The 72,089-nt window shown below is 38.7% G+C and overlaps 1 protein-coding gene and 1 pseudogene across 1 annotated transcript; one reads left to right on the top strand and one right to left on the bottom strand.

Annotated features, from left to right (window-relative positions):
• Nucleotides 1–27,986: 27,986 nt before the first annotated feature.
• LOC101387627 (HLA class II histocompatibility antigen, DQ beta 1 chain-like) lies at nt 27,987–44,225 on the top strand (the record flags this gene model as incomplete). Its single annotated transcript, XM_087438430.1, has 5 exons — nt 27,987–28,134; nt 29,618–29,887; nt 33,347–33,628; nt 34,145–34,255; nt 35,363–44,225. Coding segments are annotated over 3 exons (633 nt in total), but the record flags the coding sequence as incomplete, so codon positions are not given.
• An 804-nt stretch (nt 44,226–45,029) lies between these two features.
• LOC101404623 (HLA class II histocompatibility antigen, DQ alpha 2 chain-like) lies at nt 45,030–48,869 on the bottom strand (annotated as a pseudogene).
• Nucleotides 48,870–72,089: the final 23,220 nt, after the last annotated feature.

The raw sequence follows: 72,089 nt of genomic DNA, 5'->3' as shown, positions 1-72,089 counted from the left end.
TGAGACTTCAAAATTTGATAAATCCATCTACTCCATGGATGCAGAACTGATAGATAAAATAAGAAAAGAAGGAACAAACAAAATAGATGTTGCAAGTGGGCACATGCTGTCCATGATGGAGCTAACAAAGGCCAGCTGTAGAACCCGACTTTCCACCCCCACCCAGCTGCACTAGCAGGCCCAGTGTCTCTTGGTCATTTAGAGGCAGAGAGTGACCCAGGCCTACCATTTCCTGACCTTCCCACAGCAGCAGGAGGCAGCCCAGGGGATGCTTCTCTTCCCCTGTGGCACAGCAAAGAACAAGCGAGAAGACTTTCAGCCCTGGGGAGCCTGGAGACCAGACCAAGGGTAAATGCCTTTCTTCCTCCAGGTTGATTGACCCCATTCTCCACCTAACAGCACTGGTTGGTTCAGGGAAGTGCCCCTGGGTAATACCAGCTGGGAATGAATGGGAGCCCCAGTGGTACAAAGTGAATGAAACAGACCAGAATAGCACTGTAATTGCTCTGAAAACAAACTTGTCTTTAAAACCACATCCTCAAAAGTAGGCCAGGACACATGTGCTAAGCCCCAAAAGGGTGACTGCCTGCTAAAATAAAAGATTTGTATAAGATTCAGCGTCTCCTAAAATAATAGCCAAAATGTCCAGGATACAATAAAATATTGCCCTTGTCATGCCAAGAATCAGGAAAAGAACAACTTGAATGAGAAAAAGACAATCAACTGATACCAATACTAAGATGAAACCAATACTCAGATGCTGGAAGTATCTGACAAGAAATTTAAAGCATTCATCACAAATTGCTTTGACAAGCAATTATGAACTATCTCAAAACAAACAAAAATAATAGAAAAACTAAGTAAAGAAATAGAAATTATAAAAAGAACCAGATGGAAATTGTAGAACTGAAAAAATAAAACAAAATGCGTTTGCCAGATGGGCTCAATAGTAGAGCGGATATTACAGAGGATAGAATCAGTGAACTTGAGGATAGATCAATAGAATTTACTCAGTTTGAATAACAGTGAGAACATAGGCTGAAAAATATGAATGTAGACTCTGGACTTACAGCACAATAACACAAGATCTAGTGTCTTTATCACTGAAGTTCCAGAAGAAGAGGAAAGAGTGTGGCACTAAAAATGTATTCACAGAAATAATGCTTGAAAATTTCTCAAATTTGGCAAAAGACATAATCCTACAGATTCAAGAAGCTGAGCAAAACCCAAATAGGATAAACCCAAAGAAGTTCACATGAAGACAGTTGGATTATTAAACTTGTGAAACCTAAGACAAAGAAAAAAATGTTACAGGTAGCCAGAAAGAGATGATTCATTACCTGTAGGGAACATCAAATTGAATGACAGTGTATTTCTCATCTCAAACCATGGAGGCCAGAGAGAAGTGGCCGGAAAAACAATGTTTCTCATGTGCTGAAAGAAAAGAATTGTCAACCATGAACTCTGTATCTGGCAAAAATAACCTTCAGGAATAAAGTGGAAATAAAGACATTCTTAAACAAAGGAAAACTATGACAACGTTGTCACTAGCAAATCTACCCTTAAACAATGGCCAAGGGAGGGGCCGGCCCCGTGGCTTAGCGGTTAAATGCGCGCACTCCGCTGCTGGCGCCCCGGTTTGGATCCAGGCGTGCCGACCGGCCTTTACAGCTTCTCCGACCACGCTTGAGGCCGCGCCCCCCATACAGCAACTAGATGGGTGTGCAGCTATGACATACAACTATCTACTCGGGCTTTGGGGGGAAAAAAATAAATAAACAAAATCTTTAAAAAAAAAAAAAAGAATGGCTAAGGGAAATGATAACAGAATAAGTTCTGGAATTTCAGAAAGGAAAGAACAACAACAGAATGGGTAGAAATAGTTGTAAATATAATAGACTCTCCTTCTCTTCATGACTTTCTTAACTCACATTTGATGGTTGAAATAAAAATTATAGCACCATTTGAAGTGGTACTCAAAGTGTATAGAAGAAATACTTAATGTAATTATATTTTAAAAGTGGAGAAGGCAAAGGGTACTAATGACACTAAAGGTAAGTCTTCCACACCTAACTCAGAGTGGTAAAACATCAACACCAGTAGAAGTTACTTGGATATATTTAATAACTAGAGCCACCACTGAGAAAGCTACACAAAGCGATATACTTGAAAAAATGATAAAAGAAAACGGTTGCGCTCAAAAACAAAAGTTCTCCTTGAGAACTTAAAACAAAACAGAAACGCATACAGTTAGTTAGTGAGTCTGAAGTCTTGACTTCCATGTCTGGAAGCAGGCTTGGAATTTAACCACTAAGTGGGAAAGAAACTAGAAGTGCTTCATTCAGGAAGGAGAATCAAAGATGGACTTGCTGCTTCTAGCTAGGTGCTGAGGTCAGGCTTCCTCTGATTTTAAGGGAGGCTGAGGAAAATGTTTCCAAATACTAGTGTGCTATAAACATAGAGAGATGAGAGGATATACAATAGTTTCCCTACCAGGAGCTGAAGCACGCCACTCACAACTGTTGTGAGAGGATTGTTGTTGTCCCAGATATCACCACAAAGCAATAAACCTGATGACCATCAAAGAACTGGGGTTTTGATTGGGAGCTGAAGGGCTGGAGTGGAGGTGGCTAAAAGCTCTAGGTAGGGAGAGTAGAGTGTAGAAGGAAAGAGAGGGAGGAGAGAGAGTAAAAGAGTAGGACAGTAAAACCAATATCTAGAACATAAATTCATTAGAGATGAAATTAATTTTACTGAGTATTCTGTACACACTGGGTAAGTATATAAAATACAAATTAGTAGAATGACTCTTTTATTTCTGTGTTGGTGAAGACGGGGTCCTGCAGGTATGGTTAGTTATCCTCTTAGGTGTGCCTTTTCAATGTCCTGCCAGAGAAGTTAGTTGTGGGTTGAAAAAATAGCACCCAGTCCTTCTAGTTAAGTGACTGTAAATGTCACCAGATCCATGTGCTTCCCTATCTCTAATTCTAGGGATATGATGACATTTACACACTTGGTTCCCTGGATATTAGTTAATAAACCCATCTCATGGCTCCTTCAGCTGTTATAAACTGGACATCTGTAAAGTTCCTGATTCTCACACCTCCAGGTTCTGTGAGTTGGTATGAAAGTGATGACAATTTGGACTTTAAGCTAATGAGATTTACATGAGATATTAGAATTAAGCTGAGGCTGTAATACGATGAGCCTTTAGGGAATCTTAGGAGGGGGTTAATGTATTTTCCATTTGGGAGGGACCTGAATTATTGGGGGCCAGAGGTTGGAATATGGCAAGTTGAATTCTAAAATGGCCCTCAAGAATATCACCTCCTAGCGTACATGCCTTATTAAATTTCCTTCCCTCGACTGTGGGTGAAACCTGCAAGTATGATGAGACAATCACTCCTTTGATTGGGTTATGCTTTGACCACAGTTGACACTAAGAAAGGAAGATTGTTCTGAGTGAACATGATCTAAAAAGGGGAGCCCTTAAAGGAAACTGAACTCTTTGTGAAGAGGGAGATTCAACTTGACGAAGATTCTCTGTTGCTGACTAAATTTAGAAAGGGCCACATGGCGAGTGTCTGAGAGGGGCCTCTAGGAGCTGAGAGTGACTCCTGGCTGACAGCTAGCCTGAAAACAGGGACTTAATTCATACAAGGAAGTGAATTCTGCCAACAGCCAGCAAGTTTGGAAGAGGACCCCAATCCTCAGATGAGAACTGCAACCCCAACTTGTGACATCAGTCTTGTGAGACCTTAAGGAGAGAGCCTAGTTGAGCCCGGCCTACACTTCTGACCTAGAAAATTGAGGAGTCTTACTTTAAACTGCTAAGTTTGTACTAATATGTTATGGCAGCAGTAGAAAACTGATACAATATCTTCTGCTCATTTAAGTTTTACACACTGCATCTTAAGCACTTTTTGATATAACTGGAATTCTTAATAATTGATATATACATTTCATACATTAATTCTTGATTTTTTCATATAACTTGTGGTTGTATGTCTGATGATTTTTAAATACAAAGATTTTTTAATACAGTCTAATGTTTTTTCTCTATAGTTTCTTCCTTTGTTTTATTTTAAATTACCCCACCATCTTTCAATGAAATATTCACTTATTTTTTTCCGTATTTTGAGTTTCTTCTTATTTTACATTTGAAATTTTATTCTATCTCAATACCATCCATGTGTGCGTTTATGTATGGGCTCTTTACTTTCCAAACAATTAACTAATTGACTGAATGCCATTTTTAGTAAGTTTCCTTCATTCCACTAAATTAAAAATTTACTTTTATTATCCGCTACATTCTTAATTTATCCACGATGAAGGCGGGATAACTTGTTCTGTTCTTGAAAGTAGTCCCAGTGTGGCATTCTTTTAAAGAAGCAAGAGTAAATTGCCCAGTACATAATTAAAAATGATTCGAATCTTTATTGCAGTGTCTTGAGAAAGATCAAATATGAATTATATTTCTAACACCAAGAAAAATGATTTAAAATTCTTTAAAATATCTTCTTCCCCTAAAAATCTCACACTATAATTTCTTCACTCATCACAGTTTCCTCACCATCATGCTGCTTTTCCTTACATTTCACCTTATAGTTGCCATGATGATCAAGCATATCTCAAAAGACTTGTCTCCTGACCCCACACACCCCACTGATTTCTAATTCCCATTAGCTACAGCCCTTCTCCCCACAAACCAGGATCAACTCCAGAAGAGTGGAGTGGGCTCTTCTACGCCATAGAGAAGTGAAGAATGTAACCTATAACACAAAAGCTTCTTAACAGTGTGTTTCTGACTCCCAACCAAAAATTTTCTCAAAGAGCTAGCAGATTCCTAAAAATACAGTAAATAAATTTCTCAAACTCATTAATCTTAACATAAATTAGGTTCTGTTTCTGTGCAATTTTATTCCACAGTTATCTTTTTTGTAGCAGAATGAACATGTTTAGCTTCATAATAATTTGTAAACATCTCTTAGAGCAACTCTTCCATTTTTCATTAATAATTATTTTTTTTACATTTATTATTCTTGAAAAATTAGAAACATTAATAAAACTATCCCATCGATATTTACATAAAAGCATCACCAAATCTACATATTTTGTTTGGGAAATTGACACAAACTGTCTTGTCAAGAACATGGTATCTTTCTTTAGTTATTAAACCTCTTTCTTTCCTTAAGTAAACTTTTATTCTTTTCTGTGGATTGCACACATAGCTGGTAGGGTTTATTGCTTTGACATTTTGTATATTTATTGCTTATACATTTTCTGGAACAGACTTAGTGGCTTAGTCTGCTGGAGACAAATGACTCTGCCTCACATCTACTCATTGAGGAGAGAAGAAAGTATTTAAAGGTTTAACTCAAACACAACTTCCTTGACTCTTTTTTTCTTTTCAGCAAAATCTCATGTTTGGTTACTCCTGGTCTAGTAACCACTTTCTTCAGCCAAGGCAACCCTCCCCTCCTCCAAGAGCCAGGCATGTGATAGAAAATGTCATCTGTGGTCATGTAGTCATTGCTCCTCTTGCTCTGAGTGTCCGGGCTGGTAGTTTTATGTATTCATTTCCAACTGAAGGCGTTCATCCCAACTTCTTACAGTAAGTTTTGATTCACAAAGTATTTTAGTCTGATCTACAATATATAATTTCCCACAAGAGCAAAGAATACAGGTAAATATAATTTTGAAGTAATATCACTACAAAAGCACAGGACAGCGTGTTCAGATTCTAACATAACTGTCAACAAAGTAGTCTTTCTAAAACGTGCTTTTGAAATAATCAAAATTGATTTGATTGATACAGACATAGAAGGCAATATGTCAACAAAAGGCAAGCCCCATGTTCTGATTCAGCACATGAGAGGAAGAGAGGCCAGTGAAAAGAGGCCCTGCTCTGAAGGATAGGCTGAGGGGTGGGCAGGGATTACTGATACGGTCTGAATTCTAGATGTGTACCATAGCTGCTGCTGATTTGGCATCATCATCAGCTTGAATGTTTTCATGAGATCCTGTCTTACATCTCTGGCAATCCTAAAATATGAAAACGAGGATTACTTTATGTGAGCCTGATCCACAAGAAATCATTAAAATGGTTATATTCTCATTTATTTTTCCCCACATTTTTTTGGTTTATTTTTTAATTCAGTTTATTTTGAATACTTAATATATTTCCATGACAAAAAATTCAAAAGGTACAAAGGTGCATTACAGCAGAGAGTTTGTCTCTCTCCCAACTCAAACTTACAGCTATCAAGTGTGCCTCTGAGGAAGTAACTACCGCTAGTCCTTTTTGGTTATCCATCCAGAAATATTCTACACATATACAAGCAAAACCCATCTTCATCTATCATCTGAATAGTTCTCCATTATTAACACAAATCATAGTGTGCTATACACTTTGCTTTTTCCAAATAACTATATAACTTATAAGAGTTTTCACATCTGAAAATAAATATCTGCCTTATTTTGAAAATAGCCACTTAGTAAGTCTGATAATGATAGACATTCAGGTCATGTTCTATCTTTGCTCTTATAAACAATGGTGCAACAAATAACCTTATACATACATTACTTTATGCATTTTCAAGATATATGAAGGATAAATTGTGAGAGGTGGAATTGCTAGGTCAAAGACTGCACATTTGTAGTTTTGATTGATAGTGCCAAATTTCCCTCCATAAAACTTTTACTAATAAACAACTAACCATCAATGTATGAGAGTGTATTATCACATGTCCTGAGCTGTTCCCATTTTATGGGTGAAAAATGTTATGTCCTCACACTTTTTTATTCTTCTTATGTTAATTAAGGTAGGTCAAACCGCTGTCACAAATAGACCCAAAAGTGTGCGATGGCTCAAATACAGTAGAAGCTTATATGTCACTAATGTAACAACAGGCAAATGTTGATGATTAATGAGTAACTCTCCTCCAGGCCATAATTCAGGGATCCAGGCTCCTGTATTTTAATATGGTGTCTCCTTTTTTTTTTTTTTCCTGTGAAAATTAACCCACTTCAAGTTTTCCTCAAGAAGACAGGTCATGTCTTCCCTCACAATCCATTCTCGATTCCCCTCACCATTTGAATTTAGTCTAGATTGTTTTTCTCGTTTGGTTACAGAGACTACTATCCCAGAAGCTTCTATGATTCTTATTTACTATTCCTTTTTTGGATTATGATTGTTTTAGTGTCTACTGACAGCCATTACCATGTATAAAAGTACCAAAACACTGTTCAGTAAATTCCATGGGTTCCAAACATTCTTCCTTGCCCTTATTATGTATATGTGACACTGTCACATGCTAATTAAGATAATTTCTGCATTCAGTACATAACTTCCCTTGTTTGCCTGATGGTCCACTGGCATGAGATGCCAGTCACAGTCAAATTTAATTGAAATCTTTCTGTCATTTTGCAGAAATATTTCTTTTCCAGGAACCAAAATATCTAAATTGGGAGAGCCCAAGTTTATAGAGACAGTTAGCATAAATTCCACAAGTCGATTTAATAGTAAGAGGAGCCACCCCATCTTGGTTTACATCATTGGTTCAAGGCTTATACTTCATCTTAGAGGGTAGTGTCCTCTAAGCAACACCACTCAATCATTCTGTTGGACTGGATACATCTTGGTAATGCAGTATATATGATGAGCCTGTTGGCACATCTTCTTTGTTATTAAATGGATTCTGTGGTCTGAGACAATACTGTGCAGGTATTATGCCAATGAATATGGCATTCCATGAGTCCTTGGATGGTGATGTTTCTGGAGGCACTGTAGGAAAAAATGGCATACTCATATCCAAAATACATATATACCAATTCCAGGAAGGATAAAGCACTTCTCTTCCAAGGTTAAAGGTTTTGATATAGTCAGCCTGCTGCCAATTGGCTTGGATGGTCTTTCCAACGAATGGTACTGTATTAAGAGCTCAGTCTCTACTGTTGGTGTGTTGGGACTCATCTATTCATTAAGTAGATCATCTTTGTTGAGTGCAAGTCCCTGTTGTTTAGCCCATGTATATCTCTCTTTCCTACTGTGATGGCCATGCTGTTCATGGGCTCATTGCACATTCACTGTGGTGGCTGAGGAGAGAAGCAGGAGGATATCCATAGGGTGAGTTGTCCTTGTAACTTTTGATAGCCACCTCTGATGCGGATCCTTTCTAGTGAAGATTAAAGTGAAACACAAAGATCTACACACTTTGAGTCCATTCTTAGGGGTCCACCTGTATACCTTTTTCACATTCTTCCTGTTCCAGATCTACTAGGCTTGTTCTTTTTAGGAGCTTGATCACTCAGACGAGCTATTCACCACTGTCCAAGAGTAAATATCTATACCTCACGCTACCTCTTTCTATATTCAAAGGGGGTAATCAGGTCACTGGGAGCCATCACCAAGTGAGGCTATGGTATAGCAGCAGTCCATTTCCAAACAATGCCACCATGTAATCCAACTCTTTTGGGAACTGAGCCAGAATTGTTTCTTTCCTCATTAGTTAGTTAAACAAAATTCTCACTATGACATAGATGTAGGTTCAGGGACAAGTGATGGTGCAGTAGTTTAGACTTACTATTAAATTACTTTGTAATTTACTAATGTATTTTTGGTTCAAGTCTGGTTCCAAATGTACCACCCTAATTGCACAATGGTTTGTGGTTGTGCATGCTCTAACTACGACTCTATGAATCCTCTAATATCCAGCATCAAGTCACATAGTCACTTAGTGTGCTAAGTGCCTGTCAGGAAGAAAATGCACACTTGGTCTTATCTTTAGAACACAAGATTTCATGCCAAGTTACTGTTAAAGAATTTTTCCTGTGGTTATATTTTGGAACATGTGGTGTGATAGAAGTGCTCAAGAGTTTAAGCTGTGTCTTCCACTTCAGGCCATGATAGAGTAATTGATAACAGACATAACCTATTAATGGAAACAACTAGAAAACAGGGAAAAATTTATAGGGTGACCGTTTTCAGATATTGGGAAACAGGCCTTGAAGGACTGTGATTCTTGAGTCAGGGACATAAGCAAGAGGAAACCTGTGACAGCTTTCAATTTCTGCCTAAAGAACTTCTTCAAAACATGGTGGACAGGAGGAGGTCACAAGCAGAGCAAGGTTAACTTGCTGAGTTGAAGAGAAATTGATTTGAGTTTGGGAAGGCTAAGGAGGATGGAATCTGAAGGGCAGAGTTTCAGAGAAGAAGGAAGGCCAAAGAAAGAGCTCCAGAAATCTACATAGTCCCTTTGAATCTATTGCTTAATATGAGGCTGAAATGCATACAGTGGAACTACAAGACCTAGAAAAGAGTGATCCAGTAGTTGTAATCTAAAGAGTGCTTAGAAGATACACACTAGAGGAATTCAAGTTTTAATCAGCCAGACTGTAAAGACCCTTTGAGTATCTGGCATTCAGTGGCCACTAGGAAGCTCATGCCTTAATAGTGGAGCAAAAACAGTCCTAGACTAGTACTACTCTAACCCTAATAAAGTTTAAAAAGCAACTTCAAAAGCATTAAGCTGTTCTGCAAGTAAATTAACTGCCTTTGGGCCCGCCCCATGGCTTAGTGGTTAAGTGCACGTGCTCCGCTACTGGCTGCCCGGGTTCGGATCCCGGGCGCGCACCGACGTACCGCTTCTCCGGCCGTGCTGAGGCCGCGTCCCACATACAGCAACTAGAAGGATGTGCAACTATGACATACAACTATCTACTGGGGCTTTGGGGAAGAAAAAAAAAAAGGAGGAGGATTGGCAATAGATGTTAGCTCAGAGCCGGTCTTCCTCAGCGAAAAGAGGAGGATTAGCACGGATGTTAGCTCAGGGCTGATCTCCCTCACCAAAAAAAAAAAAAACAAAGCTGACAAAAAAAAATTAACTGCCTTTCCTAATAAATAACAAAATTCTTTAAAGAAATGCAAGCACTTAATAAAATAAAATCCACAATGTTCTGCATCTGATGAAATTACCATACACACCAACAAAGAGAAGAATAATGAACCGTAATGAGGAGAAGAAGTCAATGGAAAAAGAAACAGAAATGAGAATGAAGGTGGAATTAGCAGACAAGGATGTTAAAACATCTGTGATAAATATGTTCAAGGATTTACAGGAAAAAAAAGCATGATGAGGAGAGAAATGGAAGATATAAAAATTAAAAAAGACACAACTAAGAATAAAAACACAATATCTGAAATAAAAATTCTCTAGATGAATCCATCTCCCTATCTCCCCTAAGTAACCAAAACCTTAATCTGTAAGGGGAAACTCATCAAAATCACAGCCTAATGATACTGGTGGAAATGAACTGCATCTGAGGAGGTGAATGAGGGAAGAAGTGCTACACATGGGGAGGGGCAAAAACACTTGGGAATGAGACCCAAGTCCACAGTGCCTGCCTAAGATTGAAGCATAATCATGACATCAGAGAATGACCTAACTCACATCCCACCACCATAACAAACAGCTGCTGAGTAAAAATAATGAATAAAAGTGGGATGTAGCTGGGAGAGCTTTGAGAAACAGACTATCTCTGGGAAGTGGCACAAAAGGAAGACACAAAGCTGGGTGGGGAGACAAACACAAGGTATCACCAGAGGAATTTGAAGCCACTAATCCACTGAGGGTGACCATAGTAACAACAACCTTCAAACCCAGTTTAATTAATGTCTAGATTAATGAAAATCCCCACAATAAAGGCCTAGCAGAAGGAAAGTCATGCTCAATTCCAAGCATAAAAAATTACCCCAGTACCTTTTGTCTTATACAACATGTCTGGCTTTTCAACAAAAAATTATGAGGCATACCAGAAGGCAAGAAACAAAATACAGTCAGAAGGAACAAAGAAATGATCAGGACAGAACTAAGAAATGACGTAAATGTTGCAACAATTAAAAAAAAAAAAAACCTTAAAATAACTATGATTAACATGTTAAAGTCTCTAATGAAAAAGTTAAACAACATGCAAGATAAGATAGGTAATTTCAGCAGAGAAATGGAAACATAAGAAAGAATCAAATGGAAATACTAGAAACAAAAAACACCTTAACAAAAGTGATGCATTCTGGGGACAGCCCTGGTGGTCTAGTGATTAAGTTTGGTGCACTTTGCTTCAGTGGCCCGGATTTGGTTCCAGGTGTGGACCTATACCACTCATCTGTTAGCAGCTGTGCTGTGGCAGCTGCTCACATAAGAGGAAAAAGAGGAAGATTGGCAATGAATGTTAGCTCAGGGTGAATCTTCCTCAACAACAACAACAAAAAAACCAAAGTGAATAATTCAACGAGCTCATCAGCAAGCTTGACACACCCACGGAAAGACTCAATGAATTTGACATAGGTCAATAGAAATTACCTGGAGTGAATCACAAAGAGAAAAGAGAGTGAAAAAACCACTTTTAAAGTGAAGGCAATATAAGACTTTTTCTGGCAAACATATGTTAATCCACTCAATATGGTATTGCTCCTCTTGCATACTGTATTTTGGTTTTTTCCCCACTCTTTTCTTTCTCTTTTATTCATTTCAGACAATTTCTATTAGGTATTACACTGAATTAAACTTAAAAAATAAACTTATTACTGTGATTGGCTTTCTAAAAAACTTGGTATTTTGAAACGATTACAGATTCACAGGGATTTGCAAACATAGTACAGAGGGGTCTTGTATAGCCTTCATCAGGTTTTCCTCAATTGTTCTATCTTACATAACTATAGTACAATATCAAACCAAGAAACTGACATTGGTACAATGTATGTGTGTATATGTCATTTTATCACATAGAAGATTCATATAGCCACCACTGCAATCAAGATACAGAAATATTCCACCACCACAAAGATCTCCCTCATGCTACTCCTCTGTAGTCATGCCCATCTTTCTCCCAACACTGCTAATCCCTGGGAACCACTAATTCAAAGGAAATAAAAACATACTGATGGAAAATTAAAGCGCAAGTTTTGTTAGATTTTCACCTAAGTATTTCATTTTTTTGAATGACGATAAATGATACTGTATTTTTAATTCCAGTTTTCATGCATCTATTGCTATTATATAGAAATAAAATAGATTTTTGTAAGTTGATCTTGTAACCCGCAATCTTGGTAAATTCACTGATTCTCAGAGGTTTTGTTTTTAGGATCCCTTGGGAATATCCTCATAGGCAATCATGTCATCTGTAAATAGGGACAGTTTTATTTCTTCCTTTCTGATCTTTATGTCTATTATTTCTTTTTCTTGCCTTATTGAATTGGCTAGACCTTCCAGTACTATGGTGAGTAGTAGTGGTGAGGGAAGACATCCTTCCTTTGTTTCATATCTTGGGGGAAAAGCATCTAGTTTTTCATCACTAAGTATGATGTTAGCTATAGGTTTGTTTTTTTTTTTTGAAGAGGAAGATTTGCCCTAAGCTAACTGTTGCCAATCTTCCTCCTTTTTTCTACCTCCCTCCCTCCCCACAAAGCCCGAGTACATAGTTGTGTATAGTTGCAAGTTCTTCTGGTTCTTCTATGTGAGCCACCCCATAGCATGGCTACTGACAGATAAGTGGTGTGGTTCTGTGCCCAGGAACTGGACCAAGGCTGCCAAAATGGAGCATGCCAAACACTAACCACTAGGCCATCAGGGCTGGTTCTATAGGTTTTTTTGTAGATTTTCTTTATCAAGTTAAGGAGTTCCCTGTATTCTTCTTTTCTGAGAGTATTTATTATGAATGTGTGTTGAATTTTGTGAAATGCTTTTTCTGTATCAACTGATATAATCATGTGATTTTTTTGTTCTTTAGCCTATTATGTAACAGATTACAATGATTGATAGGTGAGTTTTGAACCATCTTGGAATAAATCTCACTTAGTCACAGTGTATAATTCTTTTTACTCCAGATTGCTGAATTCTATTTAATAATATTTTGTTAAGCATTTTTACATTTATATTCCTGAGAGATACTGGTCTGTAGTTTGTTTTGTGCTTTCTTTATTTGGTTTTGGTAATTCAGACACCATAACATAAATTGGGAAGTGTTTCTTCCTCTTCTATTTTTTGGAGGACATTGTGTAAAATTGGTGTTAATTCTTCCTCAAATGTTGGGTAGAATTCTTCAGTTAAACCATCTGGACCTGGAGATTTCTTTGTAAATTATGAATTTAATTTTGTTAATGGTTATAGCATGATTCAAATTACCTTAGAGTTGTGGTAGTTTATGCATTTTGAAGAATTGGTCCATTTTGTCTAAGGTGTCAAATTTATGTGTTTTGAATTAATCACTGAATTAATCAGTATTCCCTCATTATCCTTCTGATGTCAGCAGGGTCTATAGTGATATCATCTGTTTCATTCCTAATAGATGTAATTTCTCTCTTCTCTCTTTTTTGTTTGTCAGTTTTGCTAAAAGTTTCTCAATTTTATCAATACTTTCAAACAACCAGTTTTTGTTTTATTGATTTTCTCTATTGTTTTTTATTTCCAATTTCATTGATTTCTGCTATTACCTTTATTATTTCCTTTACTTTGCTTGCTTTGGATTTATTTTGTTCTTTTGTCTGGACATGATCGTCTATTTCTTGAGAAAGGAGCTTAGATTATAGATTTTCTTGGCCTAAAAAGTATCTAGTGTTACAAATTTCCCTGCTTTAGTTGTATTCCACAAATTTTGATATATTGTGTTTTCCTTTTCAATCAGTTCAATTTGGTTTTTGACTCCTCTTGACATTTCCTTTTTGATTCATGGGTTATATAGAGACATGTTGTTTAGTTTCTAAGTGTTCAGAGATTTTCCTGTTATTGATTTCTTGTTTGATTTCATTGTGGTCAAAGAACACATTCTATATGATTTCTATTCTTTGAAATGTTTTTAGGTTTGTTTTATAGTCCAGGATATGGTCTATCTTGGTTTTCCCATGATCACTTGAAAAGAATGTGTTTGTTGCTGTTGTTGGGTGGAGAGTTATAAGTGTTGATTAGATCCTGTTAGTTGGGACATAAAGTTCTTTCATAATTTTCTGATTTTCCATCTAGTTGTTATATCAGTTAATGAGAGAGGGTGTTGAAGTCTCCAGCTAGAATTGTGGACTTATCCATTTCTCCCGTCACTTCAATCAGTTTTATTTCACATATTTTGCAGCTCTATGTTTGGGTGATGTTTAGGTGTGCCATGTCTTCTTAGTGGACTTACCCTTTTATTATTATGAAATATCCTTCTCTGTTCCTGGTAATTTTCATTACTTTGATGTCTAGTTTATATAGCCACTCCTGCTTTCTTTTGATTAAATTTTGCATGGTATATTTTTTCCATCCTTTTACTTTCAACCTACCTGTATCATTATATTTGAAATGAGTTTCTTTTAGATATCATATAAGTAGGTCACCATTTTTTAATCCATTCTGCTAATTTCTGTATCTTTTATTTGCTGTTTTTTGACCATTTCCACTTAAAGTAATTATTGATATGTTAAGGCTTATATCCGCATTTTATATTTTCTTTTCTATTATTTCTTTCTCTCTTTTTTTGTTTCTCTGTTTTCTTTTTCCTGACTGCTTGTAGATTACTTGAACATTTTTTAGAGTTCAATTTTGATTCATCTATAGTGTTTGGCTGTATCTCTTTGTATAAATTTTTTAAATAGTTGATTTAGGCATTGCTTTTATGTACTGAATATTACAATATACTGATGTCCACATTTTGCCAGTTTGAGTGACATGCAAAACCTTACTTCTCTTTATATCTTGCTACCCTTTCCTATTTATAATATAATTGTCTTAAATATTTCCTTTACATACACTGAGAACTGTATCACACAGTATTATAATTTTGCTTGAACCATTAAACTAATTTAGAAAACTTAAGAGGAAGAAGAAAGCTTATCATATTTACCCATTTTTTTACTCTTTTCATTGTTCTTTCTTGCTTTGAATATCCAAAGATTCTTTCTTTAATCATTTTATATGTGTTTAGATAACTTCCTTTAGCTATTCTTTTGTGGTCGATCTGGTGGTGACAAAGTCTCTTAGTTTTCCTTCATCTGAGAATGTCTTGATTTTTCTCATTTTCCTGAAGGATATTTTCTCTATATATTTATTTCTGGGTTAACAATTCTTTTCTTTCATTGCTTATGTTATGCTACTACATTCTGGCTTTCACGGTTTCTAATGAGAAATCCACTGTTGTTTGAATTGTTTTTCCCGGATAGGTGATGTGGTTTTTTTGGTCTTGCTGCTTTCAATATTTTTTATTCATCTTTAGTTTTCAGAAGTTTTACTATGATATGTCTTGACATGAATTTCTTTGTAGTTAAACTGTTTGTGGTTTGCTCAGCTTAGGGAATCTGTAAGTTTATGTCCTTTAGTTAATTAGGACATTTTCAGTAATCACTTCTTTGCATAGTTTTTCACCCTCATCTTCTTTCTCCTCTTTCCAGAACTCCAATGATATGAATATTAGATTTCTGTTATAGTCCCATGGGTCCCTAAGGCTTATTTAATTTTTTCCAGTATTTTTTTCTCTGTTGTTGAGTTTGGATATTTTCTATTATTCTTTTCTCTAGTTCATTGATTCTCATCCAGTCTGCTAATACACCCATCAAAGGCATTCTTCATTTCTGTTACAATGTTTTTGATCTCTAGTGTTTCCTTTGGGTTCTTTATTAGAATTTCCATCTCTCTGTTTACATGGCCCATCTGTTCTTGCATGCTGTCTACTTTATCTATTAAATCCTTTAAGATCTTAATCATAGTTGTTTTAAATTCCTGGTCTTATAATTCCAATATCCCTGCCATGTCTGAGTCTTGTTGTTATGTTTGCTCTGCCTCTAAAAACTGTGTTTTTTGGCTTTTAGCATATCATAATTTTTTCTTGATAACTGGACATAATGTATTGGGTAAGAGGAATTGCTGCAAATAGATCTTTAGTAATGTGATGGTAAGGTGTTGGGGGGAGGGGAAGTATTCTATAATCCTATGGTTAGGTCTTAGTCCTTTAGTGAGTTCACCCCCTGACATATCCTTCTAAGTTTTTTCTCCCTTAGGTGGAACAGGATGGCTAGAGTGGGCTGGAGTTGTTTACTTCCTTTCCCCTGGTTAGTTAGGCTTTGATAAAACCCCAGAAGGTTAGGCGCTAGTTAAATAGTTTCTCCAGTGGACAGGCCTTGTTAAGAAGAAAAGAATGCTTTGGTGTATTTCAAAATGGTTCTTTTTCCTTTCCTGTTCTTGGAAGCATGAGGGGATTTTTCTCCTATATTCACTGTGAGAATCAGGTCAGCCTCCTGGAGGTAAATCTCACAAAAATATGGGGACCTCAACGATTGAGTCCCCCTGAAGTTTTTAACTCTCATACTTGTCCATGCTAAGCCTCAGCCATCTGTCAATTATAGGTTAGGTTTCCTTACCTCAGCACTGGCCCCCATGGAGGTTTGTGTTCTGTGCTCATGAGTTTCTGCTCTGGTAACTTGTAATTCTCTGTATTTTCCTATTGGTCTCTCTAATCTTGGGAGCTGTGGTTAGCCCTGTGACCTCTCTTCTCTTAAGAATCTAGGAATAATTGTTGATTTTTCAGTTTGTTCAGCTTTTACTTATTTTTAGGGTGGATTGGCAACTTACAGCTTCTTACATGCTGGATTGGAAACTGGAAGTCATTCATTGACTCTTTACTTTGTCTTCTCCACTCTGCTGGTGAGTCTATCCACTTTTTTTAAAAAAAAATTGATTATTCTATTATTGAGTTCTAAAATTTCCATTTGGTTCTTTGTAATTTCTATTTCTTTGCTAAGGTTTTCTATCTTTTTCATTTGTTTCAAGAGTGTTTGAGAATTGCTTGTTAAAACAATTTTATGATGGCTGACTTAAAATCTTTTTCAGATAATTCTAACACCTGACTCAGCTCAGTTATCATCTGTTCATTGTCTTTTTGCATTTAAATTGACATTTTCTGGGTTCTTGGTGTAAGGAGTTATTTTTTAGTGAAACTTGGACATTTTGTTGATTATGTTATGAGTCTCTGGATATCATTTAAATCTTCTGTTTTAACAGGTGTCCTCTAATTCCATTCTGCTGGGGGACAGAATATTTTTCCTCATTACTGCCAGGTGGTGGTGGATGTCTAAGTTTCCCTCTTTTCCTCTGTTAACACACAGGAGGTACCAACTCCCTGTCCACTGCTTAATGGGGGTAGGAGTTCAGGGTCCCTACTGGCCCTCCACTGATACACCCTGCCAGAGATACAAGGAAGGGTGCCTAGTTACCACCAGATGAGGATGGAAGTCAAGGCTTTCCATGTGGTCTCCACTGATACAGTGTTTTGAGGGAGGATTTCATCATCAACTGACAGGGATGAAAGTTTTGGCTTCCCACTCAGCCTTCTCTGACACCACGGCAGTGTGGAGATGGGGTGCTTCATTACAAAATGGCAAGGGTGGAAATCTAGGCTCCCCACTCAGCTTTTCCTGGATGAGGTAGATGAGACCTCAGTATTTTTTCTGTGGCATTGGCTGAAGTCGAACAGTTATTCTCTAAAAGTTTTCTGTTTTGCTAGGCTGCCCTTTTTCTGGTTCTTTAGCTAGAGAGATCAGACTCTCACTGGAGCTTTTAAAATCTGCACCCATTGGCGTTTCTTGTTTGACAGCCTTTCCAGCACCCAATCTGGGATATATAAGGCAAAAATAAAACCTATAAAACTCACTGCTGTGTTGTTCTTGTTTCCTGAGGTCCCTAGCCAGTCTGCCTTATTTTCTTCACCTTTCAGAATCTTATGTGTGAGATATATATGTATATATATAAATTCTCTCTATTATATAAAATATATTATTTTACATATATTAACATATTAGATATATATGTATTAAACATATATTAAATATATAATTATATATATTAGAAACTCTAGACTATATATCCTAGAAATTTTTAATTGTGCTTAGCAAAAGAAATAGGGAAAAGTACATCCACTCCATCTTTTTGGAATCAGAACTCTCATCACCATCATTTTCAAAACATATTTTTGCTGAATATAGCATTCTAGGTTGACAAGTTTTTATATTCAGTACATAAAGACATTGCTCCATTGTCTTTTAGTTTGCATAGATTCTGATTTCTGAAGTCATTCTATCCTTCATTCCTCTGGTAAAATGTAATATATGTATTTTTTACTATGGCTACTTTTAATATTTTCTCTTATCACTGTTTTTTTTTTCCTCCACCAATTTGCTTATAGTGTGCTTTAGTTTTCTTTATGTTTGGTTTTCTTTATGTTTCTTGTGCTTAAAGTTAATTGAACTTCTTTCTCTCTCCCCTGGATTATAAGCTACATGAAAGCAATAACTAGGAGGATGATCTCAAAAGTATTAATTGAAGACTGTAAATGAATGTCTCAAAATATATGCAAACCTGTTCATAAATAAATAGACACAAATACATCTATATATATATGGTATTTAGCAATATTCTTCTTTCCATCTACCTATAAATCTTACCCAGACATCATCTAGAGACTCAAACCCCTCGAGCTCTAAAAACGATTATTTAAGCACCATTCCATACCCTATGGAAGTTCAGAACACTTACTCAAGAATATTCTAAAAACTAAGACATTTTTACTTTCATGGCTGCCTTGGGACCCACATTTTTAATTCTAACAAATTCATGTGTGTTCTTTGTCTTGATAATTGTAGGAGAAAATGCTGTAAAATCTCTAATATCCTTTCCATGTCATATGATTAGTCAAAGTTAATCATGGTAATCTCATCTGTGTCATGGACTGGTTAAGGGTTGGACAAGCCTTAAACAATTCTGGCCAATGATATGTGTTGAGAATCTTGCCCAAGACTTCTCGTAAAGTAAAACCAGTCTCTCTCTACACAGTTATACAAATAAGGGAGTATGTTACCACAGATACTGATGGAAGCCTGCTTGTCCCCATCTGGATCACAGTAGGAATGAGATTTTCACTTGGATAATTTAAAATGAAGATACTTTAATTACGGGACCATTTATAGAAGTATAAATAGTGTTAAGGTATGAGCAGATCAAGGGACTTTGCGATTCCTGGAGACCAGAAAGAGTGGGAAGACTTGAAGAGGCAAAAGTAGTTGGCAGAAGCTCCAGTTATGGTGGGACCAGCCATGGCCAGAACAATTGTGTACCAAAGCAAGGAAGGAATGGAGAAGGAATCTCCTGATGGTACCATCCACTGGCTGAACCCAACTAGAAACCAGCTGGAAAGTCTGACCAAGTAATGCAATCCTTAGCTCAGCCTTTGGGGCACAGAGCAGGGCCAATAAGGACAGAGAATGGGCCTGGTCAGGCAGACTAAAAATATCCTTATGACCACATGGGGAACCAACTATAGGATGAATCCAATTCTGTAGACAGAAGAGCAGAGAAATAATTGGATCTGTGTTGACACGGTTAGAGACTAAATCAATTGACCCTATAGACTCTCCTATTTCTGCACTTTCTATTATAAAATACAACAAATGTTGGGGCCAGCCCGATGGCACAGCAGTTAAGTGCGTATGCTCCACTTCGGCGGCCCAGGGTTTGCAGGTTCGGATCCTGGGAGCACACAGACACACCACTTGTCAAGCCATGCTGTGGCGGCATCCCATATAAAGTAGAAGAAGATGGGCACAGATATTAGCCAAGGGCCAATGTTTCTCAGCAAAAAGAGGAGGATTGGCCTCGAATGTTAGCTCAGGGCTAATCTTCCGCACAAAACAAACAAACACCAATATAACAAATGTCCTTACTGCATGAGACAGTCTCAATTGATGTTTTTATTACATGAAGGCAAAAGCATACGATCTAATATTAGAATAATTTACCTATTGCTTTGTGTACTTGATTATGGAACACATTCCCTTCATCTCGAATTTCTTCCCTCCTCCACCCTGATCAACTACAAATACAAGTCTCTTGCATGAAGCATCTTTTACTGAAGTTTTCAGGCTTATATGGAGGGTTCCCATGTCACAATGAAAGGTAAAAAATAAAAATTAAAATTTCACATTAGATGTTTTTGTCTAAAATAATTTTAGGTTTCTCACTGACTATTCCTCTCTTTAGAGTACCTTGCTTTTTTCCAATTCATTACTTTCTCTTCCCGCCATCTACTGTCTCCCTCTCCTTGTCTGCCCCTTCCATTTCATCTTCCATCACTAGATTGAAAAATAAGTTCTATATTATTATCCAGAGAATGCACATCATACTCCTGATGTGACACAAATGAACACAGGGGCATTTGTAAGCAACATTCACTTTTTTTAGAAGGTAATTGTGATAATAAATAATATCTTCACCACCCCAATTACATATTATATCCAAGATAGTCTTACATAGTGAGAATTATTTCTAAATCTTACAATAACTATGAAAAAAATTTTTGTTTTACTGCATTGTAATGAGAAAAGTGAGGCTTGAGATGTTTATTTGCCCTAAATACTAGTTGATGAAGCTGATATTTAACCATCATGTGATACCAAAGCATTTTTTTTTTTTTTTGGTCTACACTATAAGGCATATCTTTTTCTTTAAATATTTCCTTTGCTTATTTTCTCTGAACAGACCCTAATTCACTGAAAGAATATGCAATGGACAAGGATTGTGTCAGTTTTTGCCAATGCTCAATGGTTCAGAGCACCAGTCAAGGTTCAATGTAAGTGCTGAATACTGGATGAGGAGAAATGTCTGAGAGAATCCAGATAGACTTTAGTCAACTGTCTCCAAACCAGAGAATACTAGTGCCATGGGCAAGGCTTGGCCACATATTTGGAATTGTGAAATCTCACCCTGGCTTCATAACCCTCTTCAAGTAAGATTATCAAAGGAGCTGAGAGTAATGGTGGATGTAGTATAACAGCCACTTCAGTCCCTGGTCCCTCAGAATAGCTTAAGTTTTCCTATTTGAGAATATAAGGTCATTCTCCTCCAAATATTATTGCTGATGTTGTTGTTGTGTGTAAACCATGACTTTGGGTATGAGTTTAAGTAGGCTGAAATATCTTTTATACAGCCACGTATTGCTTAACGATAGGGATAAATTCTGAGAAATGCATTGTTAGGAGATTTCATTGTTGTGCAAACAGCATAGAGTGTACTTACACAAACCTAGATGGTATAGCCTACTATGCACCTGGGCCATATGGTACTAATCTTATGGGACCACGGTGGAATGTGCAGTTTGCAAAATGTCGCTATGCAGCTCATGACTGTTTGGCTGAATATTAGGGCCTCTCTTTACTGGTAAAAAATTATAGGAGTGGAAGATATTATAAATTTCCACAAAGGGATACTTGAGGTTTTTCTGAAGATGAAGCAACATGATGACTACAGATCTAGAAGCTGGGGGAAAAGTGATCTCTGGAAATATCCCAAGAATCACTAGGAAAACAGAATCAGAGATGAGAGAAAAAAAGGCAGAGGTGAGCAGGAAGAGTGACATGTGTAGATAAGCTCTGAGTGGTTAAATCACCAATGAGTGGTCCCACTGAGGAGGGGATTGGATTAGGAAGCTGACAGGAAGAAAGAACCTGAAGAAATGGATCAGGAGACAAAGCTCAGTCATACCGCAAGTCCATAGCAGGCAGCCTGGGTTTTCATCTCATTCTTCTTCTGTTTTCAAGGGCCATTTTCCTGAAGCTGAGGAACCATGAAACTTGTTCTATGCCAGGATCACATACTTTCTCCATTTACCTCCAAATTTTCCAAAAATATCTTGTTTCCCCTATTTCCTGCTAAACGTTTCCCCATAGTCCTGGTCCTTTCAGCCTCCAACATCCTCCAAGTCCTTACCTGGCATCTGCTATGGGGTTTACCTCATTAGTCCTTGCTTGGAGGAGGCACTGTCTGAGAATAATCCCTGGCTAATGAGGAAGGAGTCTCCACAATGCCCATGTCAACCTCCAGTGTCTCTCTTTTCTCTGAAAATGGATTGGCATCACAGATTCTGGGAAAAGAGAAGATGTTGGGATTAGAAAGGCACAGGGTCCAGTGAGGAGTTGCAATGCAGAAAGAGTCCATTGATCAGAGAGGGAAGGGTGAGGATGTGGACAGAGTTGAAACATGCAGTCATGATCTCCAAACTGGTCTTGGAGTGAGCAGTGTTCCTCAGCACTCCAAAGAACTCGAATTCTACAAACCTGTCAATCTCGGGTTGCTCCTACCTGGTTTTCTTTTCCAGGTTCCATATAGAATTGTTCATCTGAATCAAAATTGTAGGGTAACTAGCATAAAGAGTGTGCCATAGTGCCTGTGAGGTTAGTTACTGATCAAAGATGGCAGAGCATGGAAAGAGGAGACGATGGATAAGAATAAAGGAGGGTGGATCAGACAACACGTATGCACACTGATCAGAACAGAACCCATGCTTGAAAGAGCCTGAGTACAAAATCCCAATTTCCTTTCTCTTTCTCTTAGGTTCCCCGGTGTTCAGAGTCTTCTTTGGGGGAACCTTATATTTGAGAAGTCTGGTCAAGAAACAAGAACTGGATAAAAACAGATTGTGGCCTGGGTTCCTGCTCACTCTCAAGGATGTGTCTTATGGATCAGTCAGCTAATTTGAGCCACCAGCAATTCATGAATGAATGGGAAATTCACAACAACTAGCCCATGCATCAGTTTCCTTAATGATATACTGACCAGATTTAGTAAATTTAGTAATTTACCAAAACTTTGTTTGAGGAATAGTTTTATTGAATTTCTTACTTCATTACTTGTCTAGTGAACAATACATTGTAATTCATTATTGTCTACTGAACATTACAAAAATGTCAGCATTTCAGATAGAAATTTTTCAGTTTATATTTATATTAGTATCAAATCCTTTTAAAAGTTATATTTTATTTTATAAATTTTAGCATTTTAAAGGCTCTTTTGCTAATTTCTCTGAAGGATGAATTCTTAAAATTTGACAAACTCAACCAAAACATATGTATATACATATTTTTAGTTTTTTTTTGTTTTGTTTTGCTGAGGAAGATTTGCCCTGAGCTAACATCTGTGCCAATCTTCCTCTAGTTTGTATGTGGTTTATCGCCACAGCATGGCTGACGAGTGGTGTAGGTCTGTGCCCGGTATCTGAACCTGCTAACCCGAGCCACCAAAGCGGAGCACGCCGAACTTAACCACTATGACACAGGGCCAGCCCCCAAAACATATTTTTTAACTATTTAGAATGTTTATTCCAATTTATATTAAAAGCATTTTAAACAACTTCTGAAACTGTCTTTCAATTAATTGACCAGTTTTCATTTTGTCTTTATAAATGCACTTGTTATAAAGCTTCATGGAAACTGAGGCCTAGTTATTAGCAGAAAGATGGAGTCCCGGAGAGCAAGAGAATGGGGGCCATGGGAGAGCAAGAGGGTCCTAGAAACCCAGAAGTCTATGATTCACAGCCTTCTAATATACTTCCAAACCATCAAATATGAATTTGATACAAACTTTAGAAACAGAAAAAAAGAAATGTGTTTGGGGTACATTAATAATTTTGACAAATTGCTTCCTTAGTAAACTGGCTTTTGGTGGATTGGGTTCATCAAATTAACCAAGATTCCTTTTGGATCACATAAAGTAATCTACAGACTCTCTGAAAAGTCCCCGCCACTCTGCTTCCAAGCTAGGTTTATGAACAAAACTGAGATTCACGGCACTTCTCTGCTTAAATTCTCTCTATTTTTTCTCGTTATACTGCGAAGAAAACCCAGGCCACTTTTAATGATGCCGTCATCAAACCTCACAAAGACAAGGATACCTAAATCCCACCCTCTAATCATACCAAACCACGCTCTGTGAGTGACCTCCTCCCACCCCAGCCACAGTCTTGCTAAGCCTCTGTCTGCACTCAGGTGAGTGTTTTTGCCTGGAATGAACCTAGCCGTTTATCTGCCGAGCCCTCACCTCCTCTGAGAAGTGTACCTGGAAGGTCTGTTTTTTTACCTCTGTCTTGACCTCTACACCATCAACTCCCCATACTCCTAATCTTAAAAAACTATTATTCACGAACTAATACACAAATAATAATCATCATCTAGTCTTATGTTGCCAACACATTCCAAGAGAAAAGAAAATAACTGAATCAATGGGCACCACTATCAATTTATAGTTTTAGGAGTCCCCTGAACCCTCAATACTGTTCAGTCTTGTCGTTAGTCAGCAGTATTTGACATTCCCCTTAGGGTCTGTTGCAAACTTTTGTTTCTTTTATTTTTTCCCCTCCAATGTGGGAACTCCTAAAAGGCAAGATCCATCCATTTTCATCTTTGAAACCTAGGACCTTAATCCGTGGGTGTGTAAAAAACACTGTTAAGTGGCATATCCAATGTCCGAGGTCTGTTGGGTTTTTGGGAAGGAAGACCAAACTACAGAAAAAAAACCGCATGGAGAGGTCAGAGCTCAGACACAAGGAGAGCCCTGATCATGACGGTGAGGAATGTGGGGCCCTTGGGCATGTGGCACAGGACAGGCTTTTAGACATTTGTCAGAAGCTACAATGAGGAGTGGCCAGTCCCTCTTCCTCTGAATCGAATCAAGATGGGTGAAATATGGTCCTGGACTCTCTGCCAGAACAGCCCATGTAGATCACAAAGCTGCATTCACCTTCTTCTTCTTTCATCAGTTTGTACTAAGACTCTGTGTTTTACACTCAAGTTTCCACATTTGTGAGCCCACTGAGAGGAGAACCAGGTTCTGAGATCTGAAATTATAGTTAAAATGACAGTTCTGTGCAGGAGTAGTAGTGTCACTTTGGAGAGGGAAAATGCAGTGGATTCATGATCAAATACATCTAATATGCTCTCCCTGCTCTTTCTCTCCATAATGATGAGATAAGAGGCAGGGATTCAAAATCATAATGATTCTATCATCTGTACAGAGATAAGAAATAACAAGAAGACTTTTATGTCTTTGTTAATGACATTAAAAAAAAAATGAACTCACTACTATTATATTAAAAACTAATGCATATGTAGCTCACCTCAGATTGCAGAGGACTTTTTAAATTATGTCTACATTCATGACAGTGGTCCTGTGAAGTGTGTATTCTTTCTAAAGATGAGGCAAAACTAAGTCTTTCAGAGCTTAAATGGCTTACCCTTGGTCATTCTGCTACTAATTTGACTCTTTCTTCAGATTCTCTAAAACAAGATTTTAAAGAGAGAACTTTGTGCAAAGAGAAAGGACCTACTTTATATGTGTCATGGAAAATTCATATAACTGGTTACCTAACAGTTGATATAGGGTACATATGTGAGTAGCTTCACAAAGATTTAGAAAAATTTAGGGATAAATGCTTCATAAATTTTTATTAAAGGGAAATAATATTTTGGGGGCATTATTTCTAATTATATTACTACAGGCATTAAAGAGGCCACAGGACCCTTCAGAATATACAATGTTTCTTGATTCCTGAAATGAACACAGAATACGTCCTGGATGGCCCTTCTGGTGACAAGATGATTATTATGTTCACAGTTAACCCCACTGACCAAGTACAGATCCTAAGGGATGCTGACCAGGGAAGATGATTTCTCCCTGAATTTCCACAAGGAAGAAGTCCACAACTTTTATCTTCCACCCTGAGGGAACAGAGGATGTCCCCTGGGGAGAGTCTCCTTGCTGTAACCCTGACCCATAACAATGACTGTTTTTTATCCCATCATCTACCTACATGGGGATGCACTGCCCTCATCCTAAATGCCCTGCCTCCAAAGAGGCCAGGCGGTGTGATTCAGGTGAGGCACCTGGAATCAGGATGTTTGTCAGAGTTGCCTTCTTCTCAGGCCAGAACAGCAGTGGCTGCCCTGAGTAATGCAGCAGGGGTATGGACAGTGCAGAGAGCTCTAGAGAATCTAGAGAATGCTGACTGAGGAAACAGCTGGCAGAAGTCCAAACCAGAGTCTTTCAAACGAAGTTTTAGCCAATCAGAAAAAGTATTCTAAGGTGACACTTTTGTTGCTAGTTGTAAAGTCTGTGTAAATAGGCCTGTCAGGCTGGGAAATCCCCAGGTCTGATGCAAAATCCACTGCACAGCCCCGGAAAGAAATGAGAGAATTTTCCCCTTTAGGACAGGAGGGAGGGTATGGGCCAGAGGCCTCTGTTTATTCTGAGGGACCCTGAGGTGGGGCTGAGGAAACTGAGACACCTTCAAGGTCCCTCTCTGACCATTCTTCCCGGCCCCCAAACCCTATTCCAGGACTGAGTTTGATGTTCTTCCTTTCTGCTTCCATTCTACCTTGGAAACCCTCCTTATTCTGGATTTACCCTATTTCTGATAACACCACTGCCGGTGGAAGCCCAGCGAAAAATTTTCCAGTCTCAGGTGCTCTGGAACTGTGCACCTCATAAGAATATTGGAATAACTCATTGCCTCCATGTGCCACTAATGGAAACCTTGCTGTTGCCTCTTCCCTATTCATTTTCACTTGGCAAACTCCTTATATTCTGCTTTAACATCCTATACTCTATTTTAAAAGGAGAACATAAAATACAAGGAAGAGAGAGAGAGGGAGAGAAGAGAGGGGGAGATACTTATTGTCTTGTTTATTAATGTTTGCCAGGCACTTTTCTAATTGCTCCATAACCATTTATATTGCCCCTAGTCATGGGCAAGAGGAGCCTGATAATTAACACACTTATTAAAAAAATCACATCGATACTTCTGCCATTTGGGGTTTGATGCTTAGGGCTGGGACAGGACAATCTGTAACTCTAAACATCTGCTCAATCATTAACACTATTCTGGTTCCAGGAAATGCTTCTCCATATCTGCTCTCTGTTCTCGAAACTAAAAGTGACTACGTCCGGATGCTGTGCAAGTTTGTGGATTGTGCCTTTGCTGACATCAGATGAATCTGTTTCATGGTTCAGGGAGGATTTAAGCATCTGAAGAGCTTATAAGAGAAAAGTCAACAACTTTTCAAACACTTTCATTCAAACAGCATGAATGCAATAGATTCTTGCATAATGAAGAATCACTTGCCAGCAGGGCTGGGTGTAGACTTTTTTTGCTTTTTTTCTTACTCCACAAATTAACCTGACATTCCAACAGATACACACGGCAGCTGAGAACATTTTGCAATACTAAAGAAGTCATAATACTCTTAAGTTGGTATATATGAAGATCTAGATGTAAAATGCATAAAACATGACGCACATTTTACAAAGAGAAGCCTGAGGCAAAAATAGGTTCAGTAATTTGTTGACCCTCAAAAAGCATGTTAGCGGTAGAACTGCAGCTCAAAACTATTTCCTTCTAAGAGCTCTGCTTGTCCCACCGCAATTAAGGCTCCTCAGGGTATCTAAAATAATAGAAGTGAACATCTCTATGACAATAATTTTCTCTCCCCTGAAATATGATCCCCATTTATTTTCCCCTACTAAAAGTTCAAAGTAAAAGAACTACAGGTTTGGGGTCGGCCCAGTGGCCCAAATGGTTAAGTGCGCGCACTCTGCTGTGGTGGCCCGGGGTTCGCCGGTTTGGACCCCGGGCGCGCACCGACACACCACTTGTCAATCCATGCTGTGGCAGCATCCCATATAAAGTAGAGGAAGATAGGCGTGGATGTTAGCCCAGGGCCAGTCTTCCTCAGCAAAAAAAAAAAAAAAAAAAGAGGAGGATTGGCAGATGTTAGCTCAGGGTGGATCTTCCTCACCAAAAAAAAAAACAAACAAAAAACTATAGATTTTAACTAAATATTACCAAGATGTTGACTCGAATCATTTTTATTTCAGTTCTTGAAGCCCTAAGGCATTCAATCTTCATATCTCCTGTAACTGAGAGAAAATCTTCACCTCAAATGTTCCTCCAGTGCAGTTTGATGAAGACACAGTGCCAGGCCGTAGACTGAGAACCTTCATAAAACATGTTTGCCCAGAGACAGATGAGGTACTTCAGCTCCAGTGCTGATTGGTTCCTTTCCTAGGGACTCTCCAATCCTATAGTGCATGGAAGCTTTCACAGGTTTTTATTCTCTGAAGTGGGTATGTTAGAGCCGCCAGGTGTGAACTGTGTTGACTACCATTACTTTTTCCTCTGTTCTCAATTATGTCTGGGAGGATGGCTCTGCAGATCCCCAGAGGCCTTTGGACAGCAGCTGTGATGGTGATGCTGGTGCGCTGAGCACCCCAGTAGCCAAGGGTAGAGACTCTCCACGTAAGTGCAGGGCAGCTGCTCTCCAGAGCCACGACCCTGGGGAATAGGCTCTGAGGGACCCTTGGGCTGAGGTGCGGGGAATTCTGTGATCTCAGAATACAGTCTTTTATCACACTTTCTTCTCTTCGTGAAAGACAGCTATGTGACATTCTCATTTCCACCTACTAACAACCTGGTGAGGAAAATTCCCCTCCCATGAGCTCAAGCCTGGGGATGTTCTAATGAGGAGGAGGAGACAAAGTGTGCACCTATCACCAGTGCCAGGACAAAGTGAGCATGGGGTTATTTTTGAAGATATGAATTTCTCCAAAGAAGACACAGCAGGATTTGTCATTTCAGGGTCCCCCAAGACCTTGGCTGGACTATATACTATGGGGTTCTGAGTTGCGGAAAGGAGGGCGGCAGAGGTCTCTATAGTCTCATATTGAAGTAAAAGGACTCCACATTCCCTAGTCTGAGTGGAGGGTTGGTGGAGGCAAACTCTTCCTATTTGAGTGAAGCTGACCGGGTGACCACAGCCAGGGAGTCTTAACTTCAAGTTTCACTGATTTATGGTCAAATAGTAACTTGAGTGGGATTCAGAGATTTGAGTTGAAGGTGGACTAAATTTAGGAGGAGAAGAATGTAAAGAAGTAAAATAATACATACTGAGAAACCATTCATTTCAGACACAGGATTAGTATCTTTATGTAAATTCGTTCTCAATCTTCCTAACACCCCATATGTAGGTATTATGACTTTCTTTTACACAATTATACTTATGATATAGACACTCAGTTAAGCAACCTGCCCAAGCTGGTAACTGGCACAGTTTAACTGGAATCTAATTTATCTAATTTGAAAGCCTGTACTCTTTACATTAATAAAATGTTCCTTTCTAGGACACAGTAGGTGTCAATCCTTCCTAACCACACCGGGGTGAGAGAGCCTCACACTGCAGTGGCATGGGGGTGACAGAAAATCAGAGTAAACCATCGCATGGGAAGGAAGGCACTTTGCCAGGGACCAAGAGAATATGCTTGTCAGGACAACGAGAAGCTTAATTCTAGACCCTTTTCATCACTCTCTTGAACTCTTGTGCTTACGTGGATACTGTTTGTCTCTGAGGTTCCCAGGAGTTCTATAGAAAATGGGATGAACGTCCTGATTCCTCTAAATGCAGGGATTGGTGTAAAATCAATACGACTGCCCTCCTTGCGCAGTTCACAGGGTTTTCCCTTAGCGACTGGGCTCTCCTTTGCTTATGTGAAGACAATTCTGGAAGCCCTCAGAGAGTGTCGGGCAGGCCTGGGGAAGAGTGGCCTGAGGATCCCGGGTTCAGAGAGGGAGGCACAGAGCCGGGTTGAGTGGGAACCCGAGGTCGCAGCCCGGTTTTAGGATTATCTCCCCAACTGGCGGAGACGCAGAGCGCAGGCCCGGCACAGCGGCTGCTGCGTTGGCCTTTGTCGCTGTGGCCTGACTGACCGGCGGTGATTCTCCGCAGAGGATTTCGTCTTCCAGTTTAAGGCCTTGTGTTACTTCACCAACGGGACGGAGCGGGTGCGGTTCCTGACGAAGTTCATCTATGACCAGGAGGAGTTCGTGCGCTTCCACAGCGACGTGGGGGAGCACCGGGCGGTGACCGAGCTGGGGCGGCCGGACGCCGAGTACCTGAACCGTCAGAAGGACGTCCTGGAGGAGACGCGGGCCGAGGTGGACACACTGTGCAGACACAACTACGAGCTGGAGGTCCTCACGTCCTTGCAGCGCCGAGGTGAGCGCCGGCCGCCGCCCTCCGCGGGGCCCACCCTCCGAGTCTCCGCGCGGGGAGAGGCGGGCTCTGCGGATGGAGCCCCGGGCCCACGGAGGGGACAGGGAGGCGGGACACGTCCCGGGACCGAGGGCAGATGGACGACGGACGTCCGCAGCCCTGGAACGTTCCCCGCAGAGGCCGGCCAGGCCTGCCCATTGTGGCCCACTGCCTCTGCTCCTCTTTCCATTAATTCTGCGCATCCCCACCTTGTGCCCGAGGGGTGTTTGCTTCCTGGTTCCTCACCTTTGCCTAAGCAGTGCTCTCTGCAGAGGGCCCTCCCTCCGCCCCCGGCCTGAGCTCTCCCAGCAAGGCCCTTGTTCAGAGCTCCCGAAGCTTAAGGGGCTCGGCCTGGTGGCGTTAGGGCGGCTCCACAACTGTGCCAGGGCACCTTGCGCTCCTGGTAATATATTAGAGTCGTGACATATTATATTTTGATTTTTGGTTTCCAATTATTATTCCTCTTAATTCTGTTTTCTTAAATGGCTGAAGTTCTGGGCCTCTTTGAGGTGAGGTACTGTCTTAATTATCCTTGTATGTCTAGTACCTGACACACTGAAGGGCACAGTTGAGCTGGGTAAACCTTTGTGAAATTAATGAATAACTGTATTTAGCTGCCCGTCCACTTAGACTAGAAACAAAACAGAAGGGTTAATAGAGCCTTAAACACTGACTTTATTGATTATTCTTTACTATTTTGCTTACTGCTTTAAAGTAAACTCTTATTGACTTGGATCTTAATAATTTAGAGTTTGTGAATGCAAAGTCTGAGGAAAAAAGTGTTTGCTAAAGATAAAAACAACACTTGAATGGTGTTGTAAGGCAAAATTTTAATTTATTAGAAAAGCTCAACAAATGGAACAATAGAAAGAGCTGAAGTTTTGAAGTAAATAGATACTATTAAATTATTGAATAAAGATTGTTTCAGGTTTCTTTTGGCCTGGACTCTGCTTGTCCTCCCTCCTCTTGTCCCCTCCTCCCAGCACCACCATCCACTTCAGGGGTAGACAATTTGAAAGTTAATCATACCCATTTAATGAGCCCTATTTCTAGACAATTTCCTTACCAAACACCATCCATATTTTGCCATTTAATTTCACAACTACCTTTGTGTCAGGGATTGGCATCACCACTTTAATATGCTAATATTGGTACATACTAAACATAGCCCACAGTTACTCACCAGGTCCTGAAGCCTCCCCAAAATACACAACGGTCGTTATATTCTGTCTAAATGTATACAGAGTATAATGGAAGCAAAGCCTCCTTAAAGCCCTGTTATGACCAGAAGCAGCAATATGAGTCTGTTCTTGTCTATTCTCAATGTTGGTGGGACAAAATGATACTTTCAGAGGACTGAAAACTCACTGGTTAATCCTTAGTCTCACCCCAGTGTTATCTACCATGTTCACATAACTTTTAGCTGACTTGACGCTCTCTTGCTTTCTGACCCACATCCTAATGCCACCAAGTACTTATATTTTTGCTATTTCAGTTCTTTTTCATAAAAATTGCTCTAACATTTTTCTCTTGAATTTGGGCCCTCTGTTTTTACTCCCAGTCTGTTTAAGGTGAACAGATTTATAAGTCCATATGGCTGACCATGACTTCAGTCAGACTCCAGGAAGGAGAACTTGAACAAGAGTTAAAGTACAAAGTGAAAACATGAGTCCTTCCAGCTGATGGCTCAGGGGTGCCATTTAATCAGAGTGCTGAGACTGCCTGCTGACCTCAGCAAGTCCCAGTGATACTTGTATGTTCACATTACATTCTCATTAACCCAGGGCCAACCTCTTCAGGAATCTCAGAATATTTTATACAGAGACCATACATGATAATGTCTGATTTCAGAACAACCAAGTAATTTTTTTTTTTTTTTTTTTTGGTGAGGAAGATTGTCCTTGAGCTAACATGTTGCCAATCTTCCTCTTTTTACTTGAGAAAGATTGGCCCTGAGCTAACATGTATGCCAGTCTTCCTCTATTTTATGTGGGTCGCTGCCACAGCATGGCTTGGTGAGTGGTATAGATCCACGCCCAGAATCCGAACCCATGAACCTGGGCCACCAAAACGGAGTACACTGAACTCAACCACTATGCCGCTGGGCTGGCCCCAAAGTAATTCTTAGCAGCAAGGGGATGGTGTAGAGTTTGCAGCTAGTAATTAAACTCACTTGAATGTTAAAGGAAAATTAGGAAAAAAAGAATATGAGAGAACATAATATACTATTAAATAAATAAAACGGACATAAAATATTTACTCCAGTTTCACACTAAGGGAATAAGGGAGATGCAGGGTAATGGCTGGAGAGGTAGGGATAAGATGTGTAAAATTGGTAGGCAGAGGTGTGTTGTTTTTGACCATGACGAGCAATCCAAGAAGATAAAGGAATCGAGGCGTGGGCAAACATGGTGTTTGTCAGGGCTATTTGTTTTCAAGGTTCCCTTTCTTTTCTTTCAAAGATGACAAATTTTTGAAATAACATTCATTTTTTTCTCTCTGTTACTGATTGCAAGTTTTGTAAGGGCGGGGACCATGGTCTGTTGTTTATGTTTGGATTCCCAGTGCTTGTCAAATTTATATTTGTTAAATGAATGAATAAATGAATCAACAAATAAATAAAATATAGGTGGCATATATGATGTGGAGAGGGAAGTTCATATATTTAATAATATACGTTTTTGTGGGGAGTTCACCATAGAATGGCATTTGAGCAAAGGTTAGGCTAAAAGCTCAGAGAGATGCTTTGTTGATCCACAACTGGTGAGAAGTGTTCTTGCTCTCAAATTTTGTTAGTATTACAGGCTGAGAATTATGGAATATAGCCTGTTTGAGAAGCACTGCTTTGTAGGAAGGATGTGATGGTCACTGTTGTCCTACTTTGTTGGACATAGAAATGTCTACACATTCTTAATTCTCAGCCCACGTTACTATTCGTGGGGCCATGACTAGTGTCAGTGGTCTCACAGCAGCAGGAGAGAGTCAAAGCTGCTGTGTTTTCTCTACTGTGGGAGCGCTGGGACTAACAGAAAACAGTGTCACTGTCCTAGCGTGAGTCACCAGAGCTAATCCTTATGGTCACCTTCAACAGATGTGGAGGAAAAGAAATCCAGGTTTATTATTTTCATATTTAAAATTTATGGATAGTGGCCTCTATAATATAACAATTTACGCTTTTAAAGTGCTTCCTTTTTATCAATTGGTGTCAACAGAATAACTCCCATAGAATGATTACTATTATCTGTTGAGACTGAAAAGTAAACTGACTAATGTGTTTATTCAAGCTAATAAAGTGGCCAAGCTTGGATCCTAATCCAAGACTTGGAGTCCAGGGGTCTTTCCACTCTGGTACTAAGGAGGACTCTTCCCTGTGGGGTGACTTACTTGTGGGCTCACATCTCACTATGTCTTTTCCTCCCTCAGTGGAGCCTGCAGTGACCGTCTCCCCATCCAGGACAGAGGCTCTAAACCACCACAACCTGCTGGTCTGCTTGGTGACAGATTTCTATCCAGGCCAGATCAAAGTTCCGTGGTTCCGGAATGACCAGGAGGAGACAGCTGGTGTTGTGTCCACCCCTCTTATTAGGAATGGGGACTGGACCTTCCAGATCCTTGTGATGCTGGAAATGACTCCCTAGCGAGGAGATGTCTACACCTGCCACGTGGAACACCCCAGCCTCCAGAGCCCCATCACAGTGGAGTGGCGTAAGAGGTAATTTGTTTCCTTTCACCATGGGCCCCACAAGACAGAGGGCAGACAGAGCTTCCTCTGGCCCATCCCATCTCATCCCTTATTCCTGATGTCACTACGGAGCTGACAATCACAGGTGACTAGAAAGCCTCTTGCCCCTTAGCAAGGGCATTAGAAGAAACCTGATCTCATTGCCTTTCCAGATACTAGCGAGGTCACTTAATACACCATGGCCCCAGAACCCAGCCCTGATAGCTCTGAAGGATTGACTATTATGGCTGGTGACTGGGGTCTTAGGGTCTAAGGTTAAGGATGTGTCCTGAGGAGCAGAGATCCACTTCCTCTCTTTCTCTCACACACCCAGTGTGTCTAGGGATCTATTGGCTGGTCCCTCCCCCAGGAGTGGTCAGAATGGAGAACTAGGTTCCCTTGGTACCTCTCCTCCTGTGCCTCGGACTGGACTTCAGCCTTCCCAAAGTGACACTGTGGGGTGTGGGGACAAATATAGACACTCAGACTCTGCTCCCCAGGTGCGCAGTCTGAATCTGCCCAGAGCAAGATGCTGAGTGGCATTGGGGGCTTGCTGCTGGGGCTGATCTTCCTCGGGCTGGGCCTTATCATCCGTCACAGGAGCCAGAAAGGTAAGGCACTGTGGGGAAATTGGGAAGATGAGCTGTGACTGAGACTTTTTGTTCAGGGAGGCCTCCTCCTCGTGACCACCAAAGGAGGGAAGCTAGGCTGGTTGTGGGAGGAGAGGAAACAACCTAGGGGGAGACGCTAAAACCTGATTTTACTGGTTGAAAGGTCGCCCTATCACAGAGGTTACTGATGGAGCATATTCTGGGCCTTCCTTCCAGTTCATCATGCCTCACTGGCTCCTTTCCAAAAGCTTCCTCCATTAAGAGGGTCAGAGCATCTGCTTCCCTTCCTTCTAGTGACAGTTTCATTCATTTTGGGGGATTTGAGCTTAGGGCGGTTAAGGTCTTGTGGTCAATGGGTAGGGAGGAAATAAATTTCCCATGAAGTTGCATATCTCATTTCCCTTTGGGGTGAGTGAGGGACTGGCTGTTGGTGTAATGAGACCTTTCTCTGTCTATCTTCCTTTTGTGGGACCTCGTGGGCCTCCACCCGCAAGTACTGTTTCTGCTCAGATTCAGTAAGGGGTGTGGGGACAGGTAAAAGAGGGAAGGGTGTGAGCTGAGTGTACTAGGACACAATGGTCTCGGTTCATGGCCTATTCCCTGCTACGGGGATTGAGGTTAGGGGAGAAGTTTCCCCACTTTCTGTAGGAAGCTCCAAAGGTTGTTCCTCAGAACCAGGCCATAACTTGGGTGGCATCTTTCTGGGAAACTTGGAGGCCAGAGCCATGTCTTGGGTGTTAGACACCAGGATGATGCCCACTTTGTGCCACATATTGGTGGGTACTGATTGCGTGCATTTTTAAGTGAGTAAAAGAGGCGACTAGTGGTGGAAAGAAGGTGAGTTATCATCTAATTTACTAAGAAGAGTGAAGACTTCATATTCCCCAGAAACATAACAGCTGCTCCCCTGTCTCCCACACATCTGTGTGGAGCTGAAGTGCAGTGTCCTCTCTAGCTGATTCACCTTTCCACAGATATTGGGGGAGGTGATGACCATATGGCCCTGGGTCTCAGCTTTCTCTGTCTGATGCTGCAGGGGCCCCAAAGGGAGGAGAGAGGGTGCGTCCCTCAGGGTGCTCTGTGCTGATCACCCTCTCTCTTCTACAGGGCTCCTGCGCTGACTCCTGAGGATACTTTGGGATTGGTTTCAGTTCTTGTGTAAAGCCTGCTTATCCTTGCTCAGAATTCCCAGCTGCCTGTCAGCCTTTTCCCCTCTGGGATCAGAGTCCTAAAGTGACACTGACAAAGTAACCAGGTCACCTGCTGTGACTCCCACCCTGAGGATCTGACTGTGGCGCTGCTTCCTGCACTGACCCTGGAGCCTCTGCCTGTGTGCTGCCAGCTGCATCTACTCAGACCCCAAGGGGTTCTTCTGTTTCCGTTCTCTCCCACAGACTGTTGAAGAGAAGCACATTGAAACCATTTACCTGACTGTAGATATTTTATCATAATTAAACATGATTATGAGTTATCTTTATCCTGAACCTCCTTAAATGAGCAGATGTAGAAAACAACTGTAGAATGAAGGAACATATTTTGAGGTGACCCAGCCAACCTGGGATGAGAAGGAGGGGTTTCCTTGAAAGGAGACTATAAGCAGCTTGGGGTGCCATGTAAGAGTGCGCAGAGGGGATAGTAAGTCAGTTCAATCATGATATCCTTCATGGTTCCTTAGTATTGATGTTTAGTGCAGTGGCCTTGGAACTGTGCTGTCTTCTTTTCCAGTTTGGTAGGTACTGTGTAAGTAAGCATGACTGAATTGTTTGTGGATGTATGTAGTGACCCCTGGTCGCTGACATTTCAAATATATTTCGGCAAGTGACGTTGATCGAGGTCAATTTTTATTTTTGAGAAAATATAACCAGCAATAAAAGTACTATTTTGGGTTTTAAATGATAGAAATCCAACACAAATTTATTTTGTTCAGTTTACACAGAAGCCTGGGGTCAAGTTAATTTCAGAAGTGACTAGATGTAGATATTCAATGAGATCATCTCTCTCTTCTCTTTCTGTTGTATCTCTATCTGTGCACCTTTCTCTCTCTCTCTGTGTCTCTCTTTCTCCCTGTATACTTCTTTCAGTGTGTCTCTCTGCTCTTTGTCTCTGTCTCCCTTGTTGGATGTCTTTCACTGCAGTGCTGCCTCTCTCTCTGTCTCTCTGTCTCTCTCTTTCTCATTTTTCTCTATCTGCACCTTTGTCACTGTTTATCTGTGTCTCTTCATCTCTCTGTTTCTTTTTGCATCTCTCTCTATTTTCTGCATCTCTCTTTTTCATCACCTCACATTTTATCTCATCGCTATTTCTGTGTGTGTGTGTGTGTGTGTGTGTGTCTGTTGTATGTGTCTAGAGTGTCTATCAGAGTTTTAACCGTTTTAGGAAAGATTCTAATTGGCCCAGCCTGGGTAACATGCACACCTCTCGAAAACATCCTCCTGTACAAGGGATGCAGACAGCCAGTGTCGTGCCCATCACACTTATAGGAACAGGGACTGGAATTTCCAGATCCTTGTGTTGCTGGAAATGACTTGTGGAGATGTCTACCTCTGCCACATGGAGCACCCTAGCCTCCAGAGCCCACTCCCAGTGGGGTGCTGTAGGGGGCACTTTGTTTCTAGTGGACCCCATAAGACAAATGGGAGAACTCCCTCTGGTTCTAGGGTACCTCCTTGTGTGGTGCTGGCTCACACTCATCCCATCCATGTCTCCTACACAGTCACCTGATGGCATTGCTCAGCTAGAATTCTCAGAGGACAGAGCTCCCCTTGTCTGTGACCATAATAACCTGTTGATTCCTGATGACATTCTCTTCCCAGGTGTTAGGAGGTCACTACACACTGTGGCTCCTTAAAGCATGGGCCCAGCACTGAAAGCTGGTCTCCATCTCAGTCTCTGGGTTTTGTCATTATGGCAGGTGGCTGGGAGCTTATCTCTGAGGCTGTGGAGGGCCAGGCCCCTGAGGAGCAGGCATCCCCTCCTCCCTGCTCCCTCACCCAACCATTGGGCCTGAGGAGCCAATGGCAGTTCCTTCTCTCTTCTGGATGAGGTCAGAATGGAGATCTAGGCTTCCTTGGGGCCTTCCTCTTCCCTACCCCAGGCTGTACTGAACGCGATCAGGCAGGGACACTGTGGGGTATGGGGACTGACAGTGATACTCGGGATTCTGCTCCCCAAGGTCATGGTCTTAATTTGCTGAGAACAAGGTGCTGAGTGGTGCGAGGTTCTGTGCTGGTTTTGTCATCTTCCTCAGGGTGGGCATTCTCATTCACCATAGGAATCGAGAGGGAGTGACTCCCTTGTGGAAGTGGGGAGGATTTGTACTGGGTGTCCTTGGTCTCTATGTGTAGCTCTTTGCTTTTGACCCTGCAAAGGCAAGAGGCAGGGCTAGAGACTGAACCAGACTCAGAGTTTAGGGAGATATTGAGATCTGATTTTTCTAGTTGAAATGTAAGCCTCATTATAGTGGTGAGTGGTAGACTGCATTCTGGGACATTCTTAATTAACATTGTCACACTGGCCCCATGCTGGAAGATTCCTTCTTAATGAGATGGTCAGAGTTTTCTTCCCTTCCTTCCAGTGACAGTTTCATAGAAACAACTATTTTTTGCACCCAGATTTCATTGGGTAACATAATCTTTAATTGATAATTTAATAAAATAACAATTACATCCTTTAAAAACAAGTTTGCTACCAAAAAGAATTGAGTCTTAGTAGCCATATAGTTCGAAGAAAAGCATATCAGTGTACTAGAGAGCAACCTACTAGTCGTGAGCATTTGGTCTTACCTTCAATTATATCAGCTCACCAATACTCCATAAGCTTCTGTACATTTCCCAGCCTCCTCTGCTGTTAGGTTGGAGTCATGTGACTAGTACCAGCCACTGGAAGTTACAAGTGGCTGTAAGCTCTGTCTGCTTTGTCTTCCCTGCTCCACAAGCCTGGAAGCTGTTGTTGAGGTGATGGTGTACAAGATGTTGGAAACTCCATAATCTGAGTCCCTTGAATGACTGTGGAACTGAGTCCCCTTTATTGAGCTAAGCCACTGAGATTTAATTTTTACTGCAGGTTAAAATCTTCCTGCAGCATAACTTTGCCCTTCCTGACTACGATGACGAATGTTTAACTGAAGGAAGAGAGTTCATAAGTTAAAAGGCTGAGTCACTTCAGATAATGGAAGTTAAGAGATGATGAATTTTTAAAAACAGTTATTTTTTGTTTGTTTTCTTTCACCCCAAAATATATATATTCCCAGTGACTAGAACAGCGTTTCTGTAGGGGATGCTGTCCTGATCCACCTAGATTTCTTCCTTTGAGACTGAAGAATTTATTCCTCAATTCCTGGGAATGTTGCTGGCTGACAGCCCTCAGCCCACTAGCCCTCTTCTGGAATTACCTTAGATGAGGAGAGCTGTCTCACCCAATTTCACCCCACTTCCTAGGGGAACTCACTTCCAATGACTGCTCAGGGTGGGGCATGAAGGTCCTGAGCCCCACCCTAAGTTGGGCCAACTCTGAAGGGCTCTTTCAGCTTCAGAACTTCCTGGGTGTTAGACTGAGGACTTTTTTGTGACTGCGTAACAGCCCAGCTTCTAAAATCCTGCTTTAATTCATGAGTCATCTTACATAAATCTTCTTTCAGTTTCTATTGTAATTTAAATGTATGTATTTTTGTGTTTTCCTCCCTTAAGCACGGCAATGTCTCTTATTCCCGTTCTTGAAAGATGAAGGTATTGGCATCATTACCTTTTACTTCCCCTCTTCTTTACCCTTCCACTTGCCAAACTGAGGTATCTGTACTATTTTTTAATATTGTCAAAGCTTAAAATACTGACATTCTGCTATAACAATAATTGCTCATAGCTTAATTCTAAAAGTTGTGTATCACTTTATAAATATCACTTATGTAGTCAAAAATTTTAGGCTTGCTATGAAGCTGCTGTAGTAGAATCCCTTTTTAGTGATGTCCTGGGTTGAATCCGCTGTTTCTTGGATTCCTTTGCCTTCCTATTTCTTGAATAACAGCCTCAGTTTATTATTATTTATCATATTCTTTTTTTGTGTGTGTGTGAGGAAGATTAGCCCTGATGTGTTGCCAATCCTCCTCTTTTTGCTGAGGAAGATTGGCCCTGGGCTAACATCTGTGCTCATCTTCCTCTACTTTATATGTGGGACGCTGCCACAGCATGGCTTGACAAGTGGTGTTTAACTCCGTTCCCAGGGTCTGAACCTGTGAACCACAGGCTGCCGAAGCAGAGCATGAGCACCTAACCACTATGCCACTGGGACGGCCCCTATTTATCATATTCTAATTAGCTTCTAATAAAACTACGTGTGGTAGGTAAATTTTATATCCTTTCATGTCTGATAGTATTTTTATTCTTTCTTCATGCTTGAACGTGATTTTAAAAAGGTATACATGTATTAATAAAAATAGTTTCCCTTAGAACTTCAAGGCATTTCTCATTATCTTAATGATAGAAGTATCAGGCTATCTGACTTTTTCTCTGTTGTCAGTTTGTTTTATTTTTCCTCACTGGGATATTTTATGATCTTCCTTTAACGCTTGAGTTTCTGAAAGTTTTAAAATAATGTACTTAGGGACGAGTCTTTTTGTATTAATCTTGCTAAATAACTGACAGTCCCATTCTATGTAAAGAATTAGGTCATTTATATCTGGAAAATTTTCCCTTACTTTTTGTTTCGGTAATTTTCCCCCTTCATTTCTTTGTTTTTCTCTCTAGCTATGTTACTTGATGTTGGACTTCCTGGGTCTATTCTCTATGTCTTACCTTTTCCACCATATATTACATTTCTTTGTCTTTTTTCATTTCAGGGAGATTTTCTTGATTTAGGTTTCCAACGTTTCTATGAAATTTTCCAATTCTTTTAGCCTCCCATTATTACTTTTATAGATGCAATATCTTTTTACTTTTAAGTATTTTAATTGGAAAGTAGATAATAACTTATATGCTCTTACATGATACTTTCTCTACTAAATCTGTGATAATTTTCATCTTATTTTATCCTCATCTTTTCTTTCTCAAACATTTGCTCTGCCCTCTTTAACTTTGTCCACATATTATATGGCATCTTATTTCATCTCAAGATACATTTCTTTAAGCCTCCTCTAAACTCTACCAAATTATACCTGACTTCTGTGCAATACTTTCTCGTGTTACCTTGTTGTTCTCCTTTCTAAATTCTTCAGAGTTTGTAATTATATGTCTGTGGAGTTATTTCGTATGTGTATATTTCCTCCCATTGGAGTGTAAGTTCTTTGAAGACAATGAATGTATCTGTTTTCCTGTTTTTTAAATACACTCAGAACATGATATGGTCTGTGTCACAACATTGGTATTCAGTGACCATTTTTGCTTTATTGATTGAATTAGCGCATATATTAACAAAGTTTGGGGCTTAGTCCAGTCAATAATAAAGTGAGCATTACTTTGCTTTCCTTTGCTGTTACTCCTTGTTACATACGTATTCTTTAGGGTTACATTTCTGAGAGGTTCCTATAGTCTGGAGTAGCATTTGGATATTCAGGGTTTCCTGAGTATGATAAAAATGAGGAAAACTTTAAAAACCAATGTAACTTCAAATAGAATGCTTTTCTGCCTTCTTTTGTGGGGGAGGCTTTCTGGAATATGTTTTTTTTTAAACTTTGTATTACGTAAAATTTCAACTATATTCAGTATTAGGGAGAATAGTACCATGTATCAGTGGTCCAGCTTGAACAATTATCAATTCATGGGCAATTTTGTAAACTCATCTACTTAATCTTACATTCATACTGGATTACTTTGAAGATAATCTCAGACATCCTAGCATTTCATTCATAAATATTTTATTATGGAAATATACTATTTGATGACTTCTTAAAAACATAACAATGTCATTACCACATCTAAAATTAGATAAATAATTCCTTAAGGCAGTCAGTGTTCAATTTTTCCAATTGTCTCACAAGAATATTTTAACAATTGTTTGTTTGAATATGAATCCAAACAAAGCCTAGTGTTTGGTTGGTATGTTTCTTTTTTTTAATGTATAGTTTGTCTGTTCTCTATTTTTCCTTGTGAATTTTTTGCTGAAGAAACAGAGTTGTTTGTCTAGCAGAACTTCCCATACTCTGGATCTTGTTGATTGCATCGCTATGCAATCATTTACCATGGGATTTGTCATTCAGGCTCCAGAAAATAACAAGAACACCATTTATTAACATCCATGGACTGCTTACTATGTGCCAGGCTGTGTGTGAAGTGCTGGATTTGTAACAAAATATTTAATCCTTCAAAATCCCTAGTTTGTATGTGCTAAGTGCAAACCTGACATATTTTATGTGATTTTTAAATTATGTAAATTTTAAATAGCATGATACTAAATATTAGTGAAGTCGTATTTTATGCACACAATTTGAAATAATTCAAATAACTCAAATAATTGTTTAACAATCACATAATTTAAAAGCATGAGGACTGATTTCCAACTTTGTTTAAAGTAATATCATGTGGTCATCCCTCTTTTAACTTTTCGCTGACAAAAAGAAATATTTGCTCTTATTTTACAGAATTAATTTTAATTCTGCTGTTTTAAAATTATATGAAGACTTGATGAATGAATTCCTTTAATAAAATACAACTACTATTAAATTTTCTTTCCTCAGTACTTCATGGGGAAGGAGTCTGAGAAGGGCAGCATTATTTGTATATTTCTGGGACATGGTCATAATGCCATTCAATATCATCCTTGTGTTACAATAACGCATACACTTACCCTCCCACCTCCAAAATGCTGGGTTCTTATCTCATGAATCATTGAAATCTACAGTAAATTTATTCGAAATCTTATTGCCAAAAATTTCACACCACATTTGTGTGTTTTCAGGTGACCTGCATTACTTTTTCATACTAAATTTTGATTTTATACATTTGGGATCATAATTACTGATCTTTTCTTTTTTTAACATATTTTATTTTAGAGTGGTTTTAGGTTCACAGCAAAATTGAGAGGAAAGTAGAGAGATTTCCTATATATTCCCTGCACCCACTATGCAGAGCCTCCCCCATTATCAACAGCCCCTACCAGAGTGGTACATTTGCTATAATTGATGAATGTACATTGACACATCATTATCACTCAAAGACCATAGTTTACATTAGGGTTGAGTCTTGGTGATGTATATTTTATGGGTTTGGACAAATGTATAATGACATATATCCATCATTATAGTATCATACAGAGTAGTTTCACTGCCCTAAAAATTCTCTGTTCTCTGTTACATTTTCATGAGCATCTTTGGTTCAGATTCTCTGCATTTACTAATTCCTAGACTGCATTTTAAATTATTCTCTTACTTCTACCTCGTAGGTAGCTTTTTCTCCTTGAATCTTCCTCATCTCCTCCCCCAAGTAAATATACATGGAGATCTTTTGCATATAACGTACCTTGGATAAAAATTTATGGGCCATAGGAGAGGACATATATTTTGTTAGAGTAAAAACTCAAAGTCAGATATTACAACTTCTGCCATAAGATTTCTCTGAGCAACCCCCTCACCAGTGAGATGTCACTGACCATTATACCCTATCTGTTTTCTCAGACAATTCAGTCTCAGCCTTCCTCATTCTGGAGAGGAAAATAATCCTCCAATTAACATATGAAAAGAAATTCATACATAGCTCCACTTTTGAATCTCCTAATCATTAGAGGGCTCGGAAAAACAAAAGTACTTTTCATATAAAATGATCTATTCTTTTTAATAAATTACTTGTGGATATAACTAGAAATGTTTTCTTACATATTTGTATACTATGTGTAAAGGCACCTCCCATATATCTAGATTGTTCAAATTCTGCCGATAATCTGCAAGGAAAATATTATTCCTCCCACGTTATGGATGAGAAAAATAAGGCTCCAAAATAGTAGATACTTTACCTGCTGTTGCAAAGTTTAAAATGCTAGCTGTAAAGTGCTGAGTCCTGGATTTGGATTTAGGTTACTTTGCACTAAACTATGCTGTATCAATTATTGTATTAATATTCTGTCTTTTTTTCCCCAATTACATTTTAAGCTCACTGGTGCAGATGGTGTGGACAGGGACAGCCTCATACATTTTATAGCTGTTCCATCATATCCTCCCAAATGCAATGTATGGACCTAAAACAGTCCAAAAGGCAAAATGATTTCAAGTCAGGTCACATACACTGTCAAGAGTGAGGTCTTGAACACACTCAGGAGAGCCAGAGAATCCCACCTGTTGATCCATTTCCTTCGTAAAGGTTTCTACTAGGAGACAGTGAATCTAGAGGAGGATGCAGCACCCATAGCTGCCAGTATATTATCTCAACCATGTTGTCCCTCCTGGGATTTGTCTCTCATAGGATCCTGCTTTCCTTAGCCAGGAGAGGGGAGGGGGTGGGGACTGGGTATACTGGGGTGTTTTGCTGTTTCCCAGGGCACGCAGGGATGCACAGGGATTCAGTGAGCATGACTTAGGTTTATCTGCCTAGAAACATCCTGCAGCCATATTTAGTCTACTGTCCCTGACATGCCATGGTGGCACAGGAAAGACTATGTGGTTGTCTAACAGGGACTCATGTAGGAGGTGAGGCAAGCTACACCTGTGTTCTAGGGTCCTCAAATATGTCTGTGGTTTTTATCCCCATCCCTTTCCCTGTTGTTTTCCCTAAGTAAGGACAAAGTATTTGGTCCTTCTCAGTTACCTGCATTATAATCTTATTCTAAAGCTCTGTTAACTGAGTTCACTTCTTTTCCTGCCTAGAGAATTCTTACCTCCTCAAGGGTGAGGAGGGGAGAATAAAGCTTGTACTATCATCATTCATTCCTTACAAATATAAAGTTTTGGGAACAAATGTTCACTTCTGGTACTTTTGAAATCCAAAATTTCTTTCTCCTAACTTATGTCTCTGTCATAACTTTTAAAAGCTATATTAAAATGAATACTGATTTATTTCGTGGCTTTTGTGTTTCTTCTATAACAAATCTACAACAAGAGCAGAGAGTATATATTACCATCATTGATGCCTGAATTGCAGGGAGGAGGGTGGGGGTGGCAGTGGCCAAGGGTGAGAACATAAGGAAGAGAGAAATATTAACCTCAGCTAAGATATAAAAATATTATCAGACTATACTTGTTTGCTTCTGTGTCACTGGATATGAAACATGGTCTGGAAAATGAGAGTAAATGGGCCTGAAGTATAAAAGGCCGTGGCCCTAGTCAGCCCTGAGATGAAAGACAGGAAAAAATTCAGTAAAGACCTCCTAAAGAGGATTTATTGCTTCCATGGAGATATTAGTTCAGGGTCACTGGGGGATTAGGCAGCTGTGTGGGACACCCCAGTGATCCCATAATAGGTAACAATTGAGAAAAGAAAAAAAAAATTCAGGATGTTAGGGGGAGAATTCTAAGGGGTATGTGAGCTCTGAGAGGATACAGTACCTTAAATGCCAGAGAAGAAGTGAGAGAAGGAGTGTAGGAGGAGAGAGGGAATATGATGAACTGGGCCAGAAAATAGTGCTAGGTCATCTAACATATCCACTCTTCTGCTTTCGTAGATGAGCAATGCACCTACAACAGGACAGACATGAGATCAATGGATCCTAGGGGGCTCCTGTGCCATCATCATGCTGTCTCCCTGTTCTACAACTTTTCAACAACATTTATGTTCACGACCTCCTCCTGCTTTCCTGCCTCCCGTACTGTGTCTCCAGCTCTAACAAATTTGAATCCTTCCTTTCCCTTCTAGGATGTGACTCACAAGGGTCCTTGGTGTCTGGAGGCACCACCTGAGCACAGGCCTTGGATAGTGAAGACAGTGCCCACCACAATGCCCACGAGGCCCACACCCAATCCCAGGGTGCAGACCACAGCCTGTGTCGGCTCTGATATAGGGGTTGGAATATCAGGCTTGGTGTGAAAGTAAATTTGTGAAAGTCAGAATAGAGAGTATTCCTGTGCATATCCATGGGATGGGTGGGGGAGGGGTTGGTTCTGCAAAGACTTGGGGCCCAGGGCTTAGGGAAGAGAGTGAAGTCTATCATTAGAAACACTTGAACTGTTAAGTTTAGAGCCTTGAGGGTTAGGGAATAATAGGCAGGTTGTTCTAGACTTGACAGAGAAAAGAAGGTTCCAAAAGGGGTGGAACTCATACATACCCCAGTGCATCAGAAGTTAATCCAGGCCCCAGTGCTCCACCTTGCAATCATAAATATTGTTAGCAGAAGAGAGGAAGGTGAGGTAACTGCTCTTGAAGAAGGAATGATCGTTGTTGGGGAGGAAGCTGGTCTCAGAAATTCCTTCTGTGACTGAGTGCCCATTCCTCAACCATGCGACATTGATCACAGGAGGAAAGATGTTGTCCATAAGACAGATGAGGGTGTTGGGCTGACCCAGCATCACAGGAGACTTGGGAAACACAGTCACCTCAGGAACCTCTATGGTGAATAAACAACACTGATATGAATTGTGAATGTCTCTGCGCTGAGGTAATACATTGCATCCTGGAAGAGCCCTCCCACCAACATTTCCCCATCTGATAGTGGAAGAGCTCTGGATTTCCTTCTGCTTGGGAAACAGCTGCCTGCACTTTATCCCTGTGCCCTTTTCTCTGTGGACCTGATTGTTAAGGTAGGAAGTCTATGGGACCTCTCCTTGAAAGATTCAAGGATTGTGTTATGGGAGTAAGGATCTTTGTATTACATGGAAATATGTGATTTCTAAGAAGGGAGAGGATGAGAGTTCAGTAATTACCATGAGAAAATCTGAAGACTCCTTGGAAGGGAGTTTTCTAGAGTAGTGAAGGGTATCTATTCCTAGGGAAGAAGGGAGTGTGGGCTTGTATGAAGGGATAGGTTCAATAAAGAGAAGCAGAATGGTAAACACATACTATTGGCAGCAGCAGTAAAGTTGGAGCGTTTACTCATGATGATCAAGTTGTTTTTCAGCACAGCTATGTTTCTCAGTGCAAACTGTGGGTCAAAACTTACAAGTTTGCTAAACATAGGTGGCTGCCAGACAGTCTCCTCCTTTTCCAGGTCCACATAAAACTCCTCCATCAAATTCATGGGTGTACTGGCCAGAGGGAACGTAAGTCTGGTAGACATTTAAGCCATAGGAGGCAACATGGTCAGCTGACGAGTGAGGGTGTGGAGCAGGAAGGTGAAAAACAGAGTGAGAGAAAAGAACCTTATTAAACCAAGTGACAGAAGAAATTGACTTTCAAATATCATGGGCTTTATCTTTGGCACAGTCTCTAGACAAAATTCCCAAGCAACTGCATTCCCCCTCCTTAGTGCTGGTCAAGTTAGTTAAAAGGCCCACCAACAAAACCTTCTTACCCTTGAAATGAATCTTCTTCACTCCTTTTTCTAACATGAATATATGCAATTATTCTTTTCCTCTGGTGCTTGTCCTAGACTGCCAACTGTTGCTGAAGAATATCACACTGCTGGGCCAACTGAAACTAATTCACTTTTGTAGTTTCAGCCTCAGCTGGGTCCACTGTCCTGCTCAGGAATGGTCCTTCTGATTTTGGTCACAATTTTCTTTTCATCACTAATCTGTGCACCCTCTAGGGGGCAGAAAACATGTCCTGTCATCTTTGAGTCCCCAAAGTTTAGCTCACTGTGGGCTCAAAAATGTGTATTGAATGTCAGTGGCTATTCTCAAGGATCACAGAGATTTTTGGGAAGAGTGACAGGCACACAGGTAGCAGAATCATGAAAGTCAGAATCAGCAGTGACAGGGGTTGCATTATGACTTGTGCGCCCTAAGCACCGTTGCTTTCATGGGCTCCTTCCTTCATAAAAATATTAAAAACCATATTTTATGACCCTATGGATACAAAGATAAACATAATCCAGGCTAGATTAAAAATTAAAACATTTTCTTCACTCTAAAATTTCCTTTTTCTTCTAATTTTAAAATAAATTAAAACATTTTCATGGGGCCCTACAAGTGTTGGAATCCCTTGACACTGTGTCCACTGTTCCTAATGGATAAGTTGAGCCTGATCAGGGAACTCTGGCGTGACGTTGAAGAAAGAAAATTTGGAAGTGCCCTGGAGAAGCAGGTGAAACTTCCACTACCAAACAAAATTAGAATGGGAGCAGCCATGGTTAATAAAGTTGCTGAAGATTAGAGTGACCTCCATTTTACTTCCCCTTTGAACTATTTAACTTTTCTACTTTGGTTTTTACAAACCCACTCTTCATGTCAATAAAATAACAGGGAAAAGAGCCAGAGATGGATCTGGTAGGAAAGGAGGATAAAGGAATGTCTCAAGAGAGGGTGGAAAGAGCCACAGCAAAGGTAGAGGGGCCTAAGGGATCAAATAATTACTCTGCTTGCCCAGTTTTTCTCTTATAGGTCTTCATTAGATGAAGAGAAAGATAGGTAATTTGGACTGAAGATTTGAGAATAATATAATTTAATTCACCAAGTTTTTCATCATAAAATTCTCAATTCAAAAATAAAAATAAAGATTTCCTCTACTTCATTAAAGAAAAACAACTATGAAGCTACTCCTATAACAGTAACAATTAAAAAAAAGAATGATCATTGACATTTATATGTTTTCATTACTTGGAAAATATTTCTACGTACTTGTTTTTTTGTTTTTGTTTTTGTTTTTTTTGCTGAGGAAGCTTCACCCTGAGCTAATATCTGTTGCCAATCTTCCTCTTTTTTTGCTGGAGGATGATTAGCCCTGAGCTAATATCTCTGCCACTCTTCCTCTATTTTGTATGTGGGATGCTGCCATAGCATGGCTGACGAGTGAAGTAGGTCCATACCTGGGATCCAAACCCACGGACCCGGACTGCCAAAGTGGAGCATGTAGAACTTGTAACCACGCTGCCATGGGGCTGGCCCCTCTATATACTTGTTTTATTTGATTATTTGTGAGGTGACACACATAAGGTAACTGAGATTAAGTGAGGACCATGTGGTAAAATGACTTGTCTAAAGGCATTCAGTTGGGCTCATTTACCTACACCCCACCTGTGCCAGTTTCCAGCCTGGAAATGTATGGAAATCTGAGACAAAGAAAAGGACACCCTTCTTTAAATCTACATAGTATACATAATTCATGGAACTATTTACCACAAGATAAACGATAGGAGGAATATATAAAAATCTTCAAAAATTGCTCACAGACATTTGGGAGCAATAGTTCATGAAATTTTAGTAACAAAGCGTCCACTCAAGAAAACATACCTAGTCTTTGAGGCAATCATGAATGAATGCCATAGAGCCCTCCAGGCTATGTTCGCTAGATCCAATAACAGAAACAGAATAATGTCCTTGATGAACTCTATAACAGCAAGTAGCAAAGAGAGTGGGTTGGAACTCTAGTTTCCTCAAAGAAGAACGACCATAAGTTTTAGATCTGCTTAATATTGAAGATGCCTTTAAAGAGTCTCTACAATTTCTGCACCAATCTTTATCTTTTTTCCCTTCCAATTCCCCGTTTCCCAGGACTAGTCCCCTCAACCCTCAACTGTGCACTCACTTACAATGTCTTCACCTCCACAGGGGCTCATCATGGTGGTCAGGATGAGGGCCCCCAGAATCAGATCCTCTGTTTAGGATCATCATCTTCTCAAGGTGGTCTCAGCAGTTGCTGTTCCGAGTTGTAGAGCAATGGTGAGGATTGAACTGAGAAGGAACTCTAAAGACACCAAAACCAAACCCTGCCAGATCAGGTTCTCACCAATCAGAAAAATCCCCTATGATGACACTCAATTGTCAGTTGAAGAGTTTGTACTATGAGGCCTGGAAGGCATTGGGACAACCCCTGGTTCTGATGCAGCCTCTATGCAGAGTGGACCCGAGGGAATTTTCTATGAAAGGAGAGAGAGTATTAAATCAGAATCTCCTCACATGTGTGTATGCCTGCTGGTGGCTAGAGAGGTGGAAATTTCTGAGCAGTCTCACAGATAGAAAAGGTCATCACAAATATCGTGTCTTGCAGGATTTTCTGGGTTACAACCTCCAAGAATTCTCCTGAGTTGATCCCCCTCTCTGGCAGTCCCCATTCCCTCCCCTTTCCCTGGCCTCTATATGTGCGTTAGCTGTCTTTCTTTTTGATTCCACAGTACGTATGGAATTCTCTAAATTTTCAGTTGACACCCTCACCAAGGGGATCTCTGCTGGTGGTAGCCAAGGAATATCTTTACCTTTTCTACTTACATAAATCCAGTTGAGTAAGTTCTTCTTTTCATGCACGAAAAAGCTCCAATATTTGCACCTGGGGCAATAAAAGGACTTATAATGTCATGAAGTGCTGCTCATAGTAACTGCATTATGTTTCATCTGAATTTTTTCCCTTTCTTGAGTATTCTTTATCCTCTGTGTTTTAGTGCTGCCTATCTACATTTAAACAAAATTTGGAGACATTGATTACATTAAAGAAAGTTCTAGATGGCTCAGTCTATGATTTTTAATTTTTAATTTTTTTAATTTAAGAATGTCAAGTCAAATGTTGAAGGTGGAATGAGGAGAATTGCCGTGACTTAGAAAATTGGTTTTCTTCCCTTAACCTACTGGATCTTTTCATATTCTTTATCCTGCCACATTAAAATGCCAGATGTATGTGAGGGACTAGGGATTGAACTAAGGTCAAAGGCAGTTATTGGAGGGAGACATTTTGTTCAGAAGAATTGATTTTCTGTGTGTTATGAAAGCCACAAGTTAATGGGGGTTCCATTCAAAATCAATCACCCTCTCCTTGTTAGATGGCCCTCAGTTTCTTGGCATTCTGTCTCATATCAGAGTGGCAGAGACTATAAAGATGGGTGAGACAGAAAAACCTCTGTCATCTGGGAGCTTCCTGGTACTATGAACTAGGCCTTGGTGATACCAGGAGCTGGCATGTACTCACAACTAGGTTTTGGTGTTTTCCTGCTGAACATGAACAGTTTCACAGAACAGCAGTATCAGGCAACCACGCTGTGACCATGATCTATCAAGACAGAAAACAAGGCCACTTAGTAATCATGTCTGAACACAGACAAAACATGAACATTATCCAAATCACAAAAACGACTAAGCATACCTCCCTTCCAGATAATATGAATGACTGCTTCTTCTTTACCAATTACAGCTTTAGTCTCAGTATGGTCTTCCTTCCTTCTAGGTAAGATTTATTAAGACATAAAATTATAGAATTACCCCATCCCACCACCCACTTTCTGACAGAATCTAGTTAAGAGCAAAATCTCTATTTCTTAAATCTTCCTCAAAATCACCTTACACAAACCCAAAACTTATGATTTAATGGCCAGTTTTATGTGTTGGCTAGGTATAGTCCCCAGTTATTCAATCCCAAACTTTGACATTTTTAGACATGATTAAAGTCCATAATCAGTTGACTTTAAGTAAGAGAGGTTATCTAGGATAATCTGGGTGAGCCTGATCCAATTAGTTGAAGTCTCAAGAGCAGAGCTGAGGCTTCCCTGGGGAAAAGAGATTCCACTGTGGACTGCAGCCTCAGCCTGTGCTGTGAGTTCTAGCCTGCCCTTCCTGACAATGGCCTAACCTATGGATCTTGGACTTGCCTACTCCATCCCCAAAATTGTGTAAACTAATTCCTTGCAATAATTCTTGTAATAGATATCTCCTATTGGTTCTGCTTCTTTGGTTCCAAAACCCTTTTACTGAGATGCCCTGTGATTCCCCATGGGGAGTTTTCTCCCTCACTGCAATGAACAATAAAACCAACTTGTCCATCCATGGTTATGCTTCTGATGACTTTTGGCTAGAGGCATTAAAAGCTCTTCCTCAGGTTGTTCTGAGGAATATACATATACTGCACTTGGAATGAAAAATTCCTAAGATTCTTTAAATTTACTTGTCATACTTTAATATCCTCCCCATATTATAGGGAAAACATTGAGGCTCAGAGAGGTGAAGGAATTTGCCCAGGGTCACACAGCTGGTAAGTGGCAAAGCCAAAATGTGACAAGGGTAAGCCATGAGTCTTTGATGAGAGAGAGGGTCTCCTTCCACGTGGATTCAGAATCCATGGCCCTAACACAACTAGGATAGATATTTGACCCTATAGGTGGCCTTATCAACTTTCTAGCCTCTGCCATTGCAAACCAAGCGGGTTGTTGAGGTTCCACTTGAGATGTGCTCCATTTACTATGTAGCGCTCTCCTTTCTGTGCAGTAAATAACATGTTTCTGTGTGGATCCAGACTTACTTGACTTGTATCTTGCCAAAATTCCTTAAGATTTTGGCAAAAGGGCAACAACTTTCTTGATGGTGCTCTACAATTTCACCCATTAATATTACAGTTTAAAAATATTCAACCCAAAATAGGAAATTAGTGTGTTAAACGTGGGATCAGAATTGTACCCTAGATGAGAATTTGAAGGTCCAGTCTCAGATCTCACATCCTGTGGGATAAAGGGAAAGTCCAAGCAAGGCACTGTCATTAATTAAGAGATAGTAGATGAGCTCTCTGTCTTTAACCTGTCTTTTCTCTTCCTGCTTCATCTGGCTATCACACAATGAACCTTGTTCTAGTTGCTTCTGTCTTCAGGTCATAATTTTAAAGTAAAATTATTTGCGAATTAGACTTAGACAGAGGAATGATGTACCATTTTGACAAAACTAATTTGTTACCTTTGTTTAATAGGAAAACAAAAGGCCCTTTTCATAAATTAATGGTGGAAGAGAAATTTGGAGTTTAAAATATTACTTTCTCCAACAATTTTCTTAAAAAGCAGTGATGTACGTTCCCTTAATTTCATGATTAAAATTATCAATATAAACAGGATGTGTCATTATCACTTACATCGAGAGCCCCTAAGAAATTATTTAGACATGACTCATGTTGGTTCTAATTAACATTTATAATAGTCTCTAAAAACCTGTCTATTTTCAAATTATTTATTTTTGACTTTCAACTACTTTGCCCTGATACTATCCTACTTATTTTGCATTGGTGTAGTTTTACTATAAAGGCTAAGTCTTCTACCATCTTGCAGTAGTTGAAGCTGCTTCACAGTAATAACAGATATCAGAATAGCAAAGCAAAGAAAAGATGGACTTTGTAATCAAATAAATAAGTATTCAATACTGCTTTTGATTTTATCAGCTGCATTATCTTGGAAAAGTCACTCAAAATACGTGAGCCTCAGGGTTCTTTTCTATAAAATGAGATGAAAACTACTACATGAAAGTTAATATGATGACATGAAATTATAAATAAATACAAATTATAAGGTTTAAATACAGTCCAGTGCCTGGCACATAGCAAGTATTTCCAAATGATAACTATTGTATAATGACAACAACGTTAATGATAGCCTATAGTTTTCCCCCCATTCATCCAACCTTCTCCCTGTGGCAGTCTAGGCGTGTGGGAGCGTGTGAGCCACAGAAGCACGAAAGAATCACTAAGAAATAGAATTTCTCTGAAGAGAATTGCATCAGTCAGATTATTTTATGTTACAACCTACTCCAAAACTTAATGACTTCAAACAATGATTCATTGTTTTCTCATGATTCTGTAAGACATCAAGTTGTTCTAGGCCCACTTGGGCAGTCTTTATGATTTAGGCTGGGCTCAGATGTTCTCAGGTGGGATCTCTCACATGTCTGTGGCCTCAGTTGGTTCAGCTGGGACTGCTGACCTCCCTCCATGTGCATTCATCATCCAGCAGGCTGACTGAAGCTTATTCACAAAGTGCTGGAAGGCTCTCTACTGCAAGAGAGAAAATGCAGGGCCTCCTGAGTCTAAACTTAGAAGCTATATCACTTCTACTACACTCTATTAGTCAAAGCAAGTCACAGTACTGGCTCAAATCAAGAGGTGGGTTAACAGATTGCATTTCTTGATAGAATGACCTCAAAGAATTTGTGGTTATTTTTCAATTTACCACAAATATCCTCTGGCTTTTGAGTGTATGTAAACGAGTTTGGTGTGTGAGAGTTGGAGTGCCTCCATATGTGAAATGAACTCCACTCACTCACCTTCCTGTCACCATTTATTTTATCCCCACTGAAAGCACAGCACAGCTTTCTCAAGGGAGATTTGAACTAAGGTCTGTTGAATTACAATATGCACAAGGTGCTATGATTTGTTCTCACACAAAATCTTTCAGAGTGTTACAGATGAAAACACAGAAACTTGGATAATTGTAGGTAATCTTCTTAAGGTCCCCAAGCATGTTATTCTGATGCAAAGCCCTGTGTACTGATATCTAGTCATATGTCTTCTCACAATGATAAAGCGAATCAAGCAGATGTGTCTTGCAAAGACAATTCTCTTTTTCATTAAATACCATTCCCACAGATTCTTTACCACCATCAACTCCTATGTTATGAACTAGTTGTTGTAAATAACTCTTTCAAATAAACTACTTTCTAATAGCTTTCCACTGAAAAATACGCCGCTACCTCTATGTCCAGATCTGCTTTCATCATAGCTCAAGGGAACTCTTTAGCTGAACTAAATACATTATTTGATGAGGACTTCGTGCCGAGGTTATAGGAAATTATGAATAAATGCTTGTTGAGTTGAACTAAAGCTCTCCAATCCTAATGTACTTATTGTGAAAATTCGTTGTACAGAAATCTTAATTTAGCATTAGTGAGGAAAACAAATGAAAAAGAATCATAAATAAAAACATTAAAAGTTAAAAGTTTAAAATAATGTAAACATATATATTTAAGGAATTTTAGTGGGAGATTTTTAAATTGTGATTTAAACAGAACTTTAAAAATACAAATGATAACACAAGTAGAATTCTAATATTTCAATAACTGACAATACTAGAGAAAAGTAATCCACATATATGTCAAGTTTGGGAATTTTGTAAAATACTTCCAACAAGAGAAATGTCTGATAAAATTGTGTTTAAAATAATAGAAGTTTATTATAAATTACCCTTGCTGGAGAATTTCTGTAAAACTATCCCATTACCAAAAAAATCTATAGCCACATCTGGACAGGGACAGTCTTGCACCTGAGAGATGGCAGAGCTTGAGAAGGCTTAGAGTGCACACTGAAGAGAGAGGATAAGGAGGCAGGGGGATGCACCCGCAACCCCTTTGGCCTCTTCCTCAGCCTGTGCACTTGAGAAAGTCAGGCATTAATTCTTACCTTTGAGATGCGGAAATATTGATCATTCTGTTGGCGCTGTCTAGGCTGCTAGTTCTCTTTTTCACCTGTTCTCTTCCTCTTTGGAAAGATATTTTTGCAGATGCCTAAGGACCCTCTTTAATGCAAAGCAGATGGAGTATTGAATGTACTCAGGGTGCAGGGAAAAAAATTTTCTACTAAGTGAGGGGGCGGCTTCTTCTCTGGAATTCCATTTTTGTGAAATTCTTCCTGCTGGATGTAAGAAAAGTTAATCTACAATTCCAGAACCAAGATAAGATTTAAAGGAGCTCAAAATAATACCAGAGCCCCTCTGAGCGAGAAGGATAGTTATGTCCAGTATCTGCTGTGAAGGGAGAGGTTTGTGATCAGACAGAGACCAGACCCAGGAAATTTGGGTAGAGGAGGATGAGACAAGCCAGTTGCTTCACACTAATTTCTTATTCTCTGTCTTTCAGTTTACTGTGTTATTCATTTTGTAGCTTTTAAGTTGGATATTTGATTATTGATATTAAGTATGTAAGACTATTATTAATTTTATACTAAACACTGCTTTAGTTATATACCACAGTATATGTCATGTTTTCATTTCATTTTCTGTAGAAATCAAAAATTTTTATTTTCTGTTTTGCCTTTAAACCAAGAATTATTTTTCAGAAGCTCTTAAATATCTAGGCACCAGGGCGTTTAGGACTTTTTCTTTGTTATTTTTTTCTAATTTCTACTGTGTACACAGAGAATACTGTTTGTATTATTTTTACCTTATGGAATTTTTAGTGGTTTTCTTTGTGACCTAATATACAATCAGTTTTAATAAATATCTCATGAGCACTTGGAAAAAGATGTTTTCTCTATTACAGGTATACTGAGTTGAAAATGTATGTATAAACTCTACATAATTATGTTCTTTCAAGTTTCTAGGTTCTTACTATTGTTTCTCCTTCATTGTCTTTGACCAACTGAGATGTGTAACAATTTTCTCTTATTAAAATTAAATCTTCTCTTATTTGTCTTTAAGTTGCTATTGTACTATTTGATGCATAGATATTATGAAATGTCATTTGTTCTTTGTGAATTATGATCTCTAAGCATCACAAAATATCCATCTTAATATTATTTAATATGTTCTGTTTTGAATGCTGTGACCACACACTTAATTTATTTTAATTTTTATTGGCCTGATATAATATTGTAAATTATGTTATTTTTAAAAATCAACTTTATTGAGATATATTACATACAGTAAAAGCTATACATTTTAAGTATACAGTTCAATAGTATTTGACAAGTATAGACACCTGTATAAACATCTTTCTGATCAAGATATAAAATATTTCTATCTCCTTGGAAAGTTATCTCTGCCCTTTTGTACTCAATCTCTCCCTACCCTCATTGGAAATAACCTGTGATCTGATTTATCACTAAAGATTAGTTTTGCTTGATATAGATAGAGTTCTATAGTATGTACCTTCTTGTGTCTGACTTCTTATTTTAAAAAAATAACGATTTTTTTAATTGAGATATAATTGACATATTAGTTTCAGGTAGGCAACATAATGATTCAATATTTGTATATATTGCAAAATGATCACCACAATAAGTCTAGTTAACATCCCTCACCACCACATTTACAAATTTTTTTTCTAGTGATGAGAACTTTTAAGATCTACTCTCTCAGCGACTTTCAAATATACAACCCACTATTATTAACTATAGCCACCATGCTGTACATTACATTCCAGGACTTATTTATTTTATACCTGGATATAGTGTAAGCACCAGACAGTTTATTTTCATATTGCAATGCAAATGCCTGACAATAACCTTTTGATTGCTGAGGCATCCACTTCAAAGACAGAGATCTTGAATAAACCCATTGCAAACTACACGACTAGATAAAGAGCCAGGCCACCCAACCGCTGAAGTTTCCTTTGTTTTAGATCTCTGGTTGACTTACATACTGACTTTTTGACCACCTGTTTTTCCCTTCCTGTGCTTTAATTCCCACTCTTATGTTTTAAATTCACCAATAAAGAGTGAGCCCACAAAACTCTAGGGCCCCCACCCTTGACCCCAACAAAAGCAGAACTCTAGGCCTGTGCTCTCTTTCTCTGTCTCTCTTCCTGTGACCTTGCTGTGTGGCTCCAGACTTGCCATGTACACTCCAGGACCTGTGAGTAATAAACCTTGTTTTTTCCAAAGTTTCTGATGGTTATTGCTGAGGGTGTGTTACAATCATAATAAGAACCACAGGGCCAGTCCTGCTACTGCATTGATTTTGAAAGGGGAAATGTCTGTGGGAGCTCACCACATGCCCAGGTGAGTGCCCCCAGGCATTTCTAGACTATGGCATCACTATCCCTAGGATGAGACCAGCACAAAACACTGGAAGTTTGTACTTTTTGACCTTCACCCATTTCGCCCAACCCAAAACCTGCCTCTGGCCGCCACTGTTCTGTTCTCTATATCTGTAAGTTGTTTTTTCTTTCAATTCCACATATAAGTGAGATCATACAGTATTCGTCTTTCTCTCTCACTTATTTCAGTGAGCATAATGCCTTCAAGGTCCATCTATGCCGTTGCTGGTGGTAAGATTTCCTTCTTGTTATGACTGAATAAGATTTCATTGTATGTATACACCACATTTTCTTTATCCACACATCCAAGGATGGAAATGTAGGTTGATTCCATATCTTGGCTATTTTAAATAATGCTGCAATGAACATGAGAGTGCAGAAATCTTTTAGAGTTACTGTTTTTGTTTTCTTTGGATAAATACACAGGAGAAGAATTGCTGGATCATATGGTAGTTTTATTTTTAATTTTTGAGGAACCTCCATACTGTTTTCCATACTGGTTCCACCAATTTCCATTCCCACCACCAATGCACAAGGGATCCCTTTTCTCCGCATCCTTGCCAACATTTGTTATTTCTTGTTTTTTTGATGATTGCCACTCTAACAAGTATGAGGTGATACCTCATTATGGATTTGATTTTTATTTCCCTGATGATTAGCGATGTTAAGCATCTTTTCATGTACCTGTTGGACATCTGTATGTCTTCTTTGGAAAAATGTCTATTTAGATCCCCTGTCCATTTTTTCTTTTTTTTTTGTGAGGAAGATCGTCCCTGAGCTAACATCTGCCAATCCTCTTCTTTTTGCTGAGGAAGACCGGCCCTGGGCTAACATCCATGCCCATCTTCCTCTATTTTATATGGGACACCACCACAGCATGGCTTGTCAAGCGGTGCGTCGGTGCGTGCCCGGGATCTGAACCCGTGAACTCTAGGCTGCTGCAGCAGAGCATGTGCACTTAACTGCTTGTGCCACCATGCCCGCACTCCAGTCCATTTTTTAATTGGATTGTTTGTTTTTTCGCTCTTGAGTTGTATATGTTCTGTATGTATTTTCGATAATAACCCCTCATCAAGTATATGATTTGAAAGTATTTTTTTCCATTCAGTAGGCTGCCTTTTCATTTTGTTGATGGTTTCCTTTGCTGTGCAGAAGATTTATAGTATGACGTAGTCCCACTTGTTTATTTTTGCTTTTGTTGCCAAATCCAAAAAATCATTACCAAGACTGATGTCAAGAAGCTTATTGCCTATGATTTTTTCTAGGAGTTTTATGGCTTCAGGCAGGTCTTACATTCAAGTCTTTAATCTATTTTGAGTTACTTTTTGTGTATGGTGTGAAATAGTGGTCTAGTTTCATTTTTTTGCATGTGACTGCCCAGTTTTCTCAACAGCATTTATTGACGAGACTATCCTTTCCTCATTGTATATTCTTGGATCCTTTGTCCTAGATTAATTGACCATATATGCATATGTTTATTTCTGGGCTGTCATTGATCTGTGTCTGTTTTTATGCCAATACTATACTGTTTTGATTATTATAGCTTTGGAATATAGCTTGAAATCAGGAAGCATGATGCCTCCAGCTTTGTTCTTATTTCTCAGGATTTAGCTTTTAGGGCTCTTTTGTGGTTCCATACACATTTTAGGATTATTTGTTCTATTTCTGTGAAAAATGCCATTGGGGAATTTTGATGGGAATTATGTTGAATCTGTAGCTTGCTTTGGGTAGTATGGACATTTTAACAACATTAATTCTTCCAATCCATTAACATGGAATATCTTTCCATTTATTTATATCTTCTTCAATTTCTTTCACCAGTGTCTTATAGTTTTCAGTGTACAAGTCTTTCACCTCCTTGGTTAAAATATTTCTGTTTTTTTATTCTTTTTGTGCAATTGTAAATGAGATTATTTTCTTAATTTCTTTTTCTGATAAGTTATTATTAGTACATAAAACACAAAAGATTTTTGTATATTGATTTTGTATCCTGAAACTTTACTGAATTCGTTTACTAGTTCTAACAGTTTTTTGGTGGCATCTTTAGGGTGTTCTGTATATAATATTATGACACTTGCAAATAGTGACAGTTTTACTTCTTCCTTTCCAATTTGAATGCTTTTTATTTCTTTTTCTTGCCTAATTTCTCTGGCTAGGGCATCCAATACTACGTTGAATAAACTGGTCAGAGTGGACATCCTTGTCTTCTTCCTGATTGTAATGGAAAAGCTTTCATTTTTTCACTATTGAGTATGATGTTAGCTGTGAGCTTGTCATATATGGTTTTTATTATATTTGAGGTATGTTCCCTCTATACTCACTTTGTTAGGAATCTTTATCATAAATGAATGTTGAATTTGTCAAATGTTTTTGCTGCATCTATTGAGATGTTCATATGATTTTTATCCTTCATTTGTTAATGTGGTCTATCACATTAATTGATTTGTTGAAGTTGAATCATCTTTGCATCTCTAAAATAAATTCCAGTTAATTATCTGTATGATCCTTTTAATGTATTGTTGTATTTGGTTTGCTAATATTTCATTGATAATTTTTGTATCTATGCTCATCAGAGATATTGACCTGTAATTTTCTTTTCTTGTGTTGTCCTTGTCTGGTTTTGGTATCAGGGTAATGCTGGCATCATAAAATGAGTTTGGACGTTTTCCTTCCTCTTCTACTTTTTGAAAGAATTTGAGAAGGATTGATATTCTTTAAATGTTTGGCAGTATTCACTGGTGAAGCCATCTGGTCCTGCACTTTTGTTTGATGGGAGGTCTTTGATTACTGATTCAGTCTCTTTACTAGTAATCAGTCTGTTCAGATTTTTTATTTATTTATTTTTATTTTGTATTTCTTAAGTTTTGGTAGGTTTTTTATTTTTAGGAATCTACCCATTTCTTCTAGGTTGTCCAATATGTTGGTGTATAATTGTTTATAGGAGTCTCTTATGATCCTTTGCATTTCTGTGGTGTCAGTGTAACGTCTCCTCTTTCATTTCTGATTTTATTTATCTGAGTCCTCTCTTTTTTTTTCTTGGTGAGTCTAGTTAAAGTTATTCAATTTTCTTTATCTTTTCAAAGAACCAGCACTTAGTTTTGTTGATCTTTTCTGTTATCTTTTTAGTCTCTATTTCAATGATTTCTGGTCTGATCTTTGTTATTTCTTATCTTCTACTAACTTTGGCCTGTGTTCTTCTTTTTCCAGTTTCTTGAGATGTAAAGTTAGGTTGTTTATATGAAAGTTTTCTTGTTTCTTGAGGTAGGCATTTATTGCTATGAACTTCCCTCTTAGAACTGCTTTTGCTGCATCCCATAAATTTTGGTATGTTATATTTCCACTTTCATTTGTCTCAAGATATTTTTTAAATTTCTCTTTTGATTTCTTCTTTGACCCTTTGGTTGTTCAGTAGCATGTTGTTTAATCTCCACATATTTCTGAATTTTCCAGTTTTCTTCCTGTAGCTGATTTCTAGTTTCATACCACTGTGGTTGGAATAGATGCCTGATATCATTTTAATCTTCTTAAATTTATTAAGACTTGTTTTGTGGCCTAAGATATAATCTATCCTGAAGTATGTTCAAAGTGTGCATGAGAACATTTGTGTTATGTTCCTTTTGGATAGCATGTTCTGTATATGTTTGTTAAGTCCATCTAGTCTAATGTGTCATTTAAGACCAATATTTCCATATTATTTTTCTGTCTGGATGATCTATCCATTGATGAAAACAGAGTTTTAAAGTCCTCTACTGTTATGGTATTGGTCTCTATTTGTCCCTTTAAACCTGCTTTGTATATTTGCTTTGTATATTTAGATGCTCCTCTTTTTTTTTTTTTAAGATTTCTAATTTTATTTGTTTATTTATTTTTTCCCCCCAAAACCCCAGTAGATAGTTGTATGTCATAGCTGCACATCCTTCTAGTTGCTGTATGTGGGACGTGGCCTCAGCATGGCCGGAGAAGCGGTGCATCAGTGCGCACCCGGGATCGGAACCCGGGCCGCCAGCAGCGGAGCACGTGCACTTAACTGCTAAGCCATGGGGCTGGCCATAGATGCTCCTCTTTTGGGCACATAAATATTTACAAAAGTTATATCCTCTTGTTGGATTGAACTCTTTATCATTACAAAGGCATGCATCACTTAATAATGGGAATACATTCTGAGAAATGCATTGTTAGGTGATTTTGTCATTGTGCAAACGTCATAGAATGTGCTTACACAAACCTAGATGGTATAGCCTAATGTACATCTAGGCTGTATGTTATAGTCTATTGCTCCTATCCTACAAACCTGTATAGCATGTTACTGTACTGAATACTGTAGGCAACTGTAACATAATGGTAAGTATTTGTGTATCTAAACATATTTAAACATAGAAAAAGTACAGTAAAAATATGGCATAAAAGAGAAAATGGTACACATGTATAGGGTGCTTACCATGAATGGAGCTTGCAGGATTGGCAGTTACTCTAGGTGAGTCAGTGAATGAGTGATGAGCGAATGTGAAGGTCTAGGGCATTACTGTACCCTACTGTAGATTTTATAATCACTGTACACTTAGGTTACACTAAATTTATTAAAAAATGTTTCTTTCTTCAATAATAAATTAACCTTGGCTTACTGTAACTTTTTTACTTTATAAACTTTATTTTTTAACTTTTTGACTCTTTTGTAATAACACTTAGCTTAAAACACAAACACATTGTACACCTGTACTAATATTTTCTTTCTTTATATTCTTATTCTGTAAGCTCTTTTCTATTTTTAAACTTTTTATTTTTACCTTTTTACTTGTTAATTTTTTTTTTTTGTTAAAAACTAAGACACAAACACACATTAGCTTAGGCTTACGCAGTGTCGAGATCATCAATCTCACTCTCTTCCACCTCCACATCTTGTCCCACTTGAAGGTCTTCAGGGGCAATTACATGCATGGAGCTGTCATCTCCTTGATGATGTCTTCTTCTGGAATAATTCCTGAAGGACCTGTCTGAGGCTCTTCTTAGGAGATGTCACTCTTTTCAGAAATATATTCATGGTGGTTTTCTTGGTTTGTTTCTTTTTTTCATCATAGATTTGCTTGTAAGTAGATAATGCACCATAAATATTCCTATCAGTGACAACCTACAATGTTACAATGGCTATGATGTCATTAGACAATAGGAATTTTTCAGCTCCATTATAATGTTATGGGAGCACCATCATATATGCAGTCCATCATTGATTGAAACACCATTATACGGCAAATAACTCTATAATGACCTTCTTTGTCTCTTATTATGGTCTTTGTCTTACAGTCTATTTTGTCTAAGGATAGCTAACCCAGCTTTCTGTTGGTTCCCATTTGCATGGAATATCTTTTCCCATCCTTTCATTTTTACTGTTTGTGTCCTTACATCTGAAGTGAGTGTCTTGTAGCAAGCATATAGATGGGTCTTGTCATTTTATCCATACAGCAATTCTATGTCTTTTGATTGGAGCATATAGTCCATCTACACTTAAAGTAGTTATTGATAGCCCTATACTTATTGCTATTTTGTTCATTGTTTTCTGGCTGTTTTGTAGTTCCTATATTCATTTCTTCTTCTCTTGCTCTCTTCCGTGTTCTCTTCTTTCCTCTTGAGACTGGGAATGAGACAAAGTTCCCCATTTTCATGCCTTATGTTTACTGTATAATATAATATTTACTATATATATTTATATATACAATAGAAAATAATATTTACTATTATATTAGAGATCCTAGCCAGTACAAGTCAAGAAAAAGATGTAAATAACACAATTATTGGAAATATGTACACAAATACATACATACACAGCGTGACATAAAAAACATGACATTAAAAAGTCCAGAAAGGGGGCCAGCAAAGTGGCATAGTGGTTACGTTCATGCATGCCACCTCAGCAGCCTGGGGTTTGCTGGTTTGGATCCTGGGCACACACCTATGCACCACTCATCAAGCCATGCTGAGGCGTTGTCCCACAAAGAGCAACTAGAAGGATGTACAACAATCTACTGGGGCTTTGGGGAGAAAAAAGGAAAAAAGGAGGAAGATTGGCAACAGATGTTAGCTCAGGGCCAATATTCCTCAAGAAAAAAAATTCTAAAAAAAACAAAAAGTCCAGAAAGTATTAGAATTAATAAGTGAAATTTTCAATTTGCCGGATAGAATCAATATATAATAATAAATTACAAATCTATATATCAGTAAAAAGTGTACAGAAAATACAATTTAAATATGTTTATTATAACTTTGAGAAGCATTAAATACCTAGACATAAATCTGATCAAAAATATGTGACCTCTACACTGAAAAATTATAAATATTTTTGAGAAAAATTAAAGAGAGTCTTAGTAAAAGAAGAATATGTCACATATATATACTGGAAGACTGAATATTTTAAAGATATCTATTCTCCCTGAATTGTCTATAGGTTTTGCACAATCTCAAATAAAATCCCAGAAGAGATTTTATTTCTGGTGGAAATTGATAAGGAGATTCTAAAATTTATATGGAAATGCAAAATCATAGGATCATTGGCCAAAAATAGCCAGTGCAATTGTGAAAGCATATGTCAAAGATGAAGGACTTACACTGCCAAGTATCAAGGCCAATTTAAAAAGCTACAATAACTGACACTGCATTCTTATTGCAAAGATAAACAAGTGGAACAATGGAATAGAACAGAATTCAGAAATAAATCCTCACAGATACGATTACCTGATTTATGGTAAAAGAGATATTGTTCTGCTGTGATGAAGTAGTTGCCTTTTAAATAAATAGTGCTTGTTCAAGGTAATATCTATAGGGAAAAATAATGAATATTGAACTCTAGCTTACTCCTATCTGGAAATCAATTCGTGGTGGATTGTGCTTCTTAATGTAAATGGTAAAATAAACCTATTAATAGAAAATAGAAAAGAATATCTTCATGATATTGGGACAGGTGAAGATTTCTCAAACCACATAACAAAATGCTAGCAATAAAGGAAAAATGGCAAGTAGATATAAAAATTAAGAACTTCTCTTTATGAAAGGAACTCATTAAAGATAAAATTTCAAGACAAAGAGTGGGACAAGACATTTGTAATGGATATATTCAACAAGAGGATTCATATCCAGAATATATAAGAAATTTCTATAAACCAATCTCAAAAAGACAGAAAACACAATAGGAAAATGGGTAAACAACTTTAATAGCTTCTTTATGAAAGAAAATATCAAAATTGCCAATAAACATGTAAATAGGGACTCAACCATATTAATCACTGGATTAATGATATTTAAATTCACAATGTGATATCTCTATATCCTCACCAGAATCGCTATAAGTAAACAAAAGATGATATTAAGTTTTGACAAGTATGTGAAGCAATTAAAATTCTTAGAAACTACTGATGGGAGTGTAAATTGGTACAAACACTTTTAAAAAATTCTGTTTGGCAGAATCTACTAAAGCTGAACATGTGCATACCCTAAGATCTAGTGATTCCACTACTTAGCACATAGCCAAAAGAGTTGTATTTATATGCTTACCAAAAGGTTTATAAAAGAATGATTGTAATGGAACTAGTCATGATAAACACAAATGGGAGACTACAAAACATACATCAAGAGTAAAATATATAAATAAATTTAGGAATGTGTATGCAACTGATATTTATGTTACAAGAATAACTGCATTATTCTTACAGCAAGAACATGTATGAATCTTACAAACTTATTTTTGAAGGAAAGAAGCCAGACATAAATGACTACATAGTGTATGACTTCATTTATATAAAGTTCAAAACAGGCAATATTAATTCATACTGCTAAAAGTCCTTTCCAGGGAGGAAGTCCGTGGAAGGCAGCATGAGGGGACTTCTGAATTTGAGGTAAATATTCCATTTCTTGACGTGAATTTTGATTCAATTAATGTGTTCACTCGGTTAGCAATCATCCAACTATACTCTTATAGGTTAAGTTCTAAGGTAGACAAGAAAATCATGTGAAAAATCCAGGTACAGTATAACTAGAAGACAGAAAATACTATGAACTTTGAATTAACGCATAAGCAGGAAAATAAATACCGAAATATAGCAAAGCCAACTTTGGAGACCATGTCAGAATGGCCAGAATGACTGGAAAAGAAAAATGGAGTGGGGACTAGGAGGATGGGCAGAGAAAAAATCATTCTGCAAGTATAGCAATTTGTTCTTAGTGGGGAAATCAGGGAAGAAAGTCTGGGACATAGTATACAAGTGCACTGCTTGCTGTGGAATCCAAATAAAAGAACTTGAACATGGAGAGAATCAGAGGGGATAGTCCTGGGAAGATGTTCTTATGGGGAGTGAAGTGGTGACTTAAATCTTGGAGGCTCCCTAAGAAACATGGTAGTAAAGGAAAAAAGGAAGCAAGTGGAGGGAATTAAATTACTTTCAGAAACAAAAGAGAATCAAAAAGTCAGAAGATCTATCAACCTCTTCTCATCTCCAAAGATTGCTGTTATTAATGAAACTGCACTTCATTTTACTAACAGTAAGGGATGATCTTGAATTAAGAACCACAACATTCTTACCCTGACCTGCATACACTTTTTTTTTGCTGGTCCAGGAAAATAGACGTTTCAGAATGAACACAAACTGCAGATGTGATCCACTAAAGCTGTTATAGATGATGCAGAGTTTCTCCGAAACAAGAACGAGAACAAGAACAAGAAGAACATCAGCAACACCAGTGAAGCAGAAGAGAACTGTCACACTGCGCCCCAAACTGAATCACGTTTTCATGAATTGAAAAAAATTCAAATTAGAAACTAAAGACCCAGAATTAAATGGAAAGAAAAGAGGAAGTCATGAAATTAGAGCTAACTGAACTTAAGAAAGAAAATAATAATTAAAAAGAGACAAAACTGTATTAGAAGGGAAGACCAAATTAAAAATGGATAACATATTCAAATTAAACACAATTTTGTGCCTTGCAAAATGGCACACAAAGAGTCAAGAGAATGACAATGAAATAAAATAGGTAAACAGGTATTAGTGATTGTATTGGTTTTCTACTGCTGCATAGCAGATTACCACAGACTTCAGGTTAGAATAACATACATTTATTTTCCCATAGTTTCTGTGGGTCAGAAGTCCAGTCCCAACTTAACTGGCTCCTCTGCAGGCTGTGTTCCTAACTGGGGGCTTGACTGGGGAAGAATCCACTTCCAGGCTCATTCAGGTTGTTGGCAGCATTCATCTACTCAAGACGGCAGCACTCAGGTCCCTGTTTCCTGCTGGCTGCTGGCCAGGGGCCACTCAGCTCCTAGAGGTCACCTGCAGTTCCTGCTACATTGCCCTCTCCCAGGCCCTCTGACAATATGGAGTGTACTTCAAAGCCAGCAAAGAAGAGTCTTTCTCTCCAGCATGCTAAAATGAATTCTCATACAACAGATCATAATCATAGATTGACGTCCCATCATCTTTGCCCTATAACATCCCAATCAAGGGAGTGTCATCGTATCACATATGCCATATAATATAACCTAATCAAGGAGGTGACATCCCTCAATTTGCCATATTATACTGGTCAGAAGCAAGTCACAGGTCCCATTAACTTTCAGTGGAGGGGATTATACAAGGGCATGACTCATTGGGGATCACCTTAGAGTGTGTCCACCCTCTGGCTTTCAATGACTCATGTTCCTCCCACATGCAACATACATCCATTACTACCCAAGTTCCCTTGAAGTTTCATTCCATTACATCATCATGTCAAAGCCCCAAATCTCATCATCTAAATCAGATCTAGATGATGATAAGTTTCCTCGTTGTAATTCCTTAAGTACAATTCCTGGAGTACAATTCCTCTCCATCTGTGGACCTGTGAAACAACAGACAAGTTATCTGCCTCCAATACACCCAACTTAAAATTGTGGGACAGGCATAGGATAAGTGCTATAAGTATTCCTGTTCAAAAAGGGTTAAATGGAAAGTAAGGAGTCACTGATGCATGGCAGTTCTGAATTCCAGTTGGGAAAACTCCAGCCAGAGTTCCTTGATTAGATTTCAAGGACTGGGAATAATCCATTCTCTCACTTTCACAGGTCTGGGTTGGTAAGGCCAGGATTCCTTCCTAAAGGGTGGCATCCCCACCAGCTCTTATTTCCCTGACTAATCTTTGGAACCTGTGGGCTCTCCTGATGGATTCTTGGTTCTGCCCTTTGAGTCATCCTTATTTTTCGTGGAGGTAGTACTTGTTTGCAGCTGAGTAGTTTCATCAGACTGCTTCCTGCCAGTGGAATTTGGGAGTCCGATAGCCTCCTTTTATTTTATACTTTCGTGGTCCAAGCAACAGTAGTTCTTAAAAAGTTTGTGTGTCTTCCATGGATTTTTTTTTGGATTCACTCCATTAGACAAAAGCCACACCTACAGATCTTTCTGAGACAATCACCTCTCTGTGTTGGTTCCTGCTGAGACATCTAAGGGTCAACGCCTGAGAGGATGGGTGAGGCACACTTTTAATCTCTGGAGAGGGTCCTCTGTGTGACTGAATTCTCCAGCCATTTGATCTTTCTGAAGTGTGTCTGCCACAGTGATACAGTGATTGATACAGAAGGCAAGCAAAAGAAGGCCAAATATGTGTATTGGAACCCTTAAAGAAGAGAGGAAAGAATAAGTGAATGTTAAAATGGTTTCATTTTTAAAATACTTTCATTCACAGGGGTAATGAGGGGGCACTTTTTGAGGCAGGAGAAGAAGTACTAAGTAAGAGTTGTCAATGAGACTGCTCAGATAATGGTCATATAGTCAAAAAATATGGCTGGATGGGAGAGAGAGAAGAAAGAAAAACTGGACCCCTGTTCTAGCTACCTTGAGTCAAATAAAATTGAAAATATATATTGAGGAAGTTCTATATATGAAAGTCTACTTGCTGCCTAACAGGTGTAGAAGAGAATATAATAAAAGAAATAATAGAAGACTTTTTCTTAAGCTAAGGGAAGACTTTAGTCTTTGGATGGATAAAATTCAAGCAATTTAAAGGCATCAAGCAGAAATAAAGAAAATATACAAATAGTCACGTATATAGTGATGAGGTTTTTTGAACACAAGATCAGGAACAAAAGGAAAACAAACAATGACAATAAAAAATTGCTCTCGGGGCCAGCCCAGTGGCGCTAGTGGTTAAGTGCGCACGTTCCGCTGCGGCGGCCCGGGGTTCGGCGGTTTGGATCCCGGGTGCGCACCGACACACCGCTTGTTAAGCCATGCTGTGGCGGCGTCCCATATAAAGTAGAGGAAGATGGGCATGGATGTTAGCCCAGGGCCAGTCTTCCTCAGCAAAAAAGAGGAGGATTGGCATTGGATGTTAGCTCAGGGCTGGTCCTCCTCACAAAAAAAAAAAAAAAAAGATGCTCTCAAAGTTTCAGGAAAGAAAATAAACAAGCTAACCAACAAGTAGTTTAAACATAGGACAGTAACCAGACAGGAACCAGATTTCTCATCTGAGATATCAGAAGCCAAAAACAATGGGAAACCAAGGAGGCTAACTTAATGCAAGAATTTGAGTGTTGCAAGAAAGGCAGAGTAAGAGAAGAGATTTTGACTAAGGAGATAAAAGAGACAAGGGAGAGAGAAGAAAATCTGAGCAAAAGCCATGAGAAGTAGATACTGGCAAAGGGATTGCTAATGAGAGTGTTATTTTAAAACCTGCCCTGTGTGGCAAAATTCTCATTGCCACACCCTTAGAGACCTTGGAGTTATATTTTGTTTTTCTTTTGATGTAAAACTGCTAAAGTACATTGATTCTACTGGAAGTTCAAGATCTCTCTTACTGTCCTAGGATATTGACAGCTAAGGATACTAAATGTGTTGCATACACCAGCAAGGGGAAACCCTGCACTTGAGAAACACAAGTCAAACTGAGGCTTTCCCTTCTTCCTCTCACTTTCACAGATCTGGACTGGGAAAGGCCAGCATTCCTTCCTAGAGTGTGGCAAACTGGCTAGCTTTTATTTTCCTGACTATTCCTTCCATGTTTCCAGAATACAATGCAATCTGAGACGTGGTTTTAGATGTTTGGGAAGCCAAGAAGCATGAAATGAAGCAGGACTTAAAGCCTGCTTTTACCTAAAGACCAAGGAGATCAGTCTTTTACATATTCCAACAGGTAAGAGATTGCTACTATAAAATTGCATGCTTGAGCCAGCCCCAATGGCGTAGCGGTTCAAGTTCAGCTTGCTCAACTTCGGTGGCCCGGGTTCAGTTCCTGGGCACGGAACCAAACCACCCGTCTGTCAGTAACCATGCTATGGTGGCAGCTCACATAGAAGAACCAGAAGAACTTACAACAATACACAGCTTTGTACTGGGGCTTTGAGAGTGGGGAAGGGAAAAAAAGGAAAAGGAGGAAGATTGGCAACAGATGTTAGTTTAGGGTGAATCTTCCCAGAGAAGAAATTAAAAAATAAATAAATAAAATAAAATTGCTTAAAAAAGAATCACTGCCATCACTCTAGTGCAAGTCACTATCCATTTTCACACTGAACTTTCATTATCCTCTGCCATTATCTAATGCATTCCTGATACTTCAGAAAGAGTGATATTTTATTTTATAATACATATTTAAAAATTATCAGAAGGGTACATGTATGTAGTTTAAAAATTAAACAGAAGAGTTATATTTTAATAAAATAGGAGCCCTTTATGCCTTCCTTTTACTTCAATAAAACTTACACACAAAGAAAGTATCCATACATTCCTATTTTGTTGGGTGATTTTAACATGAATGGACTTGGAATTATGTCAAATGCCTTTTTTGGAGGGGTAGAGGAATCTAAGGATCAATGAATTTATAAGGATTAAAATCTTACAAAGTTTGTTCAATGACCAAAATGAAATTAAATTAGAAATCAAAGTAAAAATATATTACTAAATATCTGTAAACTAAAAACACTCTTGGTTTGAGTAAAACATAGGTTGCAGGAGAAATCAGAAGGAGATTTAGAAAGCATTTGGAGATGAATGAAATAAAACATAATGTATCACAATTTATGCAATTCATCTAAAGCAGTGTTTCAATGGACAATTACGGCATTAAATGCTTATAATAGAAATGGGTAAAGATCTCAAATCGACTAAGATTCTACCTTAAGAAACTGGAAAATTGAATAGGAACTTAAGCCCAAATTAAGCAAAAGAACGGAAATAATAAAAATCGGAGTAGGAATCAATGTCATAAAAATCAGAAAACAATTGAGAAAATCAATGAAATAAAAATGTAATTCTTTGGGGAGGTCACTAAAATGAATAAACCTCTAGTGAGTCTGTTCAAGAAAGAAAGAGAGAAAAGACAATTTACCAATATCAAGAATGAGAGAGAACATCACTACAGATTGTGCAGAATAATATAATAAATAAAAAAATACAGAAAAACTTTATCCTTATAAATTGGGCCACTTAGATGAAATGTGAAAACTCCTTGAAATATACATATTACGAAAGGTCACTCAAGAAAATTGAATAACCAGGCCAGCCCAGGTGGCCTAGTGGTTAAGTTCTGCTCTGGCGGCCTGGATTCGGTTCTCGGGCGTGGACCTACATCACTCATCTTTCAGTGGCTGTGCTGTGGCAGTGGCTCACATACAAAAAGAGCAAAAAAGAAAATTGAATAACCTACAACAGTGCTATAGTTAATAAAGAAATTGAATTTGTGGCTTAAGACATTCCTGCAAAATAAACTCCAGGCCCAGACGTTTTTACTGACAAATTCTTCCAAGCATTTAAGGACAACACAACACCATTACATAAATTGTTCCAGCAAATAGAAGAGGAAGGAATACATCCCCACCATTCTATGATAACTCCATTATCCTTATATCAAAATCAAAGACATTACAAGAAGGGAAACCTACAGACCAATATCCCTCATGAGCATAGATGCAAAAATTCTTAACAAAATTTTAGCAAATCAAGTCAAACAATATAAACAAAGAATAATGCAGCATGACCAAGTGGAGTGTATACAAGAAATGCAAGATTGCTTTAGCATTCAAAAATCATTCAATGTAATTCATCATATCAGAAAAACAACAGACACAAAAATTATCTGCTCAATTAATGCAAAAAGTATATTTGACAAAATCCAACACCTATTCATAATAGAAACTCTCAGCAAGCTAAGAATAGAAGTAAATTTTGTCAAGCTGACAAAGGGCATCTAAGAAAAAACAACTGCTAACATCAAGCTTATTGGTGAAAGAATGAATGCTTTCCCTCTGAGATTGAGACCAAGGCAAAAATTTCTGCTCTCACCACTTGTAGTCAATATAATACTGAAGGTTCTATCCAGTGCGAAAGCAAGAAAAAGAAATAAGAGACATGCCAATTGGAAAGGACAAAGCAAAACTGTCTATCACAGATAACATGATTACTATACAAAACGGGGATTGGCTAACTTTTCTGTACAGGGCCAAATAGTGAACATTTTAGGCTCTGTGGTGTAAGAGACAAAATCAAGGATATTATGTAGATACTTACGCAACCATCCCAAATGTAACCATTTAACAATGTAAAAATCAGGGGCCAGCCCAGCGGCATAGTGGTTAAGTTTGTGTGCTCCCCTTCGGTGGCCCAGGGTTCACAGGTTGTAACCTCCGGCGCTAACCGATGCACCGCTCATCAAGCCATGCTGTGGTGGAGTCCCACATACAAAATAGAGGAAGATGGGCACAGATATTGGCTCAGAGCCAATCTTCTTCAGCAAAAAGAGGAAGATTGGCAACAGATGCTGGCTCAGGGACAATCTTCCTCACCAAAAAAACAAAAGTAAAAATCATTCTTAGCCCATAGATTGTACAAAAACTGGTGGTTGGTTGAATTTGGCCCACTGGCCATAGTTTGTAAATCCTTGTAATAGAACATCTTAGAACTCTGCAAAAAATTCTGTATAAGGAAAAAGTGATTCTAGCAATGTTACAGGATACAAGTTCAATTAATATCCTCAATTTTATTTCTATTTACTAGAAATGAACAATCAAAAATTGAAATTTATAATTTTCATTCACAATAGCATCAAAAATATAAAATACTTAGAGATAAACTTGACATAAGAGATACACAACTTGTATATTGAAAACCACAAAACACTGCTGAGAGAAATTAAAGAATATCTAAATGAATGGCGACATAGACCATGTTCAAAGACTGGAAGAATCAATATTGTTAATGTATCAGTTCTTCCCTAATTGATGTATAGTTTTGACACAATTTGCAATCCAAATCCATAGAGGCCTTAGTGAAGAAATTGATAAGCTTATTCTTACATTTGTGTGGAAGCGCAAAAGACATGGAATAGCAAAAGTAATTTTGAAAA

This window comes from Ceratotherium simum, chromosome 13, assembly GCF_057802395.1.
Source record: "Ceratotherium simum simum isolate JZ-2026a chromosome 13, ASM5780239v1, whole genome shotgun sequence".
NCBI lineage: Eukaryota > Metazoa > Chordata > Mammalia > Perissodactyla > Rhinocerotidae > Ceratotherium > Ceratotherium simum.
This window is presented reverse-complemented; position numbering and strand designations above follow the sequence as displayed.